Below are 71,756 nucleotides of genomic sequence, written 5' to 3' on the forward strand. Positions count from 1 at the left end.
TTTATCTCAGAAGAATATGTCATTGACTTGCATAAGAAATTTGGTTGGGAGAAGTGAAATTCAATTGCAACTTTAATGATGAAAAATTTGAAACTTGAGAAGGAAGATGGAAGTTGATATTTCAACTTATGAAATTTTCTAAGATAGATTTTTTCTCACATCCATTATTAGGTACAACATAGTTTATATACAATTAGATGGTGAAATATGCCACCAAAAAATATGGCCTCAATCTCAACAGATTAGAGAAAAAAGCATAAAATACTAAACTAGAAACAAATCATAAAATACCATGAATAGTATTAGCACATCTTTCTAACTAAGTTTATAGTAGAATCCTACACTTCCCTTCAAGCTGGGGCATAAATATTGTATATGCATAGCTTGTGACTCAGGTTTTCAAACTTAGTTCTCGGAAGAGCTTTAGTAAGTATATCAGCCGTTTGGGATCTTGTAGGAGTATAAACCAACAGTATAACTGCCTTTTCAAACTTTTTCTGAAATGAAATATTGATCTATCTCGATATGTTTCATTCTATCATGATCCACAGGGTTCTTCGCAAAGCTTAGTAGCATGGTTGTCAAAGAACATCTTGATAGGCTTTTCAATAGTTATTCCTAACTCTTTCAACAATTTTTGTATCCAGATTTCTTCACAAATACAAAGAGCAAGAGATCTAAACTCAGCTTCTACACTACTTCTTGAGACTATGGATTGTTTCTTGCTCCAAGTCACGAGGTTCCCCCATATATAGGAACAGTATCTTGATATTGATCGCCTATTTAATACATCACTTGTCCAGTTTGCATCTAAAAAAACTTCAACATCTTTTGTATGAGCCTTTTTGTACAATAGTCCTCTTCCTGGGGTCATTTTCAGATATCTCAAAATTCTATTCATAGCTTCCATGTGTTCTTCTATTGGTTTGTTCATAAATTGACTCACAAAACTAACAAAGAATCCAACATAAAATTGAGTGTGTGATAGGTATATGAGACATCCAACAAGTCTTTGATATATCCTCTATCAACTGGTGTATTGTTCTTTGCAGTTCCTAACCTTTTTGTTGAATCCATTGGAGTAGCAGCACGTTTACACGCAAGCATTCCTGTCTGTTTTAGTAAGTCTAGAACATACTTACGTTCGGAGACAAATAGCTCCTTCTTAGACCTAGCCGCCTCCATGCTGAGAAAGTATCTGAGATCGCTAAGGTCTTTGATTTCAAATTATTTGGCTAGGTGCTTCTTCATTCCTGCGAGTTTTTCTTCATAGTCATTTGTTAAGATGATATCATCAACATACATTATCAGAATTGCTATTTTCTTTTCGGAAGATAACTTCACGAATAATGTGTGATCTGCTTGACATTGATTGTACTCTTGCTTTGTTACTAATTTTGAAAACCTACCAAACCATGCTCGAGGTGATTGTTTGAGTCCATACAAGAATTTTTTAAGTTTGCACATTCTATTGCGAAAGAAAGATGTTTCCAACTCTAGTGGTATTTCCATATACACTTCTTCCTCCAAATTCCCACTTAGGAAAGCATTTTTATATCCAGTTAATATAAATGCCAATCTTGGTTTGCTGTAAGAGAGAAATGCACTTAAATAGTGTTGAGTTTGGCCACTGGAGAAATGTTTCTTGATAATCTATTTCGTAAGACTGAGTAAAGCCCTTGGTAACAAGGTAAGCTTTCAATCTCTCAATACTTCCATTTGCCTTACGTTTAATGGAAAAGATTCATTTACACCCAACTAGTTTCTTTTCAGGAGGAAGGTCCAAGATCACCCATGTGTCATTCTTTTCTAAAGCTTTATTCTTCACTAACTGCTTTTCTCCACCCTAGATTTTTGAAAGCTTCCTGAATGGAGTTAGAAACCTGCACACTATCAAGCGCTGAAACAAAAGCTTGATAGATGCGAGACAATCCATCATAGGAAACAAATTTGCAAATGGGAGGATGATTTGTGCAAGTTTTAACGCACTTCCTCAAAGCAATTGGAATATTAGAATCATCAACAAATGGGACAGATTTCTCAACATCAGTAGTTCCTTCACCTGAGTGTATTTGAGTAGGACTTGAAATTAATTGAGATTCTTGATCATGTGAGAGAGGAACTGGCTGCTCTGTTGTTCTCTCAGGTCTTTTTCTCCTAGAATAGACACGAAGCTCATTATTTGCAGTTTGTGGTGAGTTAGAATTATTATTGTCCGGAGTTTGAGGTGCGGTAATAGAAGGATAACTTTCAGTTTGTTCATGCATTGAGATTAGATTAATAATCTCTAGTTGATCACTGACACTGGACTGAGAAGTAGGAGGATATAATGAAGGGGAAGAAGATTGAAATACTGAGGTGTCCCCAAGATCACATGCTTCCCAAAATTGATATGCACCTATGTTCTCCCCCTGCATGTTTGTTTTGTGGTAGTAAGCTTGGTGTTCAAAAATGTCACATTCATAGAGTTATATACCCTTTTGGTGATGGATGAATAGCATTTATAACTTTTTTGGTGTGAAGAGTACCCTAAAAAGATACATTTTATGGATTTAGGATCAAGTTTGCTCCAATGTTGTTGATGTATATAGATAAATGCTGAACATCCAAGTATTTTTGGATATAATGAAGAGATGAACTTTGCATTGGGAAAGATTTGAAGGAGAGATTGACAAGGGGTTTGAAATTTAAGAACCTTGGATGACATTCTGTTGATGAGATATGTGGCTGTAAGAACAGCTTCCCCTCAAATGTGTTTAGGACCATGAGTGGAAAATATGAGAGACCTTGCAACCTCTAACAAATGTTGATTTTTTCTCTCTGTAATTCCACTTTGTTGAGGAGTGTCAACACAAGAACTTAGGTGGACTATTCCTTGATTTAAGAGATAACTACCAAGAACATACTTGAAGTATTTTTTGACATTATCAGATTTTAGAACTTTGATTTTGGTGTGGAATTGATTTTGAGCCATGGAATTGAAATTTTGGAAAATTGGCCAACTTCTGATTTTTCTTTCATCAAGAATACCCAAGTTAATCTAGTGTGATCGTCAATAAGTGAAATAAACCACCATGCTCCTGTTATATTTTTTACTTTTAAGGGTTCCCACACATCACTATGAATCATGGAAAATGGATAAATAGTTGTATATGAGAGACTGAGGTAACTACTACGAGTATGTTTTGCAAGTTGGCAAGTTGCACAATTGAAATATTTTGGACTTTTATTTTTGAATAAAAACGGTAATAGTTTTTTAAGATACATGAAGTTTAGATGACCAAGACAATAATGCCATAAAATGATCTCATTATCTTTATTGACACAAGGAATCAAACTTGATTTACTCTTAAACAACGAATAACTTGCATTTTAAGCTTGTCTTCCTAGAGAATTATCACCTTTGAGAAGATGGAGTCTAGAGCACATCTCAGCATTGCCAATCATCCTTCCCGAATACAGTTCCTAAAATTCACACAAATTTGAGAAAAATTTAGCTTCAAAATGAAGATCACAGGTTAATTTGCTAATTGAGAGTAAATTATAGTCCAAATTAGGAACATGAAGAATAAATTTTAGATTCAAGTCTTTTGTAATCTTGATTGAGCCTATTCCAGCAACTTTGGATAGTGATCTATCAGCAATCTGAACTGTATGTTTCTCATTGCAGGGGCTGTACTCATGGAATATGGTTCCATCTCCCATCATGTGATAAGATGTTTCAGAGTCAATGATCCATGGGTTTGAATGTTGTTTATTCACTATTAAGGCATTTGAAAAATTACATTTTTATGCCGACATGCCTGGACTCGAAATAGAGTTATTGGTTTGAGACAGAGAGGTTTGACTCATGAGTTTCTGAAGCATCTCAATCTGCTCTTTGGTGAAAGGACTGGTCTTCAAAGGATGAGCTTTGTCTCTCAGTAGTCATAGTGAATTTTATGATGTGGGAAATTGGTGTTTTTTTTTTTTTCTCTCTCTCTCTCCAAAGGGTAGGCTCTGATACCATATAATTTTCTGAGAGAGATTTTTTCTCACATCACATATTAGGTGCAGCACAGTTTATATACAATTAGATGGTGAAATTTGCCACCAAAAAATATGGACTGAATTTCAACAGATTAGGGAACAAATCATAAAATGCTAAATTAGGAACAAATTATAAAATACCATGAATAATATTAATACATCCCTAGACTTCCTAATTAGGTTTATACTAGAATCCTACAACTTATATAAGTCCTATTAGAAGTTTGTTATATTTGTGTTCTTCTAGTCCTGATATTATATTTTTTGTGAGTTTGCTTCCCAAATTTATGCATTCACCGTCTCAAATGCATTATTCTACAGCAAAAGGTGTTGAGGTATATTAAATGTATTGCAGATTATGGAATTTGGTTTTTTAACATGGAGAATGCAAGTTGGAATACAAACAGTGACTGAGTTAAAAGCATGGATGACATGAAAAGTACTTCAAGGTACTTATTTTTACTTAACTTTAGGTCCATTTTCATGGAATTTGAAGGAGTAAGCCATAGTCGCTCGATCCACAGCTAAAACTGAATATATATATATATATAACTGTTGCAGCTACTTTTAATCAAGCTTTATGGTTGAAAAAAGTCACTTATATAACTAAATCAAGGCAAAAATAAGTAATGGTTATCTTTTGTGGTTATCTACAATTTTTATTACAAAAAATCCATTTTAGCATGGCAAAACCAAACACATTCCAATCAAGCATCATGCCATAAGAGATGTTGAAAGAAATGAAGAAGTAAAGTTGATCCATATCACTCCAGAGGATCAACTAATAGATGTTTTCACCAAAGCTTTGCTTCAAGACAGATTTGAAACATTAAGAGAAAAGCTATGTGTTTTTGGCAAAAGAGCCAAAAAGGAATGTTGAGAGATGACACTTTTGCTGCTATCATTTGGTTTAATTTTATGACTATGTAGTTTTCTTTTTCATGTTTAGCTGTGAAAATATCTTGCTGGTTATATGATTTAGCATGTGGCAACATTGTTGCTACAATTCCTGGTGTGATTAGCTAAAAAGTTATTGTTGTAAAAGTATTCCATATATTTTTTTGCTATCAGATGAATTAAAAGACAAATCTAGTTGTTGCACCAGTTCTCATCTCTTTCATTGTGTTTTGCTCTCTAAAAACCAACAACTTTAAGCTTCATGAGTATCCCATTGACAGACAATGAAAACTCAACTTCAATTATGAGTCATTCTCAATCTAATGACAAAACAAATGTATCTGTACCAACAGCTTTAAGCTTCATGGGTATCCCATTGACAGACAATGAAAACTCAACTTCAATTATGAGTCATTCTCAATCGAATGACAAAACAAATGTATCTGCACCTTTAATTACTACAGAACAATATAATCATATATTGTCAATGCTTTCATGCATAAACTCCAATAATAATTTGGCAGGTATGACATTATCTACTCTCTTTTTTTTTTTTTTACTTGGATAATTGAAGTAGGTGCCACCAATCATATGAGTTATTATTTGTCTTTACTCTCATCATATACTTCTTGTAGTACTCTGTCTCATGTTCAACTACCAGATGGTACTAATGCCAAAGTCACTCACATTGAAACAGTACATCTATTTGCAAAACTCATACTTGATCATGTTTATTATATTCAATATTTTAAGTTCATTTTTATTGATTAGCGAACTCAAAAATATTCACTCATACTTTCTCATGATCAATGTATTTTCTAGGACATATTAATGAAGAATACAATTGAAGTTGGTAGTGTGCATGATGGATTTTATTACTTACAAGTACCCTCCTCTGCTCACTTTGTTAATGGAACTCCAGGTGTTGATCTTTGGTATTTATAGCTTCGGCATCCATCCCACCATCACCTGTTTGAGTTAGTAAAAATTTTTCCTTTGATTTCTTGTTCCTGTAATTATGTTTATGATGATTGCCTTTAAGTAAAACAAGCTCACTTAAGTTTTCCTACAAGTTCTATTTCCTCTTGAAGGCATTTTCAATTAGTTCATTGTGATATTTGTGCTAGTTTTCCCAACCAGCTATTTCTGGTGCTCGATCTTTTCGTACTATTGTGAATGGTTTTTCATATTGTACTTCAATTTTCTCCCTTTTTTTTTCTTGCCTTTTAAATCTAATACATTATTTCATTTAAAATCTTTTTTTTTTTTTTGGGCAATGGTCCAGACCCAATATCAATGTAAAATTGAAAATATTCATTTTGGTGATGGTGACATATATATATATTTTTTAAATCCAACAAATTCTTTCTAATAATGGTAGTGAATTTTTATCTAATGAAATGCAATTTTATTTTATTTTTTAAATGGTATTATCTGTCAACAAAGTTGCATTGGTACACCCAACAAAAAGGTGTTGTAGAATGTAAACTTCGTCATCTCTTAGAAGTAGCTTATGACTTAAGATTTCAAGCATAGATACTTAAATTTTGGAGTGAATGTATCCTTAGTGCTACATATTTGATTAATAAAATTCTTACTCCTATATTAGGTGGCAAATCACCTCTTGAATGTTATTTCAAACTCCATCATTTTATCCATCCCTTCTTGTTTTGGTTGTCTAGTCTCTGCATAATGCTCGTATTAAGCCTAAGTTGTATCAACATGCCAATCTGGTGTCTTTGTTGGTTATTATCACGCTCAAAAGAGTTATCATATTTTTGACATTGCCACATACCATCTATGTTTCTAGACTCACCTTTCATGAGGCAATCTTTCCATTTTGAGATATACCTTCAACATCTATTTCTTCCCTTTTTATGTCATTGCCTAATCCAAAATTTGATTTTGCACTCCAACACTCTATAAAGGTTAAAATTTCTCGAAATGGATCTAGAATAAATATTGTGTCTCCTATGCCCATCTTTGTTAAGGAAATAAAATCAACACATAATTGCAATTGAGAACCATGATTGAATCAAAATTATAAAATTCAACTTAGTAATAATTACAAATAAAATTGATGGTCATTAGTCTTATCCAATTTTCATTATATAGTATAACTCATTATTGTACTTGTAGTTTTTTTGTACAATGTATGGAATATCATACCTTATAGATATTAGTCAAAACCATATGTAAATATATATATATATATATATATATATATCTATGATTAATAAAAATTATGCCTTGACATATTTTACTAAAAAATCTTCAATCCTCCTTTATATTAAATATCGGTATTGGACAATTTAATATTAAATAGTAAATATTTAAATTATAGCTAATTATCAATTTTTTCAATTTAGATGTAAATTTAATAATTATCATTCTAGCTCTTTTATATTAAACATTAAGAGTGTATTCAATTTAAAGTTTGAAGGATTTTAAAAATTTAGAAGTATTCGATTTAGATTTTAAAGGAGTCTATACAAGTCCAATAATATTCAGTTTAGATTTTAATAAATTTTATAAAAATTAATTAAAATCCAGGTATATTCAATTAGTACTTTATAGAATTCTTTTAAAATCTAATACTATTCAAAAAGTCATTGATTTTAAAAGATTTAAAAAAAAAAGATAAATTTTAATAGATTTGAAAGGATTTTAACAGTGAAATTACAAAAAAAATTATCAATATGAAATCCAGCCTTAATCTCAAAAATTTCATTAGATTCTTATAAATTATTTATAAAATTTATGAAATTTCATTACAATCCATCAAATCCATTAAAAACTCTAAATTAAATACACCCCTATAAATAATATTTAATATTAAAATTTCAAATTTTCAATTTAAATTTCTTTGTTCACTTTTCAATAATATTGTCTACTATTAATTATCTACATTGGGATTTGATATATTTTTTAACAAAATTATAGATAATATTTAATATATTAAATGTTTATGGATAATTATTAATTTTGCAGTATAAATTTCTTTGTTTTACTTTCAATAATTAATATTATCTACTATTAGAGATTAAATGTTGAAACTTGATATATTTTTAAAAAAATTATAGATAATATTTAATTTAAATTATAATTCGCCATTGGTTTCCGCTTGGTAAAATAATCTAACTTTAATATATTAAATAAGTTTTGGAGGGAAAACAATTCACTATGGATTGCCACTTAACAAAATATTTTGGCAGACTATCCTACTTTAAGATATTAATAATATCTAGTAAAACCAAGGTTTAAAAAATCTTAATTCCAAATGAAAACATGTAAAATTTCAAAAATTTTCATCAAAATTTTGAAATATTTACAAAATTTCCTTTGAAGTTTCGATCAAATATTCACATCAATCCTCTTACAATTTTGTCAAAAAATCTATAATTTTCATGAAAATTTCTGAAATTTACATGAAATTTCTAAAATTTCTATGAAGATTTTTATTAAATTTAATTTTTTTAAAATTTTTATTAAAAAATTAATAAAATTGTTGTTGTTTAATTGTCCACTTACCTATTATACTTTTTACCATAATAAATCTAATAGTTCTATAAATATTATAAATAGATATAAATTATAATATAGATAAAAAATATGAATACATATGTGAAAGAAATAATAAATATTATATTATAATATTATAAAGTAAATAAATATTATAAATATATGCAAAAATATATATATTTTCTACAAATGTAGCTGAATGAATTGATTAAATATTTATGGATATTATCAAGTAATAAGTCATGAGTATCATTTTAAATTCAACCATTAGAGGCAATATTATATAATAATTATCAATAAGGATAGTCTCATTTGATACAAGATCTATGCAGTTGATATATTAACAACAACATAAAATTTATCAAGAAGATACAACTTTTAATAATTGCATCTTATTATTTCATTATTTCATATTTAAAAATGAGAATGAGGAAAAGACTAATAAATTTATCAACTATCCAAAAATTTTAGATGTTATTAAGATGATATTTTATGATGACATATAATATAATTGTAATAATTATTTTATATATTGTAATTAATAAATATTTTTATTAAATATACATTTTTTGTGTTTTTTTATTTATAATAATATACTTATAATTATCAATGTTTAGTATACATTATTACTAAAGAAATATCAAATCCATTCGATATTTTTGCAAATTTTATTGTCGATTTGATAATTAATTAATTAAATAAGTTAACTTTTAAGTTTAAATAAAAATTTTTATTTTTTTAAATAAATTTCTATTAATTTTCATCATTTTTATCGATATTCGATAATTTTCAATATTTTCATTGATATTTTTGTTTTTTAAACCTGCTATATTTCTGTTAATACTAGTTTTTTGAACCTTAAGTAAAACACTATGTCAATGAAGAACCCTTTAAAGTATTTTCTCCATTATTATCATTTATTAGTTGCTAAACAGAAAACTAAAAAAATGAAGAAAGAAATGTCTACCTTTGCTTGTTTGCACCACGATAGGTGAGTGCTTTTCTTCTCCTTAGGAAAACATTAAGGGCATAGGGATGAAATGGCTATTTTTATAGGATTAATTATTTTTATATTGGATATGTTTTTAATTAGTTATAAATATCTAAGTTACATAAATATTTTAACCAATTAAATAATAACATTTTACCTTGCTATATTATCTTGATAAATATGTTGGTAAACCTTTTAATACTTCTTGTATTACTGTTTTAGAATATCTATGCCATGATAATAATTGTTCCTCTATTTCAATAAATAGCTAGCTATTTCTTGTAACAAAATTCCTTTCAAAAACTCATAATAGGCAAAGGTGCCCCTATTGTATACATTTTAGAAAGCTATGCAGTTTCAATGATTTGGTAATTCGTATGTTGCCTATCATGAAATAGCTAGTTTTCTTTACGCAGCAATAGTTGCTGCTAGGTGTTTGAATTTTGACTGTTTTATCATGTGATTATGAACTTGGGATGCTTATACATTAAGCTGAAATATACATTAGAGGACCGCTTTCAACGATCAAGATTAAATCAGCTCACTTTATTTAAAGGGGGAAGAAAAAAAAAAAAAAAAAAAAGGGAAAATCAGCTCAGTTGTTAAAAAAAGTCCGACAAAAAAAAAAAAAAAAATCATGGTGTATGATGGCAGTGTTAAGGTAAGGTAGGGACCAGTAGGCAGTAAACAATAACAAACTGGCCTGGACAGGATAAATTGTTTCTAACCCCACGTGCCATCCAAAATCCCTTTTGAACTTTTGTGGAATTTTGCAATTTTGTAACAAGCTTGATTTTTCGTTTTACTGTTGATCTATTAACTATATTGTTTACCAACTTTAACATGGTTTATCTCAGGAGATATCAATTTTGTAATTTCAAATTTGTGGAATCAAAAAGTTCTGGGCAAAGCATCCTTGTTGATGGTACAATTATTTTTTAAATTAAAATGATTTTTTTTTTAAATGGTTGAGGAACAATTGTCTAACCAAAATTTCTAAAATTTGTCTGTCAAAATATCCATTACAAAATGATGTGACAAATTCTAATTTTTTTTTTTCCTCTCTTTTTGGAAGAGAATTTAATAGTTGATAAACAACATAGTCACGTGTAATGCTTACAATTGAAAATGATATACTTACCTCTGAAAAGCAAAAGAAAAGAAGATAAATAAAATTTTTATAATTTGAAATTATTAAAAAATAACACACTTGTATCAAAGCAAAAAATAATAATAATAACAACACACTTGAAAATATAATTATCTAATGATTCATTTTAATAAATATAATAAACATACTTGGACCATCTTTAGTTACACGCTTAACTAGCTTCCTTTGCACACAACTAAACTATCTACAGAATTTGACACAAAAATTTTAAAAAGAAAAATAATAATAATAACAACACACTTGAAAATATAATTATCTAATGATTCATTTTAATAAATATAATAAACATACTTGGACCATCTTTAGTTACACGCTTAACTAGCTTCCTTTGCACACAACTAAACTATCTACAGAATTTGACACAAAAATTTTAAAAAGATTTTAAAAATCTCAAGTTTTTTCTTTCTTTTTCCTTTTTTTCTTTTTTTTTTTTTTTGGGACTTCTTCTTCTTTTTGTCCATTTTTTCCTGCTGTGTAAAGGATGAATTTACACACTTCATCATCCTTCTTACCTATGCTTGAAAATATATTCGCAAACATTAAAAATTCGAATAAAAAATACTTCCTATTTACCAAAATTAAGGACCCAAATAACACTATCTTTGACCTCTGTGATCAATGGGTTCAACGGTCGATCATCTCCATGTATTGCTTCAACGATTCTTGCCTCTGCAACCTCATTTCTTCATTGAACTTCTTTATGAACGCTTCGACTCGGCGGTTCAACTCGTCCTGACTCAACGACGGCTCTTTCCGTAGCTTCCCAGACCCAGGCGATGATGTGACACCTGGACCTTGCAGTTGCTGGTTGGTCCGGTCCTGGAAAGTCTCCGATTTCTTCACCGCCGGCGACGGGTCCAGCAGGCCCAGATTTATCTGACGGCCGTGATTCTCCCACGTGTCGCATTTCTTCATGTGCCTGCTCAGCGGCATCGAACGGCCTTCCGTTATCGCCTTCCACGTGCTCTCCAGCGTTTCGAGCCGTTTTGGCTTCGATACCCTCAGAGCCCTTCCGCCTGCAGCACATCCAATTCCCGCACACTTGTTATTTTTCAAAATTATCAAAATCACCAAATTTATCATTAGATTTTCATTCTATTTACCATAATACCCCCCCAAAAAAATTACCAAACAGTAAAATATAATAAATTTCTAATTTACAAAAATCAGAAAAGGGCAAAAAAGGAAAAAAATAAAAGATTAAAAAAATCGTATAGCAGACGCAACATTTGAACTCTATTTTGTTAGGAAAAGGGTAATGAATTATGAGTGGGGCAATTGTAATGAATGGGAGCACAAGCAATAACGACTCGTCGGTCCTTTCGCAATACACAGTGTTTCCTTCCACATGAAAACGCAGAAATTGTACGGAAAATGATAAAAGTGGGACGGTGGGGTTGTATGATTGGTTTTCGGAAAACGTGTTTTTATACAGAGACGTGTCTTACAAACAAAAGTTGACTGCCGACCCCTACCGGAATTTTTTTGGGCCGCCAAACGGCCACTACTTCAAATTCAAACTTCCGTTTTTCAACTATTTTAATTTTGTTAAGACAAAAAAAAAAAAAAAAAAAAATTCTAATACGTACCTTCAGGACTGGATTTGAGCGGTTTCCGGTGACCGAACCTCGCCCTCACCGGAGGTTTCTCCGCCGGATACAGAATAATCTCCGACGAATCGCTCCTCCTCAGCGGTTTCCATTCGGTCCTCGAGATTACAAAGTCCTCCTCTTCCTCGTCTTCGTCTTCTACAGTATCATTTACCACTGCAGTCTCCACATCTTTAACCGTAACTTCCTCTCTCTCCTCATACTCCACCATCCCCTTCTCATCTCTCAGCTCGTACAGCGACAGAGACGGCTTCTCTTCTCTCAGCTCGTACACTGCCAGTTCAGGTTTCTCTAAAATGCCATACTCCGGTCGAACCTTAGCTTCGTAACCGTGATCCTCCGAAACCTTCGGTGGAGGTGACGGTGTCTCCGGCTGATTGTGATGGAATCTGGAAGACGCGGCGATGATAATGATGATGCCGTTGATGATGACGAAGAGATATGGAGGCCTGAGCCATGAGACGAAGGAGCTCCAAATGAGAGGAAGGTGACAGGCTACGAACTCCAACACCAAAGGAACAGAGACTTTCATGGCCAAAGCCATGAAAACGACGCCGCTCGAAATCAGCATGATTTTGAGAGAAACAATCCACGCCATTTCTTTTTTCGGTTTGTATTGTAAAGACTGAATATGTCTTTTTGGAGTGGAAATTCAGGAGGTGAAGCAGCACTAGATGGGGAGTGCAATGCTCGATTCGGGGTTATATAGGGAGGTGGTGCAGAGACGCGGTTTGTGATGGAATCCTGACCGTTTGATGTTACAGACTGATAAATGTATGGTTGAGATGTCTTTGAATATGGACACTATCTTCGGATGGCCCACTCGTTTGGCTGTTCGTCATGCTGCACTTTTTAGAGCTTTCAAGGATATCCAGGTGGTGGCCCACTTATCTAAAAAAGTCATATTATAATATTTTTGGTGAATAGTCATATTATAATATTTTTGGTGAATAGTCATATTATAATATTTATTAGTTAAAAAAGATAAGACGTAAATTAAAGGGGAAAAAAAAACTAATTATTATCAAGAATAATAATCATGGCTGTGGAGCCCAAAGATGCTTCTAATTTATTATTCTTTTTAGTTTTGCAAACTGACAAAAAAAACGTACGAGCATATAACAAAATCACATCCTCTGTAGCTTGTCGATATTTATTTATTTATTTTTGGTAATAGTTATCGATATTTAAATTGTTAGTAGATTTTGGGATTTTTTTATTTTATTTTTGTGCTTGAAATTCTTTTTAATTTATAAAATAGCTAAACCAATATTATGTTGTTATTTTATAAATATATTGTATATATTTATATGTAATATATCACGTTGATATGGACGACTTAGTTATCTTTTCTTTTTATAAAAAAAAAAAAAAAAAAAAAAGAAGACTTAATTACCTTTCCTATTGAATCCAAAAGAACAAAAAAAAAAAAAAACTCTTTTCTTTTCGTTTTGTTTCCTTCCTTTTATTCACAAGTCCCATCGTACCTGCATTATCTTTTCAAAGGAAGTACAAGAATTTTATTTTATTTTATTTTTGTTTGATTTGTTTTGTCTATTTCTTAATTCTTAGGCACTCATTCTAATGCCCGGAGGACTCCGAATGATGTTGTCGATAAATTTCCTTCTTCATAATCTCTACTATTTTTGTTTTTAAGAAAAAGACATTGAAAAGAAAAAATGAAGATGACATTTAATATCGATTTTGATTATTTACTATTTTCCAAATTGATTAAAACCCAAGGATACAAAAAAGAAAAAAAAAGAAGAAGTTAAATTCTATAACTTTTGCATAAGTTGTCCTAAATTATAAACTATATATTTTTCTTTTTGGTGAATATTTACACTATATTTTTTACTTTTCTAGAATGTTAACCCTATAATTCTGTTCTTACTTTTTACTTCATGGACAGCTATGATATAATGATTATGTACGAGGAGATTCCGAAGAAACTTTATTTATATAAAATGGGATACTTCTACGAATGCTTTATAGAGAACGTAAATGAGTCGTGGCAGCTAATTCTGGCAATTACAGAGTCCCAGTAGGGTACGACTACAACCACATTATGAGTGTAATGTAGCTGTCAAAAAAAAAATTAAAAAGAAAATTATAGAATATATGTTCTTTTTTGCTATCATAGAATAGAATAATATTCAGTGGTATAAATAGGAAAAAAACAATTTGAAAATTCGAAAATAATGTGCCAGTTTCAACGGTCATATAATTGACCGTTACAGACGGAGGTTGTAATGCAAACCTGAAACGCTGACCCAATAGGCACGGCAACTGGCAAGCCCACTCTCTCACCGACAACGGACCCCTCTCTTTCGCCTCTTTTGGTTGTGCACTGCTGCTGCAATTTAAAAAGCTTGCTTGCTTTCTTTTCCTTCAAAAGATGATATTGTAAAAAAAAAAAAATTAAAAAAAAAAAATTAGTAAAAAGTAATGTTACAGTGTGTGCATATTTCTACAACAATTCTGAATTCTCAGTGATTATTTTTGCAAAAGTTTTTATTTTGTATTTTTAAAATCTTTATCTAATACTTTAATATCCAAAAGGACCCAACCTGTATGAGCCACAAAATAGATCAAACTTGCTTTTTTCGGTGAATAGATCAAACTTTTTCTTTTATTTTTTTCGAATGAGGATCTAACTTTTTTTTTTCTTTTTTTATTTTGATTGTGAATTTAAAGCAAATTAGAGCTGATTTTGTTAAAGTTGAAAAGAAGTGGGAAAATTTAATTACATTCCATTTTCATAAACATTGTAGGCGCTGCTAGCTGATCCCAGTACTTATTAAATGCATGATTCTATTGAGGGGGTGCACCTCCGCTCATAGCTTTCATGAATTATAATGTACTATAATGCAACTGACTCTGTGGATATTATTATCAAATAACTGACATAAATGCTGTTTCTAATTACTAACAATTATATATATATATATACCTCTACTACTATTATTATTGTACTCATTGTTTAATGAAACAAGATTAATTCAGTTAGTATACTTTTTAAAGGATATGGAATACCATATTGTTTCCCTTTTATGCTAGATATAGTTTTAATGATTATATTTATTGTATTTTGTTATTTGCTTTTTTTTTTTTAATTATTATTATAATAGTGTATATGAAATTTCTCATGTGAAAGAGTAGATATTTTTGCCATGCTGTTCCTATAAGAATCAAGCATTGTGTTTTTAAAAATTAAAGGATTAATTGCAATTTGCTATCTTTAATTTGTAAAATATTACGATTTAGTTTTTTAATTTTTAAACATAATAATTTCAAATTATAGTTTTTAAATTTATTGAAAATTAATCTAATTTTCAATTTTGCCCAGATAAATTGGTAATAAGTGTGTCTCGAAACTTGTAGTATAATTTGGGAAGAAGAAGACTAGGCTATTGACCATGAAAAGAAAGTCAAGTGATCATTTTGTTTGATGAAATTTATCAAAAGAAATTTGTTTGATGAAAATTAGGAATTTAATTAATCTGCAACAAATTTAAAATTTAAAGGCTTAAATAGCTGTGTTTGGAAGTTGAGAATTAAATTGTAAAATCCTATAAATTAAGGGTATCGAAAAGAAACTAATCCACAATTAAATTTTAATGCCTCTGGTATATTATTACTTTTAAATAAATTAAATTGAAATTATATATATTTTCACTTGAGTTATTTTATCACTCCACACCTGCAAATTTTGATGAATTTTATGTTTTTTTCTAAAACAAGGAAGAAATTGCAACATGAAATGAAAATATAAGGGAAGATTCTGCAAAAAATTTAAATACAATAATAAGCATAGAAAAGTTTCAAAGTGCATTTAACGAAACAAAAAAAAAAAAAGAAAAGAAAAGTTTCAAAATTCATGAAAAGTTTGTGAGTTTCAAAATTCATGAAAAGTTTGTGAAACTATCTCAAAAAGAAAATTTTGAAATGTTTAAAACACTTTAGAAAGGTAGCTCACGTCATTTCAGTATTAAATTTATTTCGCATAAACTTGCATTAATTTTATTGAGGGGTACTTTAAGCAACAGATTTAAATTGCAAGGGAATTACCTAAAATTATCAAAAGTAGAGGATATATGTAGAAAAAAAATTTAAACGAAAGGGATAATTTATGTAATTTACCGTTTATCAATTGGAGGAAAGCATTCAAAAACCCAGAAAAAAAAAATAAAAAAAAGGGGGCCCAAAGGGGAAAAAGCCACTAGGAAAACCTACCTAATTATTTTACTACTTCATAATTAAATAGTGTCTCAACTAAATTTCAATAATTATTTCTAAATTTAAAACTTATGTTAGTACTATTTAACTAAAATGCTTTCAACTTTAAAATTTAACAATCAACAAGTAATTCAAAATAAACTTAAGATTAGGTTTGGTAAATTTTTTGAAGAAAGATATATATTTCGTTAGGAGACTCCTTTTATTTTTTTGATTGATTGCCATGACTACTTTTTTATTTTTTGCATATGATTATCATATGGCTGCCTTTTTATTATTTTCATTTTATCTTTATTTTATTTATTTATTTATTTTTAATTCTGATTTATTAAAAAAATGAATTTTATTATCAAATCTTAAATTTACAATTTAATAAATTTCTTTAATTATATATATATATACACAAATATATTTTGCAAAGTTCTTTAATGTATAATAAAGTAAATGTCTCAACATTAATTTAATTTTATATCTAATAATCGAAAATGAAAACTTAATGAGAACATTACCCTAAATTTTCATTATAATGTTTTTCAAAAAATTATGTATCTATGATTAAAAATCTTTTAAGATAAATTATAAGAAATAAACTTGTAGCCCAAAAAAAAAGAAAAAAAAAGAAAAAAAAGAAAAAAAAGAAAAAAAAAAGGGTAATACTGAAAAGGAAAATAAAATATATAAATATACATCCAATAATAATCTAGTAGACTATCTAATTTATTTTTATCCTTTGTTACTCAATAATTTAAAATATTTTTTTATTTTTATTTTTTAATAATAAAAATCTAATAAAAGATGAAAACTAATTAAAATTTTATATGGAATTTAATAATACTGAATTTTTTAAAATAAATTAAAAATTTTATTTATTTATTTATTTTTTATCTTATTTAATTTTATATCATATCAATGTCTAATAATACCATAACAGATTGAGTTATATATATATATATAGATTTAACATATGATACTTAAAACCTTTCTCTTTTCTTAACAAAAAAGAAAACCTAAAAAAAAAAAAAAAACAAAAAACAAAAAACAAAAAAAGAGAACCAGATTTGAAGAGACATACTTCAATTTAATATGATACAGGAGGTTCTAGGTCCTGGATATATAAATATATTAACCCTCATAAATCAAGAAACGTATGTGTATGGGACCCTGATCAATTGGGACAGATCCGTGGTGATTTGGATGCGGAGCATGCCGATATTTATGGAGACACTCTTTCTGCAGGTGCATGACTATCATTGCACTTCAGGTCCAATGTATCCAATCATTCTCTCACAGCTCCAATATTCCAAAAATATTTTTTAAAAAATATTTATTAAGCTATTATCCCCTTTTTGCTGTTTGGTTAAATACTTAAGAAAATTTATAACCACTCCTAGGCCTACAGCAAATGGAATACTATTAAATTATATAATACATAAAATTGTCGATCGTATAAAAATTTTGATTAGAAATATATATATATATATATATATATGTTTACCATGAAGATTTCAAAATTTTATCCAACATTTTCATCGTATATTTTGAATACTAAACAAGTTTTGCAAATATGCTATAAGTATGTGATTAAACAGAATAATGATCGAATCTTATATAAGACTAATGTTATTCCACCAAATAGTTTACAATATATATCGTACACCATGTGTTCGTCATTTATTACTTTAAAACCACAAATAAGTTGACATCCCCATTTATTGGTATAAAAAAGAATGATGCAATTAAAAGGAATTATGGTGCAGATTTAAATATTTTTTTTTAAAAATATATATATTTTTAAAATGATAATAATACCTATGAAGTTAATTAATTAACAATAAATTTATCGAAATAATAATAATAATAATAATAATAATTAACAATGACTGGTAGTTAAGTAATAAAGGCATTTGATATATATATGGATAGTAATATATATTTGTGCGTGGGGTTTTCTTATTGGTGAAGACTATTCTAGTCAACCTAGGGAGAACATTGACTTGCAAGTATTAGCTTACACACGCGTACATCATCTTCTCTATATACTATAAACGTTGTACGATAGGTAACCATCTTGATCAGAGCACACCAACTTTTAATTTAGTCCATAAAAAATAACAATAATAAAAAATTAATAAAAATAATATATATATATATATATATATCAAATCGAATTAATTAGTGTCCTCAAGTCCAGCAAAAAGATGAATTGAGCATTTTGTGTGCGCCATACGTTTAAATACCATTTGTTGTAGTGCCTTTAATGGCATACTGATTACGACACCCAAATTCCCAAATAAAAATGAGATTTTTGGTCTTTTGAGAGGGTAATTAACAGTAGCAATTAGCCCTTTCTAGGCTTTTGAAGCTGTAGATTAATAATGGTCGATGAAGATTGAAAGTAGTTGGATATTCACATGAAAGTAAATATATTCCTTTTTAAATTTTATCATTTTGAGATTAAGTCGGGAGAAAATGGTCGGTCCATTAAAGATGAGGGAATTTGATTATGAAGACTTTCGTTAACTTGAAAGAGCAGGTTACAACCTTGATTGAGTATCTAGTTGCAGGAGCGTCGGGTCCACATACGAAAGTGCATGGTAATTTTATTATAACACGACGTGAAAGTGCAACCAATATGATTTTATAATGTGGATGCTCAAGTTGCCTTTCGCTTTTGTGCAACCAAAACCTTTAAATATTATGCTTTTGAATATTCAATAGTTTTATATATTTTTCTTTCTTTCTTTTTTTATAATATTAATCTTAAAGTTAAACAATTAAGAAATGAAGATTAAGCAACTAAAAATTTGAATCTCTAGAAAGTCTATAGTATGTTGTTGAAGCTTAATGAACAAGCTAGCCAGTTTACTCACAGTTGGAAAGGGGTTGTGTAAAATGGTAGAAACGCCATCATATCCTAAATGCGATATGTAATTTTGATATCGTATTAACTATCTCGATATCATCATGATAAATATTAACAGCTTATTTTCTAAAATGGATTATATAAAATTTAGCTTAATCATATTCATACAACTAATTTAAAACTAATTGGATTTAATTTAAAATAGTTCAAATTCAATTTAATCTCATTCAATAAAGGTATTCAAAGCAATACTTCACACACATACATATATATATATATATATATATATATATATATAAATATTCTAACTTTATAAAGGTAGAAAATGATCAATTTTTTTTTTAATGATTTATACAATATATTATAAGGTTAGAATACCCTTGTCAGATTAATAGGATTATATATGTATATATTAGATTTTTTGTTAAATCAATTTGATATTTTTAAAATAAAGAATTATTTCATAACAATTAGATTTAAAAGACAAGGTCTAATCCTAATTAAGCAAATTCAATGCGTTCATGAGAAACGTTCCTACTTTTTAAAACAAAAGCTTAAAAAAAAAAGCAGAGAGGAAATTAAACAAACTTTCAATCTATTGCAACAAACTAATGTCATGGCATTGTTTAAGCCTTAAGGCATCCAAAGGAAAGGGGTGGAATTAAGCTTGACTCAATAACAGGATGATGGAACCATGAACCAGCTGTTGAGCACTGGGGAAACCCCAACTTTCAACTGCTAGACCTCATCCAACTAACACGATAAATAAATAAAATCCCAACAGAAATGAAACAGAAGTCAAGCTAGCTAAACCCCCCATTAAAATTGTCCGTTTGGATAAAGGGAATAGTAGAGCCCCGTAAGGATGTGACTGGTCCAGAGGGTTTGGTTATTGTGTAGAAAATCAGATATCATCCAAGTTTTAATATCAAAAAAAGAAAAAAAAAAAGAAAAAAAAATGGAGATAAAAAAAGGATAAGCTAATAGATAAAGAAGGGTGAGAGTGGGTTTGTATGCTTCCAGAGACGCTGGAACATCCAGGAAAGTGCAGTGTGAAAGCTACGTCAACTGTCAAATAACTTCTTCTCCACCATTAATTTATTTTTAATTACAAAAAAAAAAAAAAACCCATTTGTTCACCAAACCATACACAACTTAGAAAATCTAATTAGAGATTGTATTCTTAATTCTTTAAATACTATATATATATATATAATATTTTAACAATGTTATCCTTAAATCATGGTGGAGGTGGGATGGGGGAAAAAGTCAGCAGATTGGAGTGGAGTGATTGGTGAAATGAAGAGGAGGGTGTAGGGAAATTGTTAAGATGAGGACAAGTAGTAGTATTTGTGAAAACCGGAAAGGGAAGGAGATGAAGGAAGAAGAGGATAAGGAAAACGGTAAGGGTAAGGCACTTTTGAAGTCAAAGTCAGTCATCCAAATCCGTTACAGTTTAGACCGCCGTCCATTTCTCACGTGACTGCCAGATGTCCACCTCTTCCTTTGCACAATCTCCCAATATCCTTTTAATATTACCCTTTTTTTTCTTTTTTACTTTTTCTTGGAAATTCAATGCTTTTTTTATATTTTTTATTGTTATTATTTTCTTTTTAATTTTGTGTAGTAGTTAAGGAATCTAGATGTGAGTTAGGAAAAAAAAAAAAAAAAAAAAAAAAAGAAACTTTAAACTTGTGTACAGTTGTTGTATAAGTGGTGTGGTGTAATGAACCTAAATATTTAATAGAACCCCACACGTATGATGTTGAACGTTGAACGTGATCGTAAGCCGCATTTATGTGGCACATGATCAATGAAAACCTAGTATGATCATCTTATCTAACAAGAACTAATCAAATCAGACGGATCAGGCTCTTTGAACAGAGATGGGCCTATACGACCAGTCAATTAATATTTTGTTGGGCTCTTATGGACTCACCCAAGCCCAAATTCTGGCTAGACTGCAAAATCGTTTTCCATGACCAATGTGGTTTTATTATTATTATTTTTTGGGTACTTCCTTACCGTTCAGCTTAAACTCATGGTATAAGATAGACCAAAACTTTCTAGCTACTCCCAACACCTGTTGTTGTTGTTGTTTTTTATTTTTCTTTTTTTAATAATTTTTTCATCCAACTAAACCATTAAATTTAACTCATAATGAGTAATATTGAGTATTTACCATATGATTTAGGTAAAGAAGTCTTGTCAGGATCGTAACTTTTGCCATGTTCATTATTCAAATAGAACTTTTTTTTTTTTGTTGGTTTCCATTTTAACTTTTTACTCTTGCAGATGATCTTTATGATATGGTGATCACATAATCTCACACCTCAAGCAAATTTCTCTTCTACTGCAATCAAATTCTTGAACAAACTTATCTAAGATTTCTTTATTTGATAATCTAAAATGGAGATAAAAAGACACAATACAATATCATATAAATCGTTCGGAATAAAGAAAAAAAAAAAAAGGTCCAACTTTAAAATCTGATTTGAATGAAAGCCTAGCCCAGAGGAATATTGAAACTACCAAGTAAACTGGTCCTGTCTGGTATACTGACAACCACAGCTTGTTTTACCCATAACATAAGCATAGTTACTGTTTTGTATACAATCCCCACATCAATGACGACGAATCAACATCTTTTCCCGACTGAGTTGGAGTGACTGATGATATGGGCGATGCTGATAGAGGTCCATATGTGCTGATGCCAGTGACACTGTTCATTGGAGCTGCTGGAGCCATTGGATACATGCTGCATTAATAGATATGTGATGGAATCAACGAATACGACAATTTAGGCATCTCGTGATGGTCATAAACCTTGTATTGTATCAAACACTATGTAATGCTCATAGTATATGAATATCTGCACACATAAACCTTGTCCTAGTCTTCCTGGATTGATTAGGTACTGCTGTTAATCATTCAGTCCTTTTAATGAGAATGACAGAGAATCCATTCCAATCCATCTCATTTTTAAGAGTGATAAAACTATCATCAGAATCTTCAGATTCCAAGTTCCATCAACACTTCAAAATGTTTCAAAATATTGTCTTCAAAATGTTCCAAAATCTTGTGAACAAGCAGATATTGGGTTTCAAATCTTGAAACTAAAAACAGTTGCTATAGCTTTTAGTTAGTTTAGATGCTAATGGATTATGAGTTCCTAAACATGTATGGTTTAGTTTAGATGCTCATGGATTATGAGTTCCTAAACATGTATTGTTTAAGCTGGTCAAATTTATACTAAGGCATGGATCATATAACAATTTAATTAACTTTAGGCTGGTTAAAACTAATGACTGTTGCTGCTTCAAGAGCCTCTCATTTGAATTCTGGTCCACTTTTCTACACTTCCTACAACTGAGTCCTTTTAGGAGGGGGAAGGTCATGGACTCAACTCACGCAATGAGAGAACTTGAGGAGGGGGCAATGGAGCTTGTGTAGCAAGAAATTTTTATCAATTAACTTGCTGAATTTGTTACTCTTACCTAGATGCTGGAAAAGGAGGTGGATTTCCTGCTGTAAAGGAATGGTGGCTATTCCACATCTGGAACATTAAAAAAATTGACATGGTAAGAGATGGAAGTTGGACTGCATTATACTATAGTAAATAAGCTTTCTACGAGCACAACCTTTGTATAATATTGTAGATCTGTTACAGGCATCAAGTTTCTGGGAGCTTGATGGCCAACGCTTCCCCAGTTTTGAGTGGATAAAAGAATACCATTAAAGCCAAGTTGCGGACCAGCAGGAAAAGTATGGGCACCAGATTTTGCTGCAGCAGCCATAAGCAATGACTGTTGCTGGGATATCATTGTCTGTTGTTGTTGGTGGATTGAAAATTGAGGCACCATGCTGGACTGCAAATAGCCCAAAAATTAAATTGGTGAGAGGAAAATAAACCTTCGACGAAATTATTAGGTAAAAATACAGAGAATTTATTTATTTATTTTTTATTTTTACTGTAGATTGTTAGAAAAGATTGTGAAGGATACTGATTAAAAAGAAAAGTTCATGCTCTAGACAACTGGAAAGAGAACACACATTATTGGTCAGATGTACATCTGTTCCAAGCTGAAGTCTAACAACTTATTGCTATAATAATAAAAATTGCAAAAAGAAAAAGGGGATTTGATCATAATGGTATCAGTTTGTACTTGTTGCACTTGGAACTACGCCAAACGTTTGTGCAGAATATACCTTCTCAAATAGGCTCATAACGTCATTCTGAGGTTTCACTGGGAAGGATTGGGAGACTGATGGTGAACCTGTAAATAGATCTTCAATTCCATATTTGGATTCATTCTTGCTTTCCAGTGAGCTTGGTGGATTATGATTCTCTGCTCTCAATTTTACTTCAGCTGCTGCAAGTTGAGATTCAAATTCAATGACAATACTAGAGTGAAAAACGTGTGAAATTCATGATGTGAAAAATTTTATTCAAAAAGAAAAACAATAACCACAATGATTAAGCAACAATTACTCGAATGATAAATCCAAGAAACATCTTTGCTTACCAGTCCATGGATTATTAACAGCAGAAGCTCTGGAATCAGTTTCTCCAGAATCCCCCAAAGAAAGCAAATTGAAAAGTTCCGTAGCATAATCGACTTTAGGTGGTGAGACAATAGGGGTAGCAGTCGCTGGCTGACTTGCTAACTTTGGTTTCTGCACAGGTTCTTGTGGTTTTGGAACAAGAGTAGTCTGTCCATTAACACTATGTTTATTTCCATTCACAAATATATTCAACAAAAAGGAATCAAGCACTATTTGTCAATTGCTAAATTGAGAATTTAAAAAATGAACAAAATATTTGTCTACCTTCTGCAACGTGCTATTGTTTGCAACGGATGGATGAGTGCTTTTCTTCTCCTTAGGAAAACATTCACTATTTTTTGCATAGCCAAGATGATCAAAACTCTGAGCCATTGGGTTAAGCCTGGAAGCTTTCTCTTCATTCACCCTGGGAGGCATTCTCGCTTTTCCATCTCTAGGAACCCATCTTTTCTCTTCATACCTAATGGATAACCAAACTCAACCCAGATTATAAGCCAAAGAAGTATTACTGTGTAAACAAACTAATAAATATTTGCCATCAATAATTCAAAAGAGTCATACTTTGCACGGATGAAATTCTCAATTCCAACTCTGTCATAATTACGGGGCAACTCTGCTTCCCAATAACTATTTGATTTCTCATTCCCCATAGCTAGCAATAAGAAACCAGAATGACTCACCATTTTGTACTATCATTTTAAAATTTAGTTGACTCTAGTAAGAATGAACTCAAATTAATGGGGCATACATTGGATAAAAGCGACCTGCTCTGGAAGCCATGTATCCAAAGTGGCAGATCTAACCTGCAACAAAGTTACTAAAATCATTCAGAATTACATGTAGAGCATCAAGAGTAGTTCAATCAATCCAAAAGGCATAAGGGAAAATGAGCATTGAAACAACTAGCTTTGGTAACATATTGTTGTCTTCAATTTCTAAAGCTTAAGTTGATAGGAAATGGATCCAACTATGTTAACCAAACTAGACAAGATAGACACTCAACATTTGTGCTACAGTTAACTCTTAAGTCCTAATGCAAACGTTAGAAAGCAGTCTTTTCTGAAACAAACCAAAAAAAAAAAAAAAAGAAAAAAATGTAATGATTAATAAAATTACAAGTAAAAGGATATTTGCCACCTTTGATATGTGTACGCCTAGACTTCTATGGATCCCTGAACATTGCATGCATATGAAGATTCCCAGATTCACACTAGCCCATCGTGGACCTCTGCATGGATAAAGTTGCCAATTTCGGAAGTTAGTTACTCTAATCATACATGTAGAATGTATGAAGACATGATCTTCCATTAAAATTCAGACATATTAGTTGAAATGCTCAACACTTTAAACTCTATTTTTCTTTCCCATAGTTTTTTAATCTTCAAATGGTTATGCTATTGGTACATGGGGAACAGACAGTCTATTCTCTTGTCTACGTACTTTGTTTTGCAGTCAGCACATTCTCTGTTCTCTGGTAGTTTAAGTAGACTCTCCAATATCTGCAAACATGAACACCATATAATGCAAATATGATCCAAATCAAAATGATTTACTGAAGACAAAAGAGCTTTAATACAAGATTCATTATAAGTAAGGTAAATTAGAAAAATCAAGAAAGTTTCTTTCTCAATTGCAGACACTCTTGTCATCACCAATACCTTTGACATCTATCAGGTGAAGTTAACGCAATTTGTTCATTGAACTAAAAATCCTATACAACCTAAACGGGTTCTGTTTCACATCATTGATGTTTTACATTACTTAGGTCTACTCAGTTTTTTCATGCTGATAATATAAGATGCAACTAAATAATTGGGAAAAAGGATTTGAAGCATCTGGCTAGCAAAATTGCAATAAGAATTTCCATTTGAGGACCAATTATGATCCTCAACAAAATCCTGTTCCAAAAATTAACATTGCCTAGATGATGATAAAATTGTGCAAGTCAAAATGAAATTAATACAAGTATAAAACCGCCATGGTCGCAAAATAAGGTTGCAAGGTAGCAGAACCCTTTTTCAGAAATAGTGAATCATATTCATAGTAAACATATATATATATGTGTGTGTGTGTGTGTGTGTGTCCAGTCCGACACCAAACTCATCATGAACTAGTTGACTTGATTCATGGCTACCTAAACTCATAGTTCAAGCAATGAACAACTACCAAACAGAAAAGTAAGCAAAACAATGAGCTCACCATAAGATTATAAATATCACTACTTTGTCAGTTCCAAATTCACAGCCAAAAAGAAGACAATCAAAAAGGTAACAATGATATATATATATATATATATATAGCTCTTGAGGTTATTGAAAGAAAACAAGGAGAGAGACCTTTCTATGTTTGGCACTGAGCTCCTTAGAAACGCTAGCCTTCTCGTTCATATTGCTTGGTTCCAATAACTCAACAGCCAATTTTCTTTCGTGATGATGATGTGTATTCTTTCTTTCTTTCGTTTTTTTTCTTTTCTGTTTTCTGGTGAATAAAGAAAATTAAGAAGAAGAAGAAAAAGAAGAAGAAGAAGGTGAATAAAAAGAAAAGAGGGGGGAGAAGTGGGTGTTATTGGGTTCTGGGTTGGCAATGACGTGTGAAAACTGCCAAGCATGAATGTTTTTTGGTTTTGGTTTACGGTTTGCGATGGGTTTTGGAAGCAGGCCAAAGCCTCTCTCACACGCTTCCGTGGCGTTTTGTGTTTTGGTTGGTGTCAAACTTCTAAATCTTCATTTTTATTTCCCTTCGGCTCACGTCACCTCGAAACAACGTGGTCGCCTATGATGTGAAGCCGCTATCTTTCCTGGATTTTGTATCGTCCAGTTTAGTACAGGAAAATGCAATATGGACTTGCTCTTTCTCATTTTCTTAACCATATAAAAAAATAAAATATATAAAATAAAATAAAATAAACATCCACTTCAAGCACCCAAATCTTCATTGTTGTAGGTAGACAAACACTATATTTGGAAGACATAGTATATAAAAGAAGGAAAAAAAAAAAAAAAAAAAAACTGGGAATTGGTTTTCTTGTGAATTTCACAACTCGTTAGTTGCAACCAAAAAAAAAAAAAAAAAAGAAAAAAGAAAAAAAAAAGCTCATCTTATTACTACATATTGATAAAAGGAAGAAGGAAAAGAAGAGTTGTTTTTGCCATTAATTTATGGTCTGCTGCGATTTAATGTAAGAATGACAAACACTATATTTGGAAGACATAGTATATAGAAGAAGAAAAAAAAAAAAAAACTGGAAATTGGTTTTCTTGTGAATTTCACAACTCGTTAGTTGCAACCAAAAAAAAAAAAAAAAAAAAAAAAAAAAAGAAAAGAAAAAAAAAGCTCTTCTTACTACTACATATTGATAAAAGAAAGAAGGAAAACAACCATGTAACAATCTTTGGTATTGTAATTCAACCGAACATGTTGTTAGTGCAAGATCATATTTGTGGATTTGGAAATTGAAATGTTAATTTTGCTATCAAATCATACTGTGTTAGGCTTTCTGTGGTGGGTGCTTTCCAAGGTCGACTCCCACAAACTTTTTGACGTAATTTGACAGCCCAATTGTTTTGAAGGATATTATGTCGTTTGGATTGTTGTGTGAGTTGAACAATGAAGTTCCTAATAGTACTTTGGCTTGTTGGGAATCCCTCTCAATTCAGGAAAAGTGCCACCACTACATGTCAAATTTCACGGCATATGGCTCCATCTATCATTGACAATTTATGATATGTCTGATTATATTGCCAATGTTGTCATCTTACAAATCTTCATTGACAAATTTATGAGGATTAATTTTGTGTTGTCGGTAAGAAAATATAGTTTATGAGGATTCCCCACTCCAATGTAATTATGACTTAGCATGATTGATTTTACGGAGAATCCTTGCATAGTAGGTAATTTTTTATTTTTTATTTTTTGATAGGAGCATGATAGAAGTATGGTAGAGGATTAGGCATCTCTAATAATGAAAGTAGATTGCTTTTTAAATTGATATTGTTTAAAATTTAAGTAGTATAAATGTATAATTAATTTTAAAATTAATTTTCAAATAATAATATTTGCAAAAGTTATTTACCATTATAAATTAATTATATAATTTATTAACTTTTTTCTTTTTTGAAAAGGTTGATTTTTTGGGAAAAAAAATTACTTTCTAGGAAATTTTAGAATCTAACATAGTTTATAAATTTAGATATTCTTTTTGATAATATTCAAATCACATCAGTTTGATATTCAATGTAAACATTATCATTGAAAAATAATTTTTTTCAAACATTTTCCATATTATTACCATATATATTTCCCAATCTACATTTCCATTAATGATGCTCTACGTGCTTATTTTAGTTTTTAATTTTTATATCTCAATATGATAAGATTTATGAATATTAATTAATTATATATTTTATCGAAATTTTTTTGAAAAAATTGATTTTTCAAGAAAAAAATTTATTTTTTAGAAAACTTTACAATTTAAAAGAGCGTGTACGTCTAAATGGCACATCAACATTCTAAACATTATCATTGAAAAACAATTTTTTAAAAATATTATCCATATTATATATGTAGCATGTATATTAAAAATGCTCTAAGTAGTTATCTTTATTTTATTTAATTGTTATTTTTTATATCTTAATATGGTAAGATCTGAATTCAACACTTTTATCCGATTACAATTAGGAAAAACCATGAGCATTATTATTGCTATAGAATTAAAGCAACAAATGAATTTTTGTTTGGTAATCAAATGCAATCAATCATTTTATTATGTATCCTAAGAGACAGTTAAAATTATTTAAAATAAGATGTATAGGATTGTGATACTTCCTTTAGAATTTATATGTTTGAATATTTATCAAACAAAAAAGTAATCATTCTAGTTTGGGGAACATTCATCCACATAATAGAAAATGCTTGTAATTGCCTATTAAGTCACTTTTTTTTTTTTTCAATTTACAAACAAATAATAATAATAAAAGTCAATTTTTTCAATATGTTGTGTCAAACATCACAACTTTTTAAATGGTCTTTAAAAAAAAATGACATGGAAGGTTTCTCTCTTATGTTTCACCCTTAACTTACTTGGATTGTTATTCTTCTTAAAGAAATTTCTGCAAGGAGAACCATGCAATAAGAGCTACGCATGAAACTGATCGGACTTATCCATACTGGTCGATCGATTAACTGACATTGATGAAGACAAGGTGGTTGGTCTTTGTTTCCATTTTCACAAAACTCTCGTGACTGAGACAGACTAATAGGTTTATATATGTATTATGTGGGATAATTTAGCCATGGAATTATTTTTGAAATAAGGATGAAATGAAAATATTTTAGTTGAGTTAAAGGAATTAACTTCGTGGATGACACAATGATAAAGGATGAAATGACAATGATGGATAAAATAACAATAAGGGATAGGATAGTTGTAAAGGTTGAAATGACATAGAAGGACAAAATGGCATTGAAAGATGAAACAACTTCATTTTGTAGTTGGATTTAGGTCAGTTCTTTCTAGTTAGTTTAAACCTTTCAAAGAATAAAAGGACACCTCAGCTAACGATATGAGGATGAAAGGAATTTTATCATTATAAGGGTTTTTCTAGAAGATAAGTGCCAATTTGAGAATGATTTTTTGGTCTAATCCCTTTGGGGATTAAGAATCTGAGACATATTAGGACTCTAAAAAGTCAAAAACACTTTATATAAACATGATTCATCCACCAAAGTAAAATATGTTGTTCTAAGCTTACAGTAAGTATTAGAATATTTCAAACACTTTTACTGACTTGAGTTTTTGAGTGTCTTTGGCTAGTACCACATCGGTACTCCAAGATTCTTCACATTTATTCATTATTTTGCAGGTTCAAATAGGAAGATTCAAAGATTCGTGTGAAGATCATCTCATCCAGATTTGTGCTCTAACTGTTTTGTGTGCTAAGTAGGGGTGTAGCGATTTGAAAGCATTACAAAGAGCCTAGAACCAAGATTAGGTTCAATTGTTTTTGCATAGATCTAGAAAAGGTGACCAAAGAGTTGGAGCATGGAAGCCATCTACATGATGAAATTGGTCAAGAAATTTTACCAGTTGAATCAATAGATCGTATAGCATTTTTGGAGGCTAAACTGACCACAGTCAATAAACAGTTGGTGGCTTCTGCTATAGCCAACGAAGATTCGTGAGCTTGTACTAATAGTTATAAAAAATGGAGCCCGTTCCTTATACTAATAGTTATAAAAAATATTTTTTACAAATAATTTCAACCTTTAAACTAAGATAATTCAAGGGTACAAATCTGTTCTTACTTTTAGAAAATATTCACTTATTGAACTTTATTTCTATATTTACAACAGCATTTGTTATTGTCAAAAAATGTACAATATTCTTTCTCATCAACAATTTAAATTATTATGTTAAAAAATGTTAATCTGATTTTATCTTCAAATATAAAAAATAAAAAAAAGAAAAAAAGCAATGTTAATCTTTACTAATTTAGAAAAAAAGTATATATTTAATCCCTCCTCAAAACCTCCCAAAAAAAAAAAATCTCTCCCCAGAAACAATATTTTACACAGTAAAAAAAAAAAAGAAAAAAAAAAAGGGTTTTACTCCACTAAAAATAATCAAAATATCAACATGATAAACACAAATATGAATTTGCCTCTCTTCCATTATTTGTAAATATGTAATCCAAATTCTTAATAGAAAGTTTCCAAAAAATTTTCATTGAAGAAAAAAATAGTTTAAATAAAGAACTATAATTTTGTGCTAAAAAAATAATTTTTTTAACGTGACAATTTTCATCAACAGCTCTATATATTACAGTTTATACAAAAATATTATTTTAAAACAAAAGGAAAATATATGATTGTATTTTTTTATTGCAAAATATATACATTTTTGGTTATACAAAAGACCGTATGGGAGAGATTTTTCATTTTTCAATAAAATATAGGAGAGAGATTAAATATTTTATGTATGAGGAGAGAGAAAATATTTTTTTTTGTGAGAGAGAATATTGGAGGTTTGTATTAGTTGTTTTTTTGCTTAAGAGGTTTGTATTAGTTTTATTATAACAAATATAGTTTTTAAATAAAAATAAATTATATAAGTTATATTAAATGAGTATATATGGCTGAGATTATTTGTCAAAAATCATCCTAAAAACTATTGCTACAAGGAACGGACTCCTATATATAAAATATATATTTGTATATAGCAACCAACGAAAATACTTTCCTCAAAATGGTTTTCTATAAATGTTTCAAAGTCTTTTATTTCATTTTCCTTACTTAAGACTTACCATAAATATTTCTATATCATAAATGGAACTGTAGATGAAGACAAAATGTTGGTGTACGGATATATGGATAATAGAACCATAGAAGTAGCTCATAATCTATTTATTGTCATTATAATAGAACCATAGAAGTAGCTCATAATCAATTTCTTGTCATTACTTTTACTTTTTTGATATTAATTTTTTAAGTTGAGTTTGACAACATAACCTTAAAATGTGTTAATCTCTTTAGCTATCCATTTTCTCTATAAAAAAAATTAGTAACCAAACCCAACTTTTCGAACACTAATAAAGTCGGGATAAAGAACAAATTTAGAAGGAAAAAAATTCAAATAAACCACGTGACAAAGGCCTTTTGCTCTCTCGCCCTCTCTTTTTTTAAAATGATAATTAGACTTTAATCTTGCAGTATTCTGCTTCTAAGGAAAAAACAAATGCATGCAGAAAGGGGGTTTTCACCTTTGCTTGTTATGGCAAATGCACAAACATAAATAAAGTACATACTAATAAATAAATAATGACGAGCACAATAGGAATTTGGAAGATGATTTATTTTGGCAGTTTGACTCTACTTTATACAATGCTTAGGCCATAGCACTACCATGAAAATAGCATTTGCAGCTGACATCAATATACATAAGATTGCTCCCACAACGCAAAGTAAACGACATATACTTAACTCAGCAATGAAAAAGCTCTGACCCGTAGGAACCAAAAACAACAGCAGCCATGACTGAAAACACTGATACTGAATGTTTGCACGATATATCAACATCCACACCGTCTGCTAAAGATGCAAAACACAAAAGTATCCGCTCCATATGTCAACAAACAGGCAATCCTTTGAAGTTTCCCATTACTACATATAATAAATATGACACATGATGAAGTGTCTCAAATTTTATGATGCTGTATCTATTCACATCATTTAGTCTTCTTGTTCAATTTCAACTTGGCTTCAACATCTCCACTGTAGGGTGCAACATGGTATGCATACTGCTGTAGAACGGAGAAGACAACCATCTCCATACATACCAAGATATTCTGAGTTGCTTTCTGAATGTGCTCTACATCTAACCAGAAATGATGTGATTTGAGGATGCCCAATTTAACAAGTATGTCGAGCAATATTCCCTGCAAAGGGTCAAAAGTGATCATTTCTTAATGAACAAAGGTATCCACACTAGTGCTGCTACTATCCAAAGAAATGTTTGAAAGACCAAAAGGAAAGATGGGAGATACAAGAGCTGAAGCATATGCATCTACAGAGTTATGAAGGTACACAAAGTTCTGTCATTTACTCAGTGATGCATTATTAGTGATTTGGGTGATCTAGGATTTTATTAGGATTTGGTTTGACTTGAGTTTGATCTAGTTTCACAATTAAATTATTCCGTATTCATTACTTTTCCTATTTAGTTTAGATACCCTTTTACAATTGGCGGGTTTTTTTCTTTTCTGTTTTTTTTTTTATTTTTTATTTTTAAAACATAAAAAGAACTCTCCAGAACTCTACAGTTAGATTATCAAGAATATTGAATAAAAGTATTTTCTCACTCTGTGGTTCTCTCTATATTTGCTATCTTAGTTTTCATCTAGCTCTCTCCATAATTGTCTAATTGTTTACGCCCTTCATCTATTTATCTTCCTCCTCCTATTTCTCACCCCATTTTGTCAAATTCTATATCTCTCCTCTTTCTCTATACTGGTCCTGCATCAATATGACTTAGAATATTTACCTGCCAAAAGCAGAAGAAGACAATCCCCTTGATGCACAAGAATTTTGCAAGTGGCTTGTGTGGCTGCAGTTCCTTGGCAAATACATGGTAAAAGACCACAAGAGAATACAGTGCCAATGAAACAGAAACGTTGAGAATGATAGTAAATGTCCAGCTCAACCAATTAGGATATATTCCAATTATTTGTAGTGTTATCATCAAGATGGAACAAACTGGGCGGATGATGACAAACTGCCATGTCCAATATTTCAGAAGCTTCAGAGTATGGTGGTTGAGCCTGACAGTGTGAGGCTGCAATTTTATGAAATCATAGCATATAAGTTATTAACTTTCACACAAAAACAAAAAGGCTAGAAATTGTTGGTTATTGTTTGCATTCAGATTTCATATCAACACTTGAAAAAATAATTAAAATAAATAAATAAATAAATCAAAGATGTCCTTCAATCCCTCAACTGCACTATTAGGCAAGCTTTTAGAGATTCAAAAGAAAAAATGGTGCAATTTACAAGCCTTAATATGTAGTAATTCATATTTGTAACTTCTGTAAGATAGGTTTAATTTCCACTTTCAAACATGAAAGAGAACAGAGCCACTTCATTACCTGAAATAAAGTCATCGGAAATGAATGGTGGATTTCTCTTCCTTTGATGCCATCTGGAACAATATTTTTACTTATAGATATGTTCAGGTAGCTATACATCAAAGACAGAAACTTGGCAATCACCTGTATACAGAAAAGTGTGAAGCAACCAGTTATTTCAGAACATAATGGAGGTAATAGAAAAGCCAAATCATAACTGATTCTGAGTCACAGGAACTCACCAAAGCCTCGTAACACTCCTTAATTGAGTCCAAAAACATGAAGAATGCTTCGCTTCCCTGGATGTCCAGTAAACCTACAAATGAATCCATCGCATATATCGGAGCCATAAGAATAATAATTATGATGGCCTTTTGCTCCTTTGGGTTCTTCCAGTAAAAGAGATGTTGAGACAATAACTGGACTGTGAAATGCATTGTAAGCATCACACACAATCCACATCCCAGCAGAGTCAGTTGTCCACGGTCAAATGTACTTAAGTCCATTATTTAGTAATGAGATACGGACTATACTCAAGACCTGCCAGAGAGATTAAAAAAAAAAGAAAATAGAAAATGAAAAGTTCAGGACTGGTACAGTTTGATCAAAATTTAAGGTGCTAAACATTTAAGCCATATGGAACTCCTGGGGAACACAGAATCAAAGAAGCCTTATCAATAAATATTTATAAGGGTGAACTCATACAAGGCTCATGCAAGATCTTCATATCGCAGAGTATGATCACAGAATTGTTACCCACATAGATGTCAGCTTTTTTGTGATTTCATTAAAATTTATTTGAAAGAGAAGGGAACCGCAAATAATCTCAACATAAAAATGTTCCAAACAAATCAAACCATGCCTATAAAAAGAAGTCATTTTCTTCACTTCTTGTGAACTTCTTTACAAGTATTCATCTTAATGCAAACTCGGGAACATTCAAAGTGAGATTGGATATCAGAACTTATAAGTTGAACACAAAATTCATGCATCACTCGGAGCAAACTGCATGCCTTCTTTTTTAAACTTCCATTGACATGTAAGTGACACAGTGTTAAAACCCATTTCTCCCACACCCATACAGATTCTAGCCTCAAACTACAAGTATTTCCATACTAAATGACCAAAAACATACTTATAATATTAGCTAGTTGCTCCAACTAAAAACCCAGATATTGAATCCAAATAATTCGTTTCACTACCGGGTCTGCAAAATTTTATTACACGGAACAATAACAAGAAATGACAAATTAACAAAAAATAAAATAAAAAATAAAAAAGCCCACAAATTTTGAGTAGAAGACGAAGCGTACAAAGATTTCTCTGCCTTACTGTTTTGAAAGCACTTAATTTGCAAATTCAAAGCAAAAATAAAGAATCTAGAGCTTCTGAAACAATGAAAGTAGCTGCAGAAAATTGGAGCTGAAAAAAGCAGGCATTATTGCTTGGAAAATAGCAAAAAACTCACCGAACCACAACAATCTAGCGGATCCAAACAAATCTGAGATTCAAACCCACAAACTAGAAGACAGAAAATGGCATAAATTTTGAGAATTTTATTTTATTTTTTATTATTTTTTAATTTTTAATTATTGGGGTTGAGAAGTTGGACCGTGAGTACAGAGAGGCCAACCAACGTTCAGACTCAGTCGGCAATTGCAACGAGGATTGTCAGTCAGTCTGCGATATCGTGATAATTGCTTTTTAGGGTCCCGTCTGGTATTGTTTTCACACACACACACACAAAAAAGGCTTTAATTTCGGTGTATGAATCAGATTTTGCCACCTCATCAAGTCCGACCACATGATAGTGTCGTGGACCTTTGACTTTTCTTTATCAGAAATTCATATTAAATGTATAGATGCACACCCACGTGGTCTTAAAATATTGGTCTTTCGTTCAACGAACAAGATCTTGCCACGATTCTGGGACTACCAAATAAGCTGATGTGGCAAATTCTTAACGGATTACTACGGTGGACATCGTATATATAGAGAAAACACCTAACGCGTTATAAACGAAATCTCTTATGATAAATGGGGGATGCGAACAAGGCTCTGCAAAGAAAGTGATGCATTGCATACTGCTTTAATGTTTTTATTTGCTTTAACGTTTTTATTTCCTCCAAGTTTTTTGTTTTTTTTGATAATTTAAAATAAAAAAAGAATTAATAATCCTAAGTTCAATTTGCAAATAGTATACGTATAATATAATATAATATGTATACATATGTATTTTTTTTAAAAAATTTCAATTTTTTATATCAATTTCAAATATACGAAATATATATATATATATATATATATTTACAAAAAAAAATGTAAAACATATATTTAAATGTATTGTGTCCATATTATATAAGTAGAAAAAATGTATTTTTAAATATACAAACAATTTTAATTATTTTTTTCTACAATAGAAAAAAAATGTGTGTAAACATTAATTTTATTTTTATTTTTTAATTATTTACTAATTTTTATTTCTTAATATATTAAACTATTGGTATCTTACTAATAGGTACCTTTTTATCATTTATATTAAAAATAACTAATTGTAATATATATTTAATATTCATATTTTTTGCACTATATTGTTTAATTTATAATGTATTTTATAATTTTTTATTTATGCATTTTTATATCAAAATTTTCTCCGTATTTTTAAATAAATAAAATAAGTTATACACTTACATATCGTTTATTTTTACTATCTTATATTTAATTAATTATGCATTATAGATCACAATAATGGATATAATTTAGATACCTAAAATTTTCACAAGAATGGGTCTAATTAAAAAATAATTGGACCTCTTTTCTATTTATTTAATTTTTTTTTTTTTTTTTGTCCTAGTCTATCATCTTCTAATATGGTTTTATAAAATTTTCTAAACAAAATTGTTTCACAAATTTTTTTAAAAATAAGCAAATGAGTTTAAATCTTTTTTCAGAAAATTTTTAGGAGTATGCAAAAAAAGTCCTAGTTATATATATATATATAATACAGTAATGATTTAATAGGCTATTTAGCCCATATTTATCATTGCCCGTATAGAGATAGAATTAACAAATTATATATAATGATATTAATTTAAATTTTTTTTTTTTGTTTTTTAGTACTAAAAACTTAGTAAGAAAAAGTTTTCATGAAAGCCAATTAAATTTTCATTTGGTATTTAAATAATAATAGTTTTTTAAAAAAATTAAAAAAATTTATTTATTTTCTCTGCTCTCCTATTTAATTTTATACCATATTAATATCTGATATCATAAAATAAACTAATTAGTCTACTATATCAAAACTCATATAATATATATATATATATATATTTAAACTAAAAAAAATAGAAGGAACAACTCAAAAACAAAACTATTAATTTTTATTGTAACGTTTTAGGTTCAAAATAAAGATATTCGATCTTTATTATTGTCCAACTAATGATAGTATTTCATATAAATATATAGGTATATATACGCCCTTATAAATATCTTACATCATTGTAAATGACAATTTATTTTTTAACTTAGTTTTTTTAAATATATTTCTTTGCTTATAATATAATATCATATGAATGAAGGGCATAAACAGAGATACAAAATATAAATACAGAAGATCTGAATGCTTAGTGCAAATCCTAACTTCCAATATCAAATAATAAAAAGAAATATTATCCCATCAGAACATTAAATATGAAATACACATTTTATCAAAATAAAATAAGATAAATATACATATTGAAAAAAGAAAAAGAAAAAAAGAAGAAGCTAATATTGTTTGTCATATCATATCGCAATAAATATGAAATGGGCCCCTTGATGCAAAAATGGTACTGATTTGTTTTTTTCTTTATTTATTTTTATTTTTTGGGTCAAGAGATTTGAATCATTGATAATGCCAAAAATGAAATAATTTAATACTTACCACCCCACTCCATCCACGTAGCAAATTGTCGATTCTCATAAGCAAGAAATTATTAATAACTCCATCCATGTAGCAAATTTTCAATGCTCAAAAGCAATAAATTATTAATAGGATATATTTACTATATCATCTATTGATATAGTAGGTTTTTTTTTATATTTTATTTAAATGATGGTAAATGATAATAACTCATCAATAAATGTTATATTCTTTATCTTTTTTTATTTGTCTGCTAACACTGTTAGCTTACATAAACTCCATTAGGACTCGTTTGGCAGACCGTGTATTACTTTGTATAAAAGCTTTGTATTGTATTAGCTAATCCCAATAAATTTGGTGAGAAAAAAAGATTTGGATAACTTAATACATGGGATTCAGTTTAATACAAGAGAAACTGGATAACTTATAGAAAGAATAATTGGCATTAGATAATACAAAACACGGATGCAAGTTTAATTGAAAAATAAAATAAAAAGATCTCCACGCCTGCCCAACCAAATCGTAAAAGAACCCATCTCAGAGAAAGGCTAAACGGTGTACATGTTCAGGTGTCGACAATTTTTGAAGTCGGATGTTGAATTCCAGTGAAAGATTCAAGCAGACTGAGAAAATTTTTGAATTGGTAGAGATTGATGTTTTGAGGTTCTGAGAAAAACTCAAACTTAGGAGTTAGGACCACCAGCCAAGTTGCCTAGGAGGGTTGAGGTTACTTATGACCTGGATGAACACAAAAACAATAAAAAATTTTTCTTTTTCCTTCTTTTTTTCAGATCAAGGTTGGATCAGTGGTTCTTTGAGATATACTTGTTTGAGAGCTGGACTGGTGATGTTAATAGAGATATGCAGTAGGTTTTTTTTTTAACAATTGGATAAATATTTTTAATTAAGCTACGTGAATAAAATAATTATGACTACAAAAATAGTAATACTAATAAAATATACAAATTTGGATATTTTATTTTTATTTAATAAAAATATATAGTATAACAAATTACAACACCAAAACAATATAGTATAATATTATACAATTCATTTCAATATAATCTATTCCAATATATTTAAATACAATACATTATAATATAATATTGAATATCAAAATTTTTGAATGCAGATTAATTATTAATACCACCACTTTTCAAATACCATTTATTTAAAAATTCTATGGGTTACATTTTCTATATTGTAAAAGTATTGGAAACAAGTAGGGAAAAAAATAAAATTTTATCACAGAACTTAACTTAGAATCTTCAGAATTTGCCTTCTTCTATAATTTTATTATATTATTCATACTTACTTCTTCTTTTGGGAAAAAAACAAGAAAAAAAAAGTAAAAGGTATTTCTTTTTCAAAAAGTATTTTTTGCTACTCCACCTACGTATACATAGATATAATACGTATAATATCACGTCTTAGTTCTACATTACATTAAATATATTAAATGTTAAAATTTAAAATTAAAAAAAATGGTAAACATAAATTTAATAACATATTAAAATATTATTTAAGAAAAATTAACTATATCAAAATCCAATGATAAATAAATATAATTTTAAATTCTAACCATTGATGTGATTTAATAATTAAAAAAAAAATCTTGACATTAATCATGATATTATCACCTGATTTGAACTTGATTATATATATGTATATATATATATATATATTGTAAGACTTACAGTTTTATTAGTTTCACTTAACAATATGTATGATTAAATTAAACATATAGCAAACCTTGAAATATTGATCCCTCAAATCCCATTAGTATAAAGTTTATATATAACAGTACTTTGCCTTTATTATGAAAAATAGAGGTTCTTCTCATTATTTTACTTTGCTCATTATATAGAGTTGACATAGAAGACAAAGAAATCCAAAAAGTGATGAGAGTGAAAAACAAAATTTGCTTGGTGGAAAGTTTCAATTATTTTTTTTGTTTTTCTGGCTTTAAAGTTGATTTATTTTATTTCCTTTTTTTTTCTTTTTTTTTCTTTTTTTTTTTGTTTAGGAAATTTGATTCCTAATAAGAAAAGTTAGAAATATAATATATAAAATATCTAAGCAATATTTGGAAATTATTTATGAATTGTTCCTGGAAAGTGGAGGTATTAATTGTCTATATGCATTAATGTAGTTAATGTTAACTAACATGTTAAAGCATCTCCTACAAACTCTTTAAAAATATAATCTTCTCTATTTTAAAGAGTAATACTTCATTGTCAAAACTCCAATGAAATTTTTAAATAAAAAAACTAAAATAAAAAGTAAAGTTTTGAGTGCCAAACTCATTCTCTATATAAAGAGTTTAATGAACTAATTTATAACTTTATAATTTTCTATGCATAGTTTTATTGTTTTATTAATTATAATTTCATATTTCAATTTCTTTTAAATACTACTTTACTATAGGAAAGAGAAAAAAAGAGAGAAATGTGAATAATAATTATTTATGAAAAATACAAAATAAGAAATTGTTATAAATACTATTGTTAAAGTTGGATAAAAAATCTTATTCTTGTTTCTTTAAAATTTTTTAATATACTTTTTATTTTGAATATTATGCTTTCTAAAATAAAGCGCACACCGTAGAAAATGCTCAATGTTTAATAAGCTAAATATGATATTCATCGATAAGTTTCAGCCATTTGCCATCGTTTAAAAATTGATGCTGTGATAGTAAATAATTTCTACTAAATACTTTCTCCTTCAAGCGGTGTTCCTTTCTCTTACACATAGATGGAGTCCATATGAAACCCACATATGAAGAATGAGATGAGTCTTAAGGATTATTTTCTACCAAATAGTTAAAATGGATGAACATGTTGAGAGTAGCCATTCACAATGATCCATCATCAAGGTTCACTGTTGCTATAATCTTTCAATCTAGCACAACACAAAGTGTAGGAACACAAACACATCAAACCTTGAGCAGGAAGAACATTTGTAGCATTCAGGGAACAAGGAGTATCTTCCCAATATGATCACTACTCTCCATGAGTCGGTGTGCCTCTGCTGCTTCAGATAATGGATAATATTTGTAGACAACAGGTTTCAACCGACCAGCCACAATGGCAGGCCAAACATTCTTCTCCACCTCATTAACAATCACTGCTTTGTTTTCTGGACTTCTATATCGCAAACCAGCAGCTGTATCCATCCATAGAGAACATAAAATAATATGTATCAGTACAAAATAACTGTTTGCAGGAGGGTGAAAAATGATATATCATTCAAGAGTCAAAATTCAGAAAACTTGGTTCTCAAGGGAAATTTTCTAGCTCTTCAATTCAATCTGAATACTCCTTGGGAAGGACATATGGAAGATGATGCCAAAAACTGATATGTAGCACAAAATAAAAGAAAAAACTGATGTAGCACATAACAAATGAAACAAGGATAGAAAAATAGTTTGTGAAATATCAATTCTAATCATAACAAGAGGACAGAGAAAACTACATAGACTGTAAACAGGGACAAAATTGAAGATGCAACTGTAATTTTTAAAAATATAAAGTATATGTGGAAATTAAAAAAAGGTGCAAACCACATCAGGTGTTATTGTAATTTTCCCTGAAAACCTAACATAAGCTCACTAAAACTAAAATTTACACAATACTTTCTGACATGAAATATCACAGAAAAGAAGAACTGCATAAAGTCCCTTAGCTTAGAAGACCAAACTTATGGCAAACAATTCTCTTTCCTACAAGCTTTCTTCATCCTCATATGGATAGACATAAAAGCCTCCTAAGCACAGCAAAAACTGCACAAGTCCATAAAACTAATTCTTTATCTTCCTTTCTAGATCCCCCAAAACTTCCCACCAACAATATTGAGCGGCTGAAGACAAACCAGCCTCAAGAACAAAAAAAACAGAAAACATTCACAATCAAAGTATATAAGGACAATGTGTCCAAAAACTCTAGATTACATCCTTGAAGAGATTCTATGAAGCAAAATTTGTTGGCTAAGTTCACCTGGTTTTCTCTATTTGCAGGTTGTGATAGATAGCTTCTTAAGTTCAATACAGAGTGCCATATATATATATATATATATATATATCAGGCATCATGCTTTACTTGCAAGAGATATTTTTTTATTTAACAATTTCAATCTTATCCAGCAGTTCAGAAGCTGTGATATTTAGAAGAAAAACAAGAGAAAAAAAAATAATAATAAGTAAAAGTAGCAATTTAGTTGGGAGAAACCAAAACCACCTATTTTGAAGTTTCCGGTGCTAAAAACCAATAAGAATAACAATACCTTGCACTGTGAGGCGCTTTGAAAGCAAAGTTCGGAGATCTATTTCACCAACTGCCCCACTCATCGCCCCAATAATAAAAAGCCTTCCATCATAATTTAAGCTGTCAAGGTTTTTCTTAAAATAAGCTGCTCCAATGCTATCCAGAATAACATCGACACCTACCATTAAACAGACGTTAGTTCCGTTTTCTCTACAGCATCATTGGAAAGGAAAAATCAGAAAAAATATCCCTTCTTTTTAACATTAAGGAACAATAAATACAGTGTTGATGATAGTAAATACCTTTTCCACCAGTTTCTTCCTTTACCCGTGCAACAAAGTCCTCTGTCTTGTAATTGATGCAAACATCAGCTCCTAGGTCCTTGCAAACAGCTAATTTCTCCTCATTTCCTGTTGATCAAGATTGGAATATATGAATACTCCGAGACTAAATGCATGCTATCAATGGAAGAGAGAGAGAGAGAGAGGGGTGGTGGTGGGTGTGGTGGAACAAAAAAGTAATAATAAATGCAGCTGGACCTGCTGTGACAAACACTTTTGCTCCTTGGTATTTGGCTATCTGAATTGCAAATGTACCAATTCCACTTGATCCCCCATGAACCTGAAATTTAGAAAATTAACTGTGCATCGAAGACCTCATGTAGGTAAAACAACAGCAATTGATTTTATCTGTACACATTTATAGTTTTAAAGGAAAATTCACAATAACACCATAGAAATATTAGATCACAGAATACACTCATGCCCCAGAAAATATTAAGGGTCATAAGTTACCAAAAAAGTTTCCCCTGCAGAGAGCCGACTCATCATAAAAACAGTCGACCAAACTGTGCATGCCACCTCAGGTAGACCAGCAGCATCCTTCAAAGATACACCAGGCGGGAGAGGAAGAACTTGTCCAGCTGGAACAGCCACCTTCTCCGCGTATCCTCCTCCACTAAGAAGAGCACATACCTGAAAGTAACACGAATTTGCAATTAGCTAAACGATGTACGGTTCAAGTATGAAACAAAAAGAATTACCCTGGTGTTATTAACTCACCATCAAATGAAATATTCAAAATCTGAAAAAACCAAAAGGAATATAACAACAACAGTAAGTTACAAGGTAAAAAAGCAAGCTGAACATATACTTTATAAAAAAATAAAAAAATAAAAAAAATGAGACAACCATATTATAGATTTTTGCCGAAGCAAATTACCAAAAAGCCTTCTCAGGACGAATCAATGGTTTTTGCTTATAAAAATCAGCCTACAAATAAACATAGTATGGAACAGATTCCCAATCCTAATTTCATTACTTTTAAGCACGTAATAATGGTAATAATAATAAAATTGAACGCAATGAAGTATAAAGGTCTCAGAATCAACCAGAATTCATACAGATAAAGCAGGCTCTCAATTTTCTCAATTTCAGACACCCATCAAAGCATCAATAAAACCGAAGTTCCATAATCCTCCTCTTTCCCACCACAGCCTCAGCAAACCCCAACAAAAAAACAAAAAAAGAAGGAAAAAAACCCAAAACTGACAACTTGTAATAAGTACCTGATCGCCGACTTTCCAACGGGAAACGTTATTTCCGACGGCTTCAATAGTGCCGGAACATTCGAGACCCAGGTAAGGGCTGGCACCCTTGGGGGGTGGGTACAAGCCTTTCCTCTGAATTGTATCGGCTCGGTTGAGCGCCGTGGCCTCCACCTTGATCAGCACCTCATCGTCTTTGAGTTCTGGGTCTTCGACATCTTGAACCTGTAGAACTTCAGGGCCTCCGGGACTCGTTATAACCACGGCTTTCATTTTCAATCTCTGATCTTCTGCTTTCACCTTCTTCTCCTTCCACTTCTCACTTCTCACTTAATTTCGTGTTTGTAGTTCCCACCCCTAACCGATTCAAAGCAAAATTCCTTTTCGGAATCGGGTATTTAATGGGCTAAAACGATGCCCAGAAGTAAATGGACCTGACCCATTATGGCCCAATTTAATTCTTGTTGGGCTTTTTGAAGCCCAAAATAACGTGTTTTGGCAACTGTTTTTTTTCTCTCACGTGTAAAGCAGTTAGCCTTTGGTTGCTGCTTGAGGAAGACGAAGTGATTTGGGGGAAAAAGCCGGGAATCAAAATTCCACTGGCTTTGCTCTTACCTTTTCGGATGAGTTGGTGATCTCCACTAGGAACTAAAAGAAAGCTGCAAAAATAAGAGATCTTTTTTCCTTTTTTTTTTGGGCCCCATTTTCTCAGCAGCCAAACAATGGGTTAAGTTCATAGTTTGATTCCCAGGAAAAAAAAAAAAAAGAAAAAGTGTTCAGAGTATTTAAGCTATATTCTACTAAAAACTCTTTTTTTTTGTTTTTTTTGTTTTTTTTTTTCCTTAACAGGGCCATGGTGGATCGGGAGAGCGCTATTTTTCCTTCTAATGGTACCAGGAATTTTGGCTTGGGGAAAGGAAGGCCACTATGCGATTTGTAAGATAGCAGAGGTGACCGGATATTCAAGAATCAAATATTATACTTTTTACATTTTGGCTAGTGACCGCATATTCAAGAATCAAATATCGTACTTTTTACATTTTGGCTAAGTCTGTGAGTTATTTAAGTAATGAAGATTATTTGAGAAACAAAACCAAAAATAGTTGTTTTTAACTTATTATTTATCATGATTGACTTTTCTTTTAACCGAGTATGAGTATTACTTGCTATCTTGTTTGGGTACTTGTCAATGTGGATGATGGATATAGTAGATTGATATGATGGCTATGGTAAATGGGCAGGCTCTTTGAAAGTAGGGATCACACTCATTCTGGCTTTATAAGGGTTTAATGAAATTAGACAATTTTGGGTTGGGGAAAAGAAGGTTGAAAGGGAAACTGGTCCCAGTCTCACGTTTGTGGTTCAGTTTCACCCTGAGGAAAGGTGTGATGTATGTCCTATTTTAATTAAAATGAGCTCTGATGAGACTTTTTTGTTTGCTTCAGGGATATCTGACTGAAGATGCTCTAGCTGCAGTGAAAAGGCTACTTCCTGATTCCGCTGAAGGTGATCTTGCTGCAGTTTGCTCTTGGCCTGATGAGATTCGCTTCCACTTGCGCTGGAGTGGTCCTTTACACTATGTTGACACACCGGATTTTAAGTGTAACTATAAATACTGCAGTGAGTGCCTAGTTTTCTGCAATTCAACAATGCTGGTTTTAATGGTATCATGCACTATATTTTGTGACTGCTTCTTTGATGACCATGAGCCTCAAAATTACCAGGATGTTTGTTATTGTCATTAGAAGCCTGTGTCTTCTTTGTGAAATTCAATGACTATGCTTTGTGATTTAAGCAGTTTAACTGAGCCTTTTGTGGTTGTGACTTGTGACAGAAATCGAATTCACTTAGGTTGCTCTGTGGCCTTAGATTTGAAAAGTTGTTGATGATGGTGCGGTCTAGGGAAATAGGTAGACAATAGATTTAGTGACGGGTTAACTAGGAATATATATAGCCCTTTTGGAACCTATAAATATTTCAAAAAATTTCCAAGCTTTTGGCTGTAGCAGTATAATTGTTCTCTCTCCTCTTTTTCTATACTTTTCACCCGATTTATTGAATAGAAAAGCATTTATTTCACATTGTTCTTCAATATGATTGTTGTTAAAGTAATTAAGTAAATTTCATAATGTTAGGCGAGTTGCAAGCCTAAAACTGGAAAATCTATTAATAGAAAAGTAAAAACACATCACTTCTTTTCTTTTTACTTTTCATTTGAGGTTTACTATTTCTTCCATTTCTTCTGGTTATTGGAATAGATTGCTTGTTTTATACACATTTAAAGATAGGGAAATATATCAAATTTTTAAACAAGTCTTTTATCCAACTGCTTGTAGGTTTAGTTATTATTATTACAAACAAGTTTCTAATCTAATTGCTTGTAGGTTTAGTTATTTAATTACAATTGCGTGTATAAATTAAGGATTGCTTTAATAGACCATGTATGTGTATATGAGCAGTTATTATGAATATATGTAATATGATATAAGTGGAATATACTCATAACATATGTGAAATCTACCTTCTGAAAAATCAAATATTACCGCTAGTAGCTATAACCTATGTGATTCTTATATAAACTCCACAGGAAACATACTCCACCAGAGAGATCTGTTATATAAATTTACTCAAATACAAATCTGCTTGATTTTATTCTCAAAACAATTACTAATATACTACCCCTTCATACTAATATACTACCCCTTCATACTAGGAGACTGCCATGACACTGCTGGACGTAAAGATAGATGTGTAACTGGAGCAATTTACAACTATACAATGCAACTGACAACATCTTACCATGACTCTGTCTTAGAATCGAAATGTGAGTACCTCTGTATTATGGGTGATACTTTCATATGCCAGTTCATGATTTCTGGTTATATTTTATTGCATCCTTTCATTATGACAGATAATTTAACGGAGGCACTTATGTTCTTATCTCACTTTATTGGAGATGTCCATCAGGTTTGCTTGTCCTACTAGTGTCTCAAAATCTCAATGCTGTAGAAATAATGCTGACTCTGCTGTGGTAGAGCATCTGAAACTTTAATCAACTATTAGAATATTTTCATTCTTATTTACTTTTCTTATAAAATTAACTTGTAAAATCAATGGTACGATAGATTTTGTTCAAAGGCTTTATTATGGAATTACTAACTGTTTGGCATTGCATAGACTGAAATTTTTTTTTTTTCCACCATCCAGATTGGGGATTGTTGGGTGTGCTAGTGTAAAACTAATTAAATTCACTGTCTGGATAATACAAAATACAGGCTATAATTCATCAATATATATATACAGTTTACCATATATGTTTTATGTTTTGTAAGGATTACTTGTTAACAGTAAAGCGGAGTGACAACATGACTGTGTTTCAGTGTTATAATTGCTCATGAATATCGACCATCTATGAGGAGCATGGCTGCAGATCCATTATACCATCTCTTTGATAGTGAATACAGAATACCCACTTAATTGATTTTTCATTTTGTTTTGCTTGTTCTTTCGTTCCTTCTCTGTTTGTTTCTAAGCCACATATGATATATCTGTACAGAACAATGATAAAAATAAAAAATAAAAAGGGCACCAATATAACTTCCTGGTCTGTGTTCTCAGCCTCTTCATGTTGGTTTCCTTGGGGATGAAGGTGGGAATACAATAACAGTTCGATGGTATCATAGAAAGACAAATCTTCATCATGTAAGGACTGATTCTAAGTTCAATTGTGTACATAAGGGCTCTTGTTATAATATTGACAGCCAGTATGCTGTTTCATTCAGTAAGATTTGGTTTTGTTTCAGGTATGGGATACCATGATTATTGATTCTGCTCTAAAGACATTCTATAATTCAGATCTTGCAACCATGATTCTGGCCATTCAAAGAAATATTACGGTATGATTCTCCTTTTCCTTGATATGTTTTAGGTCAGAACTATCTCACCAGCAAATGAAATACTAAATAGATTTTAGATATATAAATTTATAAACTTGACTTGTTTTGACTTTAAGGGGAAAAGTTTGTCAAATGAATGTCTATAAAATTATTGCTAAAGGGGGTTTCAGAAGTTAAAACATATTAAAGAAAAAGAAACTGGGAACTTTGCATTCTATTATTGTTAATCGAAAGCTTAAAATAGTTGAAATTCATAGACTTTGTTTGTTTAACATATATTGAACATATATGGCATATGCTTTATTTATAAAATAATTGTTAGATCTTTTCTTACTCCAAATATTGCAGGTTTAGGTGTAATGTAGTAGGTGAGTAAGAGGAAGTTTAAACCAAAACTTACAAAGCTTAACTTGTGATTTATTGTATTACGTCCCATTGTGTTAATTTGTTTTGTTTATGTGTTTGTGCACATGGCTGTTGGTTTGCAAAGCAATGTATGTATTTGCTCATTTATGTATCTGTATGTTTATTATATTTTTCATGCTTACTTTTCTATAGGATGATTGGTCAAATGATGTACTATCATGGGAAACTTGTTCAAGTAATCACACAGTTTGTCCGGATCCGTAAGTACATCTTTTTTGAATCTATATATGCTTGGAACCTCATCGTTTCTGACATGAAAAGGCCTGCTTTCACATTTACCTGAGATTTATCACTATGTTGTGGAAGAAAATTAATTGGAAATTTTTTTTTTTTTTCCAACGAATTAATGAAGATGATGTGTGTGCGCATGTGTGTTTGTGTGTGTGTGTGTGTGTGTGTGTGTGTGTGTGTGTAGAGAGAGAGAGAGAGAGAGATTCCTGCACTGATGGTCATGTTGACATGTATAAGAGATGTGGAATATGCTGCTTAAGGTGACACAGCTGAAAGAGAATACATCTTTAGGTTTTTGTACAGAAAAGTATATACATTTTAAGTTTCTTTCTTTCATGTTATTTTATATTACATGGGTAGATAAGAAGAAAGTAACTTTATGGATCAAAATTAGGACATGTTTTGACATGATTAAGTTGCTATTGATGTTTCAGGTATGCCTCTGAAAGCATTAGTTTGGCATGCAAGTTCGCATATAAGAACGCCACACCTGGCAGCACTCTGAGTGGTACTTTCTATATCCTGCTCAGCATTTGATATCCTACACATCTATCATATGTTAAAGAAATTAATCATAGCAAGACCTTCTTAAGGGATGGTTAATTATGAGCTTAGTACTGTTTTCTGTATATTGTCTAAACTAGATGTCTAAACCACTGTTTCTATGCTTTAAAGCCATATTTTTTCACAAATCTGTAGAAAAAGAATCAGTCTAATTTCATACCAGTGGAAACTTTACTAAGGTTATTTTAATTGCCAAGAGCAAAATAATGGAACTTTAGCTGTAAAGATATTGGCATATGAATCTAACTTGAAAAAATACTTTGATGAAATGATAACTTTAGCCTTATCACATGCTACATCTCAGGAACTGGGAATTTATTATATACATTACAACACATGTTGAATCTGCTTTGGATTATGTGTACATCAAATTTCTTATATAATAGATTTTATCATGTGGAGGATTATTTTTTAATTGTATTCCCATTCCATCTAAAAGCAGTTTAACTATTCCATTACCTTAGCTGGCAATATCATTTCTTCTATGGTTTCTTGTGTCAAGTACTTCTTGTTTTCACACTTGGGGCAACTCTACCCAGCATGTTAGGCAAACTGCTACTGTTGCAACAATAGTATTCTATGCATAACGTGATTGATATCCTTAATGATTATCCACATAATTTTATTATTATTATTATTATTATTATTATGTTTGAGCCATTTTCTACCACACTGCTCTAATATCTTAGTTCTGTTGTGGCACCAGACGATTACTTTCTTTCCCGGCTTCCGGTTGTGGAGAAGAGGCTAGCTCAAAGTGGGGTCCGCTTGGCTGCTACCCTGAATCGAGTTTTTGCATCTGGAGCAAAAATTGCTGTAGGATGAAGGTAAGGGATAGGAATTAATCTCTGGACAATCATACAAAATGGCTTCAAGTAGCTCCTAGTATGTGAGACATCTTGTACCAATTTAGCTATGCTTCAACTTCTTGTCAATGCCTCTAAAAAGAAGAGGTAATAAATTTTTTTAGGAAGATGCATGATATGTGCCAGGATATGCCCCCCATGTTACTTGTATTTTAAGGTCAACTTCTGAGGTACTTAAAAAATAGTCACTCAATATAAACATCTTGAGAGTTTGTATAAAATATGTGCAACAACAACTTGTGAACCTCGTGGTTGTTTTTATATAATATATGCAATAGGCTCTTATGATCTTGTACCTGTTCCCATTTGTGATATATATATATATATATATACTTATATCTATTGGAGAATCAAATGATAAGGTTATCTAAGAAGAGGGAAATGGGATCAATGGAAAGCTATAGAGGCTCGGTGAGACTGATCTTTTCTGGGTATTTTTTGTTGTTAGCTTTTGCTTCCATTTCAGTGCCAAGAGCTCAGGGCTGGAGCAAAGAGGGTCATATTTTGACATGCCAGATTGCGCAGGTAATGTTGATTCCAATTCCCCCATGGAAAATGGGTTTCAATTGTCTTTGCGTTTTGCTTGGTAGAACCACAGATCAATTTGAATCATCACCAGTGCTGAACAAGAAATTAAATTGTCCATTCATTGGAAAAGAATTGTTGAAACTCATAAGACAAGCACAGAGATACATGTTTTTCGTCCAATGTTTTTTCTTTTTTAAACTGCAGAACTCACTTCAACAATTGAGCTTTTGTTTTCCCTCTTTTTGTTGGCGATTAGGCCGTTTGGGTTATTTTCTCTTCCAAATCGATTTTGTGGCGGGAAACTTTGGTTTATGTTACTAATTAGGTGTCTTTTATTGTCTTTTATTTCCTTTTTTTCTCTACGAGTTTTCCACAATTTACAACTAAATGGCTTTAATAAAACACAATCCACGACAATAGAATTGAAATCCCTTGCAAGCAGCAGAGACAAATGTCTCTTTCCACCATTGGGCTTCAACTTTGTATGGGATAATGGATTTTCTTTTAATGGCCGACATATTCTATTAAACTTTTCACCATTAAAATCATACATAACTATAATATAATGAGACCCTTTTTCTTCTTTTGAAAAAAAAAATAATAAACTTTATCTTTCCATATTTTTTATTTGGTTAGGAAAGGGACCATTATGGGTGTCTGTAGTTGAAATGACGAATCCTATAAGTAACAATAATAATAACATTTTTCTTAATAACCCACTAATTGACCTTTCAGTATATTTTTGTTTCTCTTTTTTTTTTTTTTTTTTTAAATTTATTTATAATTTTTTGGTTCGGGTCAACATTAGGATGGAGGTTTTACGTAGGTCAAGATTTTAATTGAGAGGAGTATTTATCAATGATTTTGCCAGTAGGCCGAACTTACAATTGCAGTATATTTTCTAAGTCAAAAGTATTTCCATGATGTATTATGGCATTTCATCAAATTAATAAGGAAAATGTTAAGTGTCCCTAGAAAGTATATATAAAAGCCAATACCATTTGTTTTACTAGAATTGTCGACTCAAAAAAATCCCGTGAATGTGAAACTTGCTACCTTTCACATGTAAAAATTTGAGATCTATGACAATTTACTACTTAAACAAATGTTAATCTTCCCAAATCCTGTAACATTATAATGAACAGGGACTTTTAGAGGCTGAGGTAGTAGAGGCTGTTAAAAGTTTATTGCCGGAGTATGCTGAAGGAGACTTATCATCACTGTGCACATGGCCGGATCAAATCCGGCACTGGTACAAATACCGCTGGACTAGCCCTCTTCATTTCATTAACACCCCGGACGGTGCTTGCTCTTATGTTTATTCTAGTATGTTCAAATTCTTTTCATTTAATTTTAAAAAAAAATGTATATGTTATTTGTCACAATTAGCAATTTGTTATTGATAAGCTCCAAAATTGATGCCACCACTTAATTTATAGAGCCTATAGGTTCACTTTCTATATAGATTTTTTATTTAAACTACAAATGATGATCATGATCACTAATATTTTAACAAGCAAAACTTGTTTCTATTTTAATATCCAAAAATAAAACTAATAAAGAAATAGTTAAAAACAAGAGTCACTTGTATAACATGAGGAGTTGTTTGGGTTGGAGTATATATTTAGGGGACTGCCATGATCAGAATGGCGTGAAGGACATGTGTGTGGCTGGTGGTATCCAGAATTACACCTCTCAGCTCTCCCACTACACAGAGGGAACCTCCGAGAGTCCATGTAAGAATTAAATGTTATTTCTCTTTCATTTATATAATTAGTTGGACGTGAATGTTATTATCTTATTGATTATATATATATATATATATATATATATTTCCATACCATATGGCAGATAATTTGACTGAGGCCTTGCTATTTCTATCACACTTTGTCGGAGATATCCACCAGGTATAAATATATCATAGCACCATTATATATATATATATATATAGATACATGTATATAGAATTTTATTATAAAAAGTATCTAGCCATGAACATCTACAACATTTATATATGTATTTTTAAAACATTACGTGCATAAAAATTTTACAAATTTATTTTAAAGATATTCATGTAAATAATTAGGCATGTATATTGTAAAGGATAACAGACGTATGCTATAGCATTAAAGTGTATATTCTTTAATTTATATTATATTATTTAATATAAATAATAATATAGACATATGTTTTTTTTTTTTTTTTTTTTTTTTTTTGGTGCTTTCAATTTGTTTAATACAATTTTTGTGTATGCAGCCAATGCATGTTGGATTCACTAGTGACGAAGGAGGTAACACCATTGAGCTACGTTGGTTTAGGCACAAATCAAATTTGCACCATGTAAGCCAACACACTTGAGGATCTTATATATTTATTGAACTAAAAAACCAATATTAAATCAAAATAAATAATTAGTTAAATTTGGATATTTGTCGAATTAATAATGCAGGTATGGGATAGGGAGATCATTCTTACTGCTCTAGCGGATTATTATGACAAGGATATGAGCCTTCTCCTCCAAGACATTGTTGCAAACTTCACCGATGTATATAGTAACAGTTATTTATTTAGTTTCTATTTAAAATGTCTTATTTAAAAATTTGAATCCATATTAATTAACATGAAAATAAAAAAGGGAATCTGGTCCGATGATGTTTCGTCATGGAAACGTTGTAACAATGTTCAACTCCGAACATGCGTTAACAAGTAAGTTTTACTTCTTATGAATATTGTCTGTAGCTTTCTTTTCTTAATTTGTCCCCCAAATTTATAATAATTATATATCTGTTAATGAATGTAGATATGCGGTTGAGAGCATAAAGTTAGCTTGTGAATATGGTTACGAAGGGGTTGAGGCCGGCCAAACTCTTTCAGGTAAATTATTTTATAGGATCAACTAGGTTTACATAAAATAGATATGAGTACTACTTCCTATATATCATCTATCATATTGCTTTTTGGGTTTAAAATCTTTTAAAAAATGCATTGCTGTGGATCTATATTGTGTCCACTAGACCATATAGGCGATTAATATTTTTACATGTTAGCTTATCAATCAATTTGAAAGCTGATAAATAAGGGACATCTATTTATTGACCTAACTCAATTTAACCTCTTATATTTATTATTTTAGATGTTTAATTTAGTTGGTAAATGAAATGATATTAATTAATTGGTTAATTACAGATGATTACTTCAACTCGAGGTTGCCGATTGTAATGAAACGAATAGCACAGGGTGGAATACGATTAGCCATGATTCTGAATAGGGTTTTCTCTGACAGTCAGCGAGGATTAGCATTGCCCATTTAAACTCACAATTAAATGTTCTGTTGGGACAATCTAGTGGTAAAACCACAACTTCCTTTAATAAAGGTTCAAAATTTGAATCCTTTCATTTCCATGTGAAAAATAATAATAATAATAATAATAAAATTCTAGCAATTAAGTAGAAAAGATGTGGTGGATGTTGATCATGATATACACAGACATATATATAGTGATCCATTCATCAACCTGTTCTAATTTCCTCATTTCTCTTTTAAATTAGGTTATCTAATTAACTCACTTAACTCTATCTTTATGTATCGTAGATTACTCTTATTTATGGACATCTATGACCTCCCTCTATGACATGTGATGCTTGATGATTAGTTGTAGTTGATATTACTACTATTATTATAATTATTTGAAATAAAAAGTACCGATCTTATAAAAAGCTTCCATGTTCTACTTTTAGTATATTTTTCCTGTTTAATTTAATTTACCCTTGCCTAAATACACGAGTATATAAATTATAAATTTAATACCTCTTATATTTTTGAAGGGAAATAGTTCAAACTTTATTTCAGAATATGAATAATATCCGAATGGACAAAAGGTGCCAACCATGTCGGTCTCTTCTCAACCATTTTTCGCAATTGTCTGGAAAGACATTGCTTTTTAAGCTGAAGTACGTAGAGCTACTTTATTTGTGGTTCTGGTAGAGAACACACATTTAAAGCTACCAAACTTGTGCACATTCTAGTAGCCATTAGCTTCCTTGCAAAGGATGGGAAAACACGTTGGTAAGGTTTTGGCATAGCAATCATTATCTCACCACTTTCGTTTCTAATAACAACCCCAATCCAACTCTCTCCTTAGATGGCAAGATCTTTGGTCCACATTAACTATCAATCCACCTAGTTTTGTCAAGGTATTATCTCATGTAACAAGTATATTATTAGGTGGCGTCACGTTTTATATAATATAATGTTCGACATGTGACTTATTTAATGTTAAAATTCTATATGGGAAAGTAAACCTATTGTATAGTTTAATGGAAAAAGGGATACCATACCTCACCATGTACTTGTGATACGATTTTTTTTTTTTTTTCTTTCGTTTATATTATATTAGTAAATTTATATTTTCTATTGACAAACTCAAACCATTACCATAAAATAAATAAATAAATAAAAGGATTAGTTGTACTTAATACTCTTTAGTTTGAGATAGTTGCTTTTTTTGGGTCTTAAAATTTAAAACATTACAATTTAACCTCCCAAGTTAATATCAATTTTGTTGTATTTTTAACTAGATTTTTATAATGAATCCATCGATTCACACATGCCACTCAATATTAAAATGCAATTTGATTCAATTTGTTATAATTTAAGCATCTAATTTTCAAATATTTACATTTTAGTACTTCTAACTGTAACTATTTTAAAATGCAATTAATTCTAAATAATTTTTTTTTTTTTTTAAAACTCAAACTATGAAATTGGACATTTCATATATATGTAATTTTTTTTAATCATTTACAGCAATCCCATTGCATTTTAATCATTTACAGCAATTTCCTTCCACTGTAGTATCTCAAATTTACAAGCTCTAAAGTATGGATATGAATGGCTTACAAATTGAGGTAATCTTATATATAGTTTGAGCATACCATGCTTTAGAGTTAAAAAAAACAAAAAAAGTGTGGCTTTCTCACCTGAAGAGGATGCGGGCCTTGATACCATAATGAAAACAAAAATATGAAAATTGAGTATGTTTTGTACTGATCTCAAGGCCTTTACAAAATTAGTATGCTATATATAAACTTCAAATTGTTTACCAAAAAATATGATAATATTTTATTGATCTGTAGATGAATTTCATTTATCCATATTTAGATTGTATTATTTTTTCAATCAATAACATTGACACATAATTTGGTAAATTAATTTTATATACAGTAGCCTATTTTCTATTATCTACAATTTGTTAACTTCGGTAACATTAGAAAACAAGGAAAGAATGAATCTATTCTGAACATATCCTTGAACAAGATTTGTTTAATTAGAAAGTCCTATTGATCTGTGTGAGTCGTAGTTCTTATAAATTTCATGATTAATTAAGTGGCTATTAATTTAGTACCGGAAAGTTTAGGTGTAAATGTATTGGCATCCAAATCTAATTCAAAAATAAAAAATAAAAAAATCATCAAATGAAAGTGTGATTACTATAATTTCTTTTTTAATATAAAAAAAATATAAAATTTCTAGTTGAATTTCTATTTTATTATTATTATTATTTTTTGAATGTTGAATTTCTATCGTTTTTTGCCCCAGGTACTGTCTTGCCGCGTGGTTGCTTCTTAGGCAAGCTACTACAGTTGAAGCCTAGCTCGCAGTGCAACAAATGCAAGAAATAGTATTATGCACCACGTAATTGATATCATTTATGGTTATCCATCCACACTTACTTTTTTTTTTTTTTTTTTTTTAGGTGATCAGAGCCATCACTCTACCATCACTACACCAAAGATCCATATAGAATATTGGATTGCACTATTTAAAAATAGTACATAGTCCAATTTAACATAGTCCAACATTTCAAACGGATTGTGTATCTTGGGGTTCCACTTTACTGGTTATTACCCCGAATACATAGAGTTTTGACTTGCCAAGCAAAAATTGTTGTAGCATGAACTGATAGGGATGCATTTATGGAGATCATACATTTAGGTTGCTTATGGCTTGAAGTTCCCAGGAAGCGATCCCTCTTTTGCCACCAAATAAATTATGGTTTCGTGACTTTTGTTAAATCTAGAAAAGAAGAAATTTTATACAGAAGATCCGTCTTATGTGCCAGAATATGCCTTTATATCACTTCTTTTTTCTATTTTTTTGTTTTTTAATATATTACTTGTTTCTTAAGGTCAACTTTATGTCGATTCTTAAAATAGTGGAAACACTAAGCTTGCACTCAATGTAAACCTTGTATGCGTAAGAGTTTGTCTATATGTAATAAATTCTCATTATCAATTTGTTATAATATATATATATATATATATATAATGCGATATTATTGGAGAAACAGAGACAGAAGGAAATGGGATCAATATTGGACGACGGGTATAGATGCTCGAGGCCACGCCTAATCTGTTTTAGGTATGTTATGCTGCTGGGCTTTGCATCCATTAATTTAGTGCCAAAAGCTCGAGGCTGGAGCAAAGAGGGTCATATTATGACATGCCGGATTGCTCAGGTGATGTTCATTTACAGATAGGTTTCGATTAAAGTTGGCTAGCTTTTTTTCTTTCTATGAACCACTCATCAATTTGAATAAAAACTTCTTGTTTTCGTTGGAAAATAACCACACATCAATTTGGGTTATTTTCTTTTTGGGTTAAATGCAATTTACTACCCTTTAGTTTGGACAAAGTTTATTTTGGGGCTTTTATTTATTGCTATTATTATTATTATTATTATTTTGCATTTGATATTCCTCAAAATTTCAAAAATTACATATCAAATACCACCAAAAAAAAAAAAAAAAAAGAAAAGACAAAAGAAAGAAAGTCCAAAATGAACTTTGCCCAATTAAAAGGTAATAAAGGCCATTTAACACTATTTTTTCCTAAGTCGATTTTGTTCTGCTTGTGGTGGTGGGTAACTTTGGTTTATGTTAATAATTAGATGTCTTAGTTTGTCTTCCCTTATATATATATATATATATATATATACACACACACACACATATATATATATATATATTGTTTCCTACGAGTTTTCACATTCTACACCTCACTAAGTGATTATGCAATTATGCCATTCTATCATCATGGGTTGTATGATGTAGCCTGTAAAATTAGTTTTTGAAGGAAAATAAGACAACACAAGCCACCGGCCAACTATGGAATTAAAAATACCTTGCAAGCAAAGACAAAAGCCCTCAACCCCACCAAAAGACTTCAACTTTGTTTTCAATAATGAATGTTTTTTTTAATGACCAAAGCTATTATATTAATCAATTTTTAAATCTCAACTCATGTATGGCTAAATCTTAAAATAATGATACCCATTTTCACCTAGGATGTTGCATGCATGTAAATAATGGCTCTGCCCCTAAGCTAGCTCAATTTTTTTACCTTTTTCTTTTACCAAATTTTGTACTGTGCAATTTGTCTTCACGAACCCCAAATACATTCCACAAATAACAGGGGCTTCTAGAGGCAGAGGCAGCAGAGGCTGTTAAGAATCTATTGCCTCACAATGTGGAAGGAGACTTATCAGCGTTTTGCATATGGGCAGATCAAATCCGGCATTGGTACAGATACCGCTGGACTAGCCCTCTTCATTTCATTGACACCCCGGACGATGCTTGCTCTTTTGTTTATTCTCGTGAGTTTAAATTTTTTCTGTCTAATTTGGGGATAACCTAGTGAAAAAAATTACTATTCTTTTGAAGCAATAATGAATGCGAGTTTGAATTACATGCCCATATCTTCATTCATAAAAGAAAAAAATTAAATTCTTTTCTTTTAAAATTTAATAGTACCCAAAAATAAAAATGTGTACTCAATTTTATATAGGGGACTGCCATGACCCTCATGGCCTGAAGAACATGTGTGTTGCTGGTGCTATCCAGAATTTCACCTCTCAGCTCTCTCACTACACACAGGGAACTGCGGACCGTCGATGTGAGAAATTAACATTAATGTTATTAACTATTTCTGTTCTATTATATAGTTTAGTGGAACATGAACAATCTATATACATTGGACCATGGCAGATAATATGACGGAGGCCCTGCTATTTCTATCACACTTCATGGGAGATATCCACCAGGTATATATAATATCTTAATTGCGTTCAAGCAAATATTGATATATTTTCCCAAAAAAAGAATGCAGATTTCTTTGTGGTTAATTAATTTGTTTGGTGGAAATTGTTGGTCAGCCAATGCATGTTGGATTCACAAGTGATGAAGGAGGAAACACTATTGAATTACGTTGGTTCAGGCACAAATCAAATTTGCACCATGTAAGCCCTGAACAGCACTGCAGGATCTTAAAAATTTTATCAATCTAATTAGTAAATAAATATAGATGATATTAAGTTTATAATATGGTTTTGGTGATTTTCTATGCATTGCAGGTATGGGATAGGGAAATTATACTTACAGCTTTAGCCGACTACTATGACAAGGATATGGACCTCCTCCTCCAAGACATTGAGGGAAACTTCACTGATGTAACTAGCAACAATTAATTCTACTAAATTATTAGTATTATTATTTTAAATTAGAAGCATATTTTTTTAATTCAATTTAATCTATATACGCTTTGACAGGGAATCTGGTCTGATGATGTTTCATCATGGAAACATTGTAATGATGATCTCCAATCATGCATTAACAAGTAATTTATTACTTACTAAGTCCTTGAAATCTCTTCCTCTCCCATCCATCTCATGTCTCTGATCTTTATTCATCCCCTAAATTAATTAATCAGAAATCATTATATTTCTTAATGATAATATAGATATGCGGCTGAGAGCATAAACATAGCCTGCAAATGGGGTTACAAAGGCGTTGAAGCTGGTGAAACTCTTTCTGGTAATTTATTATTGTTATGTGTATATATATATATAGTATGTTAGTTAATTTGGTGAATGAAAGTTATATTAATAATTAAGTACATGGTTGACAAATTGCAGACGATTACTTCGACTCGAGGATGCCGATTGTAATGAAACGAATAGCGCAGGGTGGAGTACGATTAGCCATGATTCTCAACCGGGTTTTCTCTGACACCCAACAAGGATTTGCATTACCTACTTAATTAACCCCATCCAAGATTAAGATAAAATTGATCATAATCATAATTTATTAAGTGGGAATATATTAATTATTTTGTTAATTAACTTATTGCAACCTTCGTTTCCTAATTAGCTTACTGTATTGTGTATAATTAATTCATTTGTTTACGCACACTAATGACTCCCCCTTATGTCAGCAATCTGCTGTAGAACTTGTAATCTACACTACTTTAAATTATTATTTATAATATCGCTTGACCCTTTTTATTTTTTATTTTATTTTTTTCCCCATTAAACAAAAATGTAAACCCTTGAGCTATACTTTGCAATTAAACTATATACGGATGCATGCTCAAATCAATATCACAAGGGATAAACAAATGCATGAACCAAAAATGGTCATGCGTTTGCAAAGGATTGTGAAGACCACCCATGGTGGTAGTTTAATAGAAAAAAATCAATCAAACTATTGTATATATGGATTCTATAGTTAGTGATTTGAGTATTAATATACTCAATTATTGTCTCGGCGTATTCCATGCTGTATGGCATCGAGCTATTGATTTGTGATCTATAGTATTACTAAGAGACCTCTTTATTTATAAAAAAAAAAGAGAAAAAAAGAAAAAGAAAAAAAAAAAAGATTGTTAGGATGTTTAACAATATTACGACATGATTGAATTAGTGGAAGTGTAAAAAAAACGATTAAATGGGACAAGGAGAGAAATAGGGATGTAAAAAAAGCCCGAAAGCGCAAAACCCAGTCAAACTCACTTGAAAAAACTCAGTCCAAATTCAATCCTCCAATATAGCCGGAGCATGAGCCTTTCCAATTTCTATTTAGGTTGGGCTCTAACTTTAGATTTTTAGTATAGACTTACTTCAAAGCCCGATCCATTGGACTACCTATTGAGTCAGAGTCAGCCAGAAGCCTAGCCCGATTAACTTTTTTTTTTATATATTTTTAATCAATATATTATAAACATATGTTATATGTTAATTAATTTGTATTTATTTATTATTTGTTATAAAATAAAATAATTTATTAAAAGTAATTCTAGATTCACCAAATTTATTAACCAAATATTTAGCATCAATGACTTTACATTATTCATTGAATTTATTTTCAATGATTTTAAAATATTTATTAATATATCAATTATTAATAAAATGGCTGCATCATTTGATGTCAAAGAATTTAGTTAATAAATTTGGTACTTGTCACATTTTTTATTTATTAAGCTATTATTTTTATAAATATAGTTTAAGCAAAATAAAAATATTTTTTGAATTAAATTTTAAAACTATAAGATAAATAAAAATCAAATTTTGGGTTCTAAATTTAGACTAAATTTTTAAACCCGAAGTCTGAGCCCAATATTCGAGCTTGAAGCCTAACTCAATATCTATAGAGCCATGTAGCTAGTTTTAGATTTTGTATATTAGTGTTGGGAAAATATCATATATGAATATATGTAAATACATGTGGACAATTTAATACAAAATAAATAAAACATTTTAGAACTTGTAGGTCCTTGAAATTGATCTGCTTTCTAGAAAGGTTGACTGAAACCTGTGTGATACCACAGTGTCCTTAAGACGTTTCACGCCCACCGGTGCAAGAGTTTTGTAGCGAATGTCTCCCAGGATACAACGGCTGTAAAAGCTTTCAAATTCAGCACCTCTGAAGCTTTTCTCTTCGAACTCTCTGTGTACCTTCACTTTACCACTGTTTTTTTTTTCCTCTTTCGTTAAACTATGAAAAAACCCTCTTTTTTTTCTGTATTTCTTTCCAAAAATGAAAATTGAAAAGAACGTTGCAGTACGTGCAACCTTTAAACTCTCACCAAGGAGTTATTCTCCCGTAAAACTCTCTCCCACTATTATCAAAAAATATTATTTGATTTAAATAAAAATTATTATAACAAAACTCAACAACCGAAAACCCAAATCATTCACACTTGTGGGCCTAGGCCCAACTCTAACAATCCCCCACATGAATGATTTGATTTAAAAATACAAACATGACTCTAGTGGTAAAGCTCTACAGTCGGAATTTGCATAGGATAGGTAGGTGTTACTCTTTAAACCTTCCTTTGAGAGACTACATTTTCTTTACTGACTTATGGTAGAAACGATATCTTGAACCATTTCGTCTTTTGTGTAAATGACAACATAGCCCACACATGATTCCTTCCTGGTACACTTCAGTTCTCACTGTTGTGTTCATTTTGGCCCTGAACACCTCCCTAATTCTACGAGAGTTTCTAAAGAATTGTGCCCTAAACAATTCTCCTTTGAAGCAGCCACTCTTCTCTCTCACATAGGTGATTCCTATTTCTTATATAATCAGCATACCTATGCATAGATTACTAAACACACACTTATAGGAATCATTAAAAGCATACTTTTATGCTTAACCTCTTTCTATCACTGTTTCATCATAGGAATGGGCAGAGGATTAACCCCCCACAGTGATCCATACTAGTCTTTACAATTGAGTTGTCCCATTGAACCTAGATCTTGGGATCTCCAGTCAACTAGGTTGGGTTTCCATCGTATTGACTTTATTCACGGGCTTCAATCCCATTCCCCTCGATGACTTCTCAACTAGTTCTCTATTTAACCCTTTGGTTAGCGGATCCGCAATGTTATCTTTTGACTTCACATAGTCTATTGAGATATCTCCAGTTGAGATTAATTGTCTAATAGAATTGTGTCTACGACGAATGTGTCTAAACTTTCCATTATACATAATATTATGTGCCCTGCTAATCGCAGATTGACTATCACAATGTGAACTTATTACTGGCACAGGTTTAGGCCACCTCGGAATGTCCTCTAAAAATTGGCATAGCCATTCTGCCTCTTCACCACATTTATCTAGAACAATAAACTTGGATTCCATAGTGGATCGAGCTATCACAGTTTGTTTCGAGGACTTCTATGTCACAGCTGCACCTACTAATGTGAATACATAGCCACTAGTGGATTTTGAATCCTTTATATCTGATATCCAATTTGCATCACTGTATGCTTCTAATACAGCAGGATATCTTGTATAGTGTAGTCCGTATTCACGAGTATATCGTAGATATCTTAGTACTCTAACGATCCCTTTCCAATGATCTTCATTTGGATTACTCATGTATCTACTTAGTCTACTTATTGTGTAGGCTAAGTCTGGTCTGATACAACTCATCAAGTACATCAGACTTCCAATCACCCTAGCATATTCTACTTGATATACACCTTCTCTGTCAGGACCCGTCCAAAGTTCCCCACCGGAACCTTAGACAAGCCCTGATCCCAAGGAAACTCTACCGGACCCTCCTATGGAAAATCCGGCAGAACCTCCCCTAAGGGATGGACTTACCACAAAATTTCCTACACTGAAAACGCATTTCTATAATTGTCCCCTTATTCCTCCCACAGTACTACAAGTTGATTCCATAAATTTCAGCACTTCAAAATAAATACAGTAATCCAGTGCAAAATAAATACATAAGTATCCCATACAGTATACAGAGTTTTATGAAGCACTACTAAGTATAGAATACAACAAGAGTAAAAGAAATATTACAACTACAATGAAAGAAGAACAGGGTACTTCACGAACTAAAACAGCGAGGAATGTCAAGTCCGCTCCAAATGAACACCGACAACCTGATACCTAGAGGAACGAAATTTAAGAGTGTGAGATGCTAATCATCTCAGTGAGTGACCCTATCTACTATACAATATAATACCACGGTAATAAGTAGATAAATAGTACTAAATTGGAAATAATAATTTCTCTCAAAACCCTTACAATTCTCTCGGTTGGAAAGGTTCTCCTTTTAAAATCTTTTCACAAAACCCCTTGTTCGTATTCCCCGAAAACCAAGACGTCAAATAAGTACCAGAAACAGTAATAATTATATTTTTAATTCCAATACAGTTTTAAAACATTTTATTTTTAAAACACAGTTCTGAAAATCATTTGATGCACCCACTATATACCAGTGGCGCCAACAGTACCCAGCGTCCCGAGGTACCGCCAGACAGAAGGTTATAGAAAGAAATCGGCATACGGTCGCGTGGCGTCCCACTGCGCCGCTGCTAACCTGGTGTCCCGGCCATGGAGGGGTGGCCTACCCTCATCCGATGGCAACCACAGGACAACCTCATAATATCACCTGCCCGCTACTCACACCCACTTGCACGCTAATCATATCCGTGTGCACAATATCCATATCACATATAATCAGAACACCAGTACGTGCACGGTGCATCTAAAAGTCATAAAATTCACAAATTTAAATTATATAACAAATTTCACATTTTGCATAAACATAGCGAGTATAGTCCATCCGCTTGAACCCGGAAATTCTCCACAATTTCTTTATAATCAACATCATAAATTCCATGATTTTCAAATCCACCAACTCCCAAATCCACCAATTCAAATATTCACATTTTCCCAATAGCATAAATAATTCTCGAAATATAATAATTAAATCTCATAATATTCCATGGGCATATTTTATAAAAATTGGAGTCATCAACATAAACAAATATTTTCCTTGAAATATTTGAAAATCAAATCATGCCCGATTTAATATTAAAACCACACGAATTTCAAAATCCTCAAAACCATAAAATAATTTCACATGGCATAATTTTATAGAATGCACATTTTCTTAAATCCAACAAATTCACCAATAAATCCACAATAAATCAAATAATTATTTGGCACATAAAATTTAAATTCCAATATTTAAATCACACATAATATTCACCAATTAAATTCCCAAAATTAAATTGAAGGTGGGTCACTCACCTTAAGCACGTATCTCAATCAAGATCCTCCGTAGGATTGACTCCGCTACTCGTACGTGCACCTAAAACATCCACAGTACACCAAACCACAAATATTAATATTTTATTCGGGTAATTCCCAAATGGGTACCCGGGGAGCGAACACCAAACGATATCTAAAATTTACGAATTATATACCGAATCGAAGCTCGAGTGATAATGATCACAGATTCGGTCTTAATTTCCGGTGATCGGACCCGACGGGTTCGGAATTTCGCCGAAAAGCTTTTTGGGTTTCGGCTCCGCAATTCTCCCAAACCATTGCGAATTGGTGGAAACGGATGCCGGATTCGGGTTCAGGAGGTCGAACACAGTGGACTGGAGCCGGCCGGGAAACTGGGTACTCGCCGGAACAGTAACTTCCGGCAACCGTCGCCGGCGGCGGCGCGTGCGGTGGCCGTTGGCTGTGATTTTTTTGCAGATTTGTAGATCGTGCGGAGAGCAATCCAACGGGACCGGCGGTGAGGCAAACGGAGGCCGGACGGCGGAAAAATCACGGTTTGAAGAATTCGGCCCCCTTGCCGGAAAAAGCTCCGATCCCGGCGCGTCGGTGGTCCGGTGGCCGTGAAACTTGGTGGGTCGGCTGGACCTGAGGAGAGGATGAAGGCTGTCTGGCGCGTGTGGCCGGAAAATGGCCAGAAATGGGTCAATCGGCGGTGGCCGGCGGTGGAGGGAAAAAGTCACCGCCGATTTTCGAACGCTCGATCCGGGCGCGTACGGCGGCCGATCGCCGTGAAACTTTGAGGTTTTACCGGAAATGGGGAGGGGAATCTTGCTGGCCGGTGCATGTACAGTAGATCGACCGGAAAATTTGAAAATCTCCGGTGGCCGGTCGGATTCTCTCTCTCTTTCTCTCTCCTCTCTCTCTTTCTCTCTCTTCCCGGAGAATTTTATCAAATAAAAGCCACCGTGTGACACTGTTCATGCCACGTGGACCAATCAGAAGCTGATACGTGGCATCACTGTGCATTTAAGCCAGATATAATAAAATAATACGGTATCCGACGAATTTCAAACGTCCATAACTTTTTAACCAAACGTCCGATTCAAATGTGCCGCTAGTCTATGAACTCGTATCGACGAGTACTTTACAACCATACAAAATTCAAAACAAAATTACATCTCAAGAAAAAGTCAACTCCGGCACCTTTTGGACTGTTTGCACTTCGACTTGTTTCGCCCATAACTTTCAAACCGTAGCTCCGTTTTTGACGTGCTACTAGTCTATGAACTCGGGGCATCATGCACTTTGCCACGGTACCCTGGTCAACTAGAAATTCCAACTAGAGCAAAAAGTCAACTTTTGACCCGCTCGGTCAACGGTCAACCTCGGTCAACGTGCACGGATTCCGGTGCGATTTGGGACGGGGTGTTACATTCTCATTTATTTTTGGATAAATGTAAACTCATATCTATGGGTGTTCTGGCTATACTCGTATCATTATTACTAAACTTAGCCAGTATTTTATCTACATAATGAGTTTGACTAAGAATGATTCCATTCGAAGTTCTCGTGATTTTCATACCTAAAATCACATCTGCAAGCCCCATATCTTTCATGTCAAATTTAGAATTTAACATGGTTTTTGTAGTTCGGACCATATTGTCGTCACTACCTACTATGAGTATGTCATCTACATACAAACATAGAATAACATATCCATTCTCTGTATCTTTTACATAGATACACTTGTCACATTCATTTATTTTGAACCCATCTTTTAGCATGGCATTATCAAATTTTTGATGCCATTACTTTGGAGCTTGTTTAAGTCCATATAAGGACTTTACCAATCTACAGACTTTCCTTTCTTGTCCTGGAGCAGTAAAACTCTCATGTTGCTCCATGTAGATCTCTTCCTCTAGATCTCCATTCAGAAAGACTGTTTTCACATCCATTTGATGTACTGCAAGATCCCACAATGCTGCGATTGCCAGTACCATCCTTATGGAATTTATCCTCGTTACTGGAGAATAAGTGTCAAAATAATCGAGACCTTCTTTTTGCTTATATCCCTTAATTACAAGCCTTGCCTTGTATTTATCTATTGTTCTATCTGCTTTCATTTTCCTTTTAAAAATCCATTTTTAACCCAAAGGTTTACAACCTGGAGGAAGATCTACCAACTTCCAAGTGTGATTCTGCAGGATGGAATCAATTTCACTTTTAACCGCTTCTTTCCATAAATTCCCTTCAGGAGAATTTATGGCCTCTTGGAAGTTTTGAGGTTCACTTTCTAGCATATAAGTAAGAAAATCCGGACCGTAGGAATTTTCCGTTCTTACTCTCTTGCTACGTCTAAGCTCAACCTCAGTTTATTGTTCTTGATCACTATCATGATTATCATCATCCATAGTATCATAAGTCCGTTTAGACGTACTCGGTCCTTCTTCCACTTTATATGGAAAAATGTGTTCGAAAAATGATGCATTTCTCGATTCCATTATTGTGTTCTTGTGTATATCAGAAATTTCTAACCTATACACAAGAAACCGATATGCACTACTATTCTGTGCATATCCTATGAAGATATAATTAACAGTTTTGGGACCTATCTTCACCTTCTTAGGTGTAGGTACAACTACTTTAGCTAGACACCCCCACACTCGTAAATATTTGTAGGAGGGTTGTCTTCCCTTCCATACTTCATAGGGTGTCTTTACCTTATCTTTCCGAGGCACCTTATTTAAAAGGTCATTTGCCGACAAAATGGCTTCCCCCAACGAGTTCTGAGGTACTCCAAAACTTATCAACATTGCATTCATCATTTCTTTCAAGGTTCTATTTTTCCGTTCAGCCACACCATTTGATTGTGGCGAATATGGTGGAGTAACTTCATGTATTATGCCATTTTAAACACAATACTCTCCGAAAGGAGTTACATACTCTCCACCATGATTACTTCTGATTACTTTAACTTTTCTGTTGAGTTGATTCTCAACTTCCGTTTTATAGAGAATAAATTTCTCTATAGCCTCATCCTTGCTTTTAAACAAGTATACATAGCAGTATTTTGTGCTATCATCAATAAAGGTGATAAAATACTTATTACCACCTCTAGTCGATGCGAATTTTAAATCACATATATCACTATGTATTAAATCCAAAGGTTCGTTATTTCTATCAATTGTTTGATATGATGACCTCGTTAATTTTGCTTCCACACAAGTTTCACACTTATGATTGGAATCAATTTCAAATGTGGGAATATGATTTAAGTTTAATCTCCGCAGAGAATTAAAATTAACATGTCCTAGTCTACCATGCCATAAAATGGAAGACTCAAGCAAGTAAACAGAAGAACTACTAGCTTTATTAATTTTTGTAGGCTTTATAGTCATTACATTCAGTTTAAATAAACCATTAACTACATAGCCCTTTCCCACAAACATCCCAAATTTAGACAAAATAACCTTATTTGACTCAAACACTAAGTGAAAACCATGTTTGCTCAAAAGCGATCCAGATACCAGATTCTTGCGAATGTCTGGAACATACAATACATTATTCAGAGTCAGCTCTTTCCCTGAGGTCATCTTCAGGATTACTTTGCCCCCACCTTGGATTTTTGAGGTAGCGGAGTTACCCATAAACAGCTTCTCCCCATTCTTCTTTGGTTCGAAGGAAGTGAACATACTCCTATCCGAACACACGTGGCGGGTCGCACCAGTATCTATCCACCACTCTCTAGGAGTAGATCCCACCAAGTTCACCTCAGATATTACAACACTTAGGTCAATATCGTCAACCTTTTTAGTGATGTCCTCCATCACTTGTGCCTGGTTCCTCTTTCTCTTTGGCAGCCTACATTCAATAGCTCTGTGACCCATCTTATCACAGTTGAAGCACCTGCCTTAAAATTTGGCCTTCTTGGAGATTCCTCCTTTTGGCCCCAGCTTAGAAGCTTTTCCAATTTGCTTATTATTCTTGGAGCCCTGACCATGCTCCACAACATTAGCCTTCAATACGGCCTTCGAAGTTCTCTTATCAGACTTCTTGTTGTCATCTTCTATGCGAAGCTTGCTAATAAGAGCCTCCATATCCATCTCCTTTCTCTTGTGCTCAGATAATTCCTGAAGTCACTCCAACTCGGAGGTAGTTTCTCAATCATACAAGCCACTTGCAATGCTTCATTCATTATCATCCCTTCAGCAAGCATTTCCTGAATCAGCACTTGCAACTCATGTACTTGATTCATTATTGGCTTTGCATCCACCATCATGTAGTCCAAGAATCGGCCTGTAATAAACTTTCCTGAACCCACATTCTCGGTCTTGTACTTTTGATCCAATGTTTCCCACAACTCCTTAGCTGATTTCGTGCCACAGTATACACCATACAGGGCATCAGACAGGCCATTCAGGACATAATTACGACATAAGTAATCGGAATCATTCCATGCATCTACCACCATGAGAGTCTCCTTATCACTCTCTTCATTACTGGGTGGCGCATCTTCAGTCAAGCACCGCGCAAGTCCTAGGGTGGTCAAATAAAATAGCATCTTCTGCTGCCACCTTTTGAAGTTTGTTCCATTAAACTTCTCAGGTTTCTCTGCATGACTAGCAGAAGGAGGCATCTAAATTCCAAAAGTCTGAGTGGGCACAATCTTATTGTCTCCACTTGCCATTTCTGTAACATCACAAAACAAAAATCAATTAGTTATTATTTTCTATATTAACAAACTAATTATAAGCAATTTCCATAAGGAAAACACACAAAAAAGTGATTTTTAAGGTTTTTGAATACAGCACAAAAAATTACTGTATACACCCAAAAATACTATTCATGGTACTATTTCCCGGGACTGTTCATGCCTCATGTCACTATGCTGACGTGGCAGGTCAGCCACGTGGTATCAACGGTTGATGTGGATATGCCATGTGGCGATCCTGTAGGCACTATTTATGACACGTGTCACTGCTAGAGACAGACACGTGTCACCCTTAGCAGGTCGACACGTGGATTGTCCAGAGCATGACACGTGGCCGTCCAAGAAGAAGACACTTGTCAAGTCGACCAGTGTTGCATCTGTTGGGCGACACGTGGCAAGCCCATTTGCCATTGGGTCAGTTCTCTTGGGCCTTGATCTCAATCGGGCCTAGGTCCTGGGTTGAATAGTAGCCTGTTCTAACCTGATCTGGGCTTTAGAACTGGGCCTGATCCAATAAAATTAAAAAAAAAACTGGCCCAACCTTTCAGATATAGCCCAAACCTTGTTTCTTTTCTTCTTCAACCTTAAACCGGGTCGTTTTGACCCGGTTTCTCTAGTAAACGAGTCATACGATCCAGCAACAATTTTTCTTCTTTTTTCCACTCTTCTAGTGGCCAAAAAATTGTCAAAAATACACCAAAAGGTTTAGAAATTTATGGGCAATTCGATTTTGGAAAGAATTTTGATCAAAAACAAAAAATTAATAATTACACATAAATTTTTATACCCACGGGTTTAATAATTTTTTTTTTCTTTCTCTTGTTTCAACAGTGAAACACATATGGAAATATTTAATCAATATATATATATATAAGCATAAAAATGCAATATATACACAGCAATCAATAACATAATAAACAACTTAAATTTCCACATTATATTTACATATATAAAAATTCGTAAAACGTCTTAAGATTGTTGGGAAAATATCATATATGAATATATGTAAATACATGTGGATAATTTAATACAAAATAAATAAAAATAAATACAAAATAAATAAAACATTTTAGAACCTGTAGGTCCTTGAAATTGATCTGCTTTCTAGAAAGGTTGACCGAGGCTTGTGTGATACCACAGTGTCCTTAAGACGTTTTACACCCACCGGTGCAGGAGTTTTGTAGCGAACGTCTCCCAGGATACAATGGCTGCAAAAGCTTTCAGATTAAGCACTTCTGAAGCTTTTCTCTTCGAACTCTCTGTGTACCTTCATTTTACCACTATTTTTTTTTTCCTCTTTCGTTAAACTATGAAAAAACCCTCTTTTGTTTTCCTCTTTTTTTTTTTTTTTTTTTGTATTTCCTTCCAAAAATGAAAATTGAAAAGAACGTTGCAATACGTGCAACCTTCAAACTCTCACCAAGGAGTTATTCTCCCGTAAAACTCTCTCCCACTATTATTAAAAAATATTATTTGATTTAAATAAAAATTATTATAACAAAACTCAACAACCGAAAACCCAAATCATTCACACTTGTGGGCCTAGGCCCAACTCTAACAATTAGTCTAGTCTAGTCCAAATTCTCTCTCCAATCTGTCCCCCGCCCACCCCACCCCCAAGCCGCCCCCCCCCCCCCCCCCCCCCCCCCAACTACCTATCTAAATTCGAATTTTTGGGCTCAGACAAGGTTAGGTAGCCCGAATTTGCACCTTTAGGAGAAGATAAGAAATGTAAAAAATGTTATTTGTTACAATTTGACGACATATATAACAATTTAATTAGCATTTTAGGTTTCTTAATTTCAAAATGTAAGCAAATATATATATATATATATATATATGCTTTGGTATCCTGGATTTTTAAGGTTGTTGGAGAAAGTTTTGGAAAAAGATAGATCTATCTCTTTATCTTAGAATATCTGAGCCTTTGATACTGTAGAAGACAGGAATTCTATAAGCCGTTAGGGTTATACAGGCTAAACAATCTGGGCTTTTTACACAATAGTAGACAGGCATCTACAAGATGCACAGACTAGAGCCTTTTGCACGTTAGCAGACAAAAACTTTTATGAGCTACTCGGTTTAGACTTCTTGTGCCGTAGTGGATAGAAGGTTTTTTTTCTATTCCTCATAGTTCTTTGTAAAGGGTAAGCCAAGTCAAGGAGGGTGCTTGAGTGAGCTTGCTCACTACCTTAGTCACAAATTAACAAAAAAAATCAAGAAACTTCATGAAAAAAACAAACATTAGTGTAATAATGTAATAAATATAAAATGTTACTAGTAGGTACATTTATACAAGACTTGATGTAGAAGTGGAAACCAATAAAAAGAAAGAAAGATAACGGAAAACAATATTAAAGTGAAGGATAGTGATAAAAGATTTAAAGAAAATAGTTTGTATCTTGAACAATCAAGAACAATCTTGGAAATATATAACATGCAACCAATAAAATATTTTAGTGAGGCATAGGAAAAGTATTTGAAAGATGGTGTTTAGGACTTACACCCAAAATTGTCCTACAAATGAGTATGTCTATTCTATGGGTAGATGATTGTTTTATGGGCTAACATGTGTACGTCGTACGAGCAAACATATTTCTAACTTAGGAAAAAGGATTGTAATGGGTTGAAGATTTTGAGAAGCCAAGAGTGTTAAATGTACTGAAAAAGGAGATGTTAAAAATGCTAAGGATGTTAGAGAGATAAAGATGACGATTCCCTTCAAGAGAAAAAGTTGGGTTTAAATAAGGAAAAGTGGCATTTCCTATTATCCAAGAGAGAAAGTTTTATCCAAATGAATGAAAGGAAGAGCTTGTCATAATGGAATTAAAGAGGTGTAGGATGAAGGTAAGATCTATCTTGTAAAACTCTTATGGACCTTTCATTCTTCTGAAGGTTAAAAGAGCTTGTTTCTTGCTAAGAAAAGGAACCTATTGTAGTTCCTATGGGTATCCACTGGACAAGTTTTCCATGCAATTCTTCCTAATGTCCAAGAGGAGAGGTTATGGTAAAGATTCATTTTTAAGGCTAAAGAGTAATTAAGAAAGCTTAGATCTAGCTTTCGAAGGGTTAAAAGTATAAATCACATGGGATGAATGCTTTGGGATGAGTGTTCTTTTAACAAACGATGCTTGCTTATTCAAGAAGACATTGAATAAAATAAATAAATAAACATGGAAATTAATTTAAAAAAAGAAAAAAAGAAAATGAAGAAAATGCGTTCGTGAAAAGTATTTAGAGAGGCTTTTAGGTCCTTCTTGGGCCTCTTAGGAAAGAAAAGTGGGCGGAGCCCTCTTTACTAGAAATAGGGGAACTTCAGTCTTGACTTCTTAAACCTAAAAATATACCTAAAAATATATACCATACGAGAATTAAAGTTAGTCTTGATGGAATTTGTTAAAAATTTGGGCTTAGTTAAAATGTTTTGGAAAATATATCAC

General features: G+C 31.8%; 7 protein-coding genes across 11 annotated transcripts; 3 read left to right on the plus strand and 4 right to left on the minus strand.

The window, feature by feature from the left end:
* Positions 1-10,850: 10,850 nt before the first annotated feature.
* Positions 10,851-13,088, minus strand: LOC107422988 (uncharacterized). Its single transcript, XM_016032496.4, has 2 exons — positions 12,200-13,088; positions 10,851-11,626 (listed from the first exon to the last, which is right to left on the minus strand). Exons 1-2 carry the CDS (start codon positions 12,816-12,818, stop codon positions 11,235-11,237), a joined length of 1,011 nt encoding a protein of 336 aa, XP_015887982.1. The 5' UTR covers positions 12,819-13,088; the 3' UTR covers positions 10,851-11,234.
* Positions 13,089-21,686: 8,598 nt separating this feature from the next.
* LOC107422094 (ADP-ribosylation factor GTPase-activating protein AGD5) lies at positions 21,687-26,622 on the minus strand. 3 transcript variants are annotated; one of them, XM_016031498.4, is made up of 11 exons: positions 26,225-26,622; positions 25,329-25,387; positions 25,026-25,116; positions 24,637-24,691; positions 24,450-24,540; positions 24,153-24,348; positions 23,849-24,035; positions 23,532-23,695; positions 22,964-23,191; positions 22,820-22,878; positions 21,687-22,080 (listed from the first exon to the last, which is right to left on the minus strand). In XM_016031498.4, the coding sequence occupies exons 1-11, from the start codon at positions 26,273-26,275 to the stop codon at positions 21,921-21,923; spliced, it is 1,341 nt and encodes a 446-aa protein (XP_015886984.3). In that variant the 5' UTR covers positions 26,276-26,622; the 3' UTR covers positions 21,687-21,920. The 3 variants fall into 3 exon arrangements, with proteins under 3 accessions (XP_015886984.3, XP_015886993.3, XP_048321709.2); XM_016031507.4 differs by having other exon boundaries at positions 23,532-23,692; positions 26,225-26,621; XM_048465752.2 differs by lacking the exons at positions 25,026-25,116; positions 25,329-25,387 and having other exon boundaries at positions 26,225-26,619.
* A 5,052-nt stretch (positions 26,623-31,674) lies between these two features.
* On the minus strand, positions 31,675-35,274 carry LOC107422141 (uncharacterized). Of its 2 annotated transcripts, none has more exons than XM_048467394.2 (5): positions 35,121-35,274; positions 33,751-34,048; positions 33,530-33,652; positions 32,926-33,216; positions 31,675-32,320 (listed from the first exon to the last, which is right to left on the minus strand). In XM_048467394.2, exons 2-5 carry the CDS (start codon positions 34,012-34,014, stop codon positions 32,111-32,113), a joined length of 888 nt encoding a protein of 295 aa, XP_048323351.2. In that variant the 5' UTR covers positions 34,015-34,048; positions 35,121-35,274; the 3' UTR covers positions 31,675-32,110. The 2 variants fall into 2 exon arrangements, with proteins under 2 accessions (XP_048323351.2, XP_048323350.2); XM_048467393.2 differs by having other exon boundaries at positions 34,977-35,236.
* Positions 35,275-40,104: 4,830 nt separating this feature from the next.
* Positions 40,105-43,583, minus strand: LOC107422132 (uncharacterized). The gene is made up of 6 exons (XM_016031541.4): positions 43,239-43,583; positions 42,466-42,645; positions 42,211-42,292; positions 41,974-42,081; positions 41,691-41,849; positions 40,105-40,574 (listed from the first exon to the last, which is right to left on the minus strand). Exons 1-6 carry the CDS (start codon positions 43,488-43,490, stop codon positions 40,378-40,380), a joined length of 978 nt encoding a protein of 325 aa, XP_015887027.3. The 5' UTR covers positions 43,491-43,583; the 3' UTR covers positions 40,105-40,377.
* A 156-nt stretch (positions 43,584-43,739) lies between these two features.
* LOC107422158 (endonuclease 4) lies at positions 43,740-49,491 on the plus strand. 2 transcript variants are annotated; one of them, XM_016031568.4, is made up of 10 exons: positions 43,740-43,943; positions 44,067-44,167; positions 44,663-44,837; positions 45,931-46,041; positions 46,129-46,184; positions 46,836-46,919; positions 47,021-47,113; positions 47,672-47,739; positions 48,205-48,278; positions 49,041-49,491. In XM_016031568.4, the coding sequence occupies exons 1-10, from the start codon at positions 43,940-43,942 to the stop codon at positions 49,157-49,159; spliced, it is 885 nt and encodes a 294-aa protein (XP_015887054.1). In that variant the 5' UTR covers positions 43,740-43,939; the 3' UTR covers positions 49,160-49,491. The 2 variants fall into 2 exon arrangements, with proteins under 2 accessions (XP_015887054.1, XP_015887062.1); XM_016031576.4 differs by having other exon boundaries at positions 45,934-46,041.
* A 63-nt stretch (positions 49,492-49,554) lies between these two features.
* On the plus strand, positions 49,555-53,119 carry LOC107422060 (endonuclease 1-like). The gene is made up of 9 exons (XM_060813805.1): positions 49,555-49,725; positions 50,874-51,054; positions 51,357-51,464; positions 51,580-51,635; positions 51,985-52,068; positions 52,178-52,273; positions 52,364-52,434; positions 52,529-52,602; positions 52,915-53,119. The coding sequence occupies exons 1-9, from the start codon at positions 49,555-49,557 to the stop codon at positions 53,037-53,039; spliced, it is 966 nt and encodes a 321-aa protein (XP_060669788.1). The 3' UTR covers positions 53,040-53,119.
* A 2,941-nt stretch (positions 53,120-56,060) lies between these two features.
* LOC107422122 (endonuclease 1) lies at positions 56,061-59,075 on the plus strand. Its single transcript, XM_016031534.4, has 9 exons — positions 56,061-56,246; positions 57,202-57,382; positions 57,574-57,681; positions 57,774-57,829; positions 57,941-58,024; positions 58,139-58,234; positions 58,334-58,401; positions 58,525-58,598; positions 58,700-59,075. The coding sequence occupies exons 1-9, from the start codon at positions 56,091-56,093 to the stop codon at positions 58,822-58,824; spliced, it is 948 nt and encodes a 315-aa protein (XP_015887020.3). The 5' UTR covers positions 56,061-56,090; the 3' UTR covers positions 58,825-59,075.
* The last annotated feature ends 12,681 nt before the right edge of the window (positions 59,076-71,756 follow it).

This window comes from Ziziphus jujuba, chromosome 1, assembly GCF_031755915.1.
Source record: "Ziziphus jujuba cultivar Dongzao chromosome 1, ASM3175591v1".
Classification (NCBI taxonomy): Eukaryota; Viridiplantae; Streptophyta; class Magnoliopsida; order Rosales; family Rhamnaceae; genus Ziziphus; species Ziziphus jujuba.

Coding starts and splice junctions, on each gene's coding strand:
- LOC107422988 (XM_016032496.4), bottom strand. CDS start 12,818: ATGGCGTGGATTGTTTCTCTCAAAATCATGCTGATTTCGAGCGGCGTC. Junction 11,627..12,199: donor GCTCAAATCCAGTCCTGAAG/GTACGTATTAGA, acceptor GATGTGCTGCAG/GCGGAAGGGCTCTGAGGGTA.
- LOC107422094 (XM_016031498.4), bottom strand. CDS start 26,275: ATGAACGAGAAGGCTAGCGTTTCTAAGGAGCTCAGTGCCAAACATAGA. Junction 24,036..24,152: donor ACAATAGCACGTTGCAGAAG/GTAGACAAATAT, acceptor GTTAATGGACAG/ACTACTCTTGTTCCAAAACC. Junction 23,192..23,531: donor TTATGAGCCTATTTGAGAAG/GTATATTCTGCA, acceptor GGCTATTTGCAG/TCCAGCATGGTGCCTCAATT.
- LOC107422141 (XM_048467394.2), bottom strand. CDS start 34,014: ATGGACTTAAGTACATTTGACCGTGGACAACTGACTCTGCTGGGATGT. Junction 33,217..33,529: donor TTCCGATGACTTTATTTCAG/GTAATGAAGTGG, acceptor ATAAAATTGCAG/CCTCACACTGTCAGGCTCAA. Junction 32,321..32,925: donor TCTTCTTCTGCTTTTGGCAG/GTAAATATTCTA, acceptor GACCCTTTGCAG/GGAATATTGCTCGACATACT.
- LOC107422132 (XM_016031541.4), bottom strand. CDS start 43,490: ATGAAAGCCGTGGTTATAACGAGTCCCGGAGGCCCTGAAGTTCTACAG. Junction 42,082..42,210: donor AAAAGTGTTTGTCACAGCAG/GTCCAGCTGCAT, acceptor CTTGATCAACAG/GAAATGAGGAGAAATTAGCT. Junction 41,850..41,973: donor GGAAGAAACTGGTGGAAAAG/GTATTTACTATC, acceptor GTTTAATGGTAG/GTGTCGATGTTATTCTGGAT.
- LOC107422158 (XM_016031568.4), top strand. Junction 44,838..45,930: donor GTGTAACTATAAATACTGCA/GTGAGTGCCTAG, acceptor CCTTCATACTAG/GAGACTGCCATGACACTGCT. Junction 47,114..47,671: donor CCATTCAAAGAAATATTACG/GTATGATTCTCC, acceptor ACTTTTCTATAG/GATGATTGGTCAAATGATGT.
- LOC107422060 (XM_060813805.1), top strand. CDS start 49,555: ATGATAAGGTTATCTAAGAAGAGGGAAATGGGATCAATGGAAAGCTAT. Junction 51,636..51,984: donor TTGTCGGAGATATCCACCAG/GTATAAATATAT, acceptor TTGTGTATGCAG/CCAATGCATGTTGGATTCAC. Junction 52,274..52,363: donor TTGTTGCAAACTTCACCGAT/GTATATAGTAAC, acceptor AAAATAAAAAAG/GGAATCTGGTCCGATGATGT.
- LOC107422122 (XM_016031534.4), top strand. CDS start 56,091: ATGGGATCAATATTGGACGACGGGTATAGATGCTCGAGGCCACGCCTA. Junction 57,830..57,940: donor TCATGGGAGATATCCACCAG/GTATATATAATA, acceptor ATTGTTGGTCAG/CCAATGCATGTTGGATTCAC. Junction 58,025..58,138: donor ACAAATCAAATTTGCACCAT/GTAAGCCCTGAA, acceptor TATGCATTGCAG/GTATGGGATAGGGAAATTAT.